The 72,089-nt window shown below is 38.7% G+C and overlaps 3 protein-coding genes across 3 annotated transcripts in view; 1 reads left to right on the top strand and 2 right to left on the bottom strand.

Annotated features, from left to right (window-relative positions):
* Positions 1 to 32,607: 32,607 nt before the first annotated feature.
* LOC143577927 (uncharacterized) lies at positions 32,608 to 35,585 on the bottom strand. Its single transcript, XM_077061639.1, has 3 exons — positions 35,519 to 35,585; positions 33,820 to 34,604; positions 32,608 to 33,591 (listed from the first exon to the last, which is right to left on the bottom strand). The coding sequence occupies exons 1-3, from the start codon at positions 35,583 to 35,585 to the stop codon at positions 33,250 to 33,252; spliced, it is 1,194 nt and encodes a 397-aa protein (XP_076917754.1). The 3' UTR covers positions 32,608 to 33,249.
* Positions 35,586 to 49,889: 14,304 nt separating this feature from the next.
* LOC143577928 (clathrin heavy chain 1-like) lies at positions 49,890 to 62,788 on the bottom strand. The gene is made up of 30 exons (XM_077061640.1): positions 62,590 to 62,788; positions 61,302 to 61,506; positions 60,306 to 60,394; positions 60,128 to 60,206; positions 59,903 to 60,030; positions 59,606 to 59,704; positions 59,379 to 59,487; positions 58,679 to 58,758; positions 58,371 to 58,598; positions 58,222 to 58,287; positions 58,000 to 58,116; positions 57,688 to 57,885; positions 57,468 to 57,584; positions 57,309 to 57,368; positions 57,110 to 57,196; positions 56,900 to 56,983; positions 56,679 to 56,813; positions 56,493 to 56,555; positions 56,312 to 56,416; positions 56,087 to 56,199; positions 55,751 to 56,003; positions 55,530 to 55,666; positions 55,166 to 55,444; positions 53,476 to 54,478; positions 52,014 to 52,499; positions 51,763 to 51,933; positions 50,781 to 50,966; positions 50,575 to 50,697; positions 50,373 to 50,483; positions 49,890 to 50,282 (listed from the first exon to the last, which is right to left on the bottom strand). Exons 1-30 carry the CDS (start codon positions 62,632 to 62,634, stop codon positions 50,130 to 50,132), a joined length of 5,109 nt encoding a protein of 1,702 aa, XP_076917755.1. The 5' UTR covers positions 62,635 to 62,788; the 3' UTR covers positions 49,890 to 50,129.
* Positions 62,789 to 71,096: 8,308 nt separating this feature from the next.
* LOC143577926 (protein FAR1-RELATED SEQUENCE 5-like) overlaps positions 71,097 to 72,089 on the top strand; it is a 1,499-nt gene continuing 506 nt past the window's right edge. The window contains exons 1-2 of the mRNA XM_077061638.1: positions 71,097 to 71,500; positions 71,587 to 71,845. Coding sequence (XP_076917753.1) covers positions 71,097 to 71,500; positions 71,587 to 71,845 — 663 coding nt within the window. The remainder of the gene's footprint in view (positions 71,501 to 71,586; positions 71,846 to 72,089) is intronic.

The raw sequence follows: 72,089 nt of genomic DNA, 5'->3' as shown, positions 1-72,089 counted from the left end.
GGTATGACGGTGTTCCAGGCGTGTTCGGTTGCCGGTGTGGACATACCGAGGTTTTGTTACCATGACCGCTTGTCGATTGCCGGGAACTGTGGGATGTGTTTTCACTAAACTTTAGTAACCCTAACCCCATTGGTTTTGATTTTGACTTTAATTTGCAGATTTGTGAAGGAGGAGAAGGGTTTTTTGTTATTAATATACACGCAGGCAGCCACGTCAAGGTTTTTTAACACGTATGATGGACACGTCATCTAAAACATAACGGAGTTAGTACTCGGTTAGTCGTGGACTGGTGGCAGACACATGTGTGAAAGTTGGGACCGTTGGCAGTTAAAGTGATAGTTGGGACCAACGCCGGCAAAAATGAAATACTTGGGACCAATAAAAACCAATAGTCCTTTAATTTATGTATTTTCTGAGGAAAAACTTGAGCTAGGAATCAAAATTGTAGGCTTTGTTTTACGTTTTAAATAGACCTGTTTTTGCCATGACTTACAAGGTTAAGCTCTTCGTAACACTAATAACTCTTCTATCAATCACAAATACTTTAAAGACGTAAAATAAAATTTTGAAAGTTTATAAGAGGTCTTACTCTATGGACACCGCTTTATATAATGTTGGGTTAATGTACTATTTAGGGTGTTTGATTACCAATGGATTTTTGATGTACTGGACCGTCAGTGAAAATCATTAGGTTTGTAATGAAACATGTAAAGTAAAGTGCTATCATATAAAGGATTAGTGTTGGATCTCCAAAATCAAAGTGAAACAAGAGTCTTGGAAAGTTAATACATTGAATCACTTTTAATATGAAACCCGATTTATTAGCTTCTATGGAGTGATAATTCATTCCTCCTAGGCTCCTACTATATCACATGGCATTTGTTTCATGGAGACGTCATTCTCTATATCTGCATAATTTACAGCATTTCTAAATAAACCTTTACGGCACCCAATTTGCCTCCACCCGAGCCAAATCATCAACAAATATGCCATTAAAACATTAGAGTTTAAATACCGTTATTTGAAAAAAATACATATTATACTCACCAATGTAAAACCATTAAGTTGGTCATCTCTCTAAGAACTATGCCAAACAACCTAAGAAACCTTTTCCGAGTGGCTAGGACAAAGGTTAAGCCCTAAGGAGAGATGATCAACTTCATGGTACTTGTAAACATTTTACATGGTGAGTACAGCACGCTTTATAGATGACAGTATTTACTCGAACCTTTTATATTTTTTAGTTTTAAGTGACCGTGCGTAAAGGTCTATTTAAAGGTAATTTAATACCCGTGGTATGTACGTGTGGTATGCACGTGAATGTCACTTGATGAAGGATGATGTGAGTGTTTCTCTTTTTTTTAATAATAAAAGTTGTTATATATTGGTTAAAATTGAAAATTATTTTGTTTATTTAAGGTTTTTGACATCACACAACAGATTCTTATAGTGAATTAAAAAAGAGAGCATTTATAACTATAGGCATTGTATGTACAAATAAATAATGAGCACAACATATGTTATCAATATTGCATATACCAAATTGTTCATTTTTTCCTTGTTCTAATGTTCTTGAACCTAGTTATAGACTTATAGGCAGACCAAGAAAATTGTTTCATGGGGCCGGAAAATTTTGAATGTCGATTCCCTATCGCTGCTACACCATCTACTAGTTCTTTTTCGGTTTGAATCAGATCGGGTCAAATAATAAAAAGATTAAACCATTTTTTTGTCCAACTTATATTTTAAGAAATAGTTCCATCACAATCATATTTCCTAAAAATAAAAATTTAAACTTAAATCAACTAATAAGATAAAAAAATAATGGGTTTAGAGGCTCGGCATAATCATCGTTGTTTTTGTTACAAACTTAAACTCATATGTTCAAACTATTTTTAAAAACCCAAAAAACTGAATTTTTCGGTTTTTTGTTTGTTTTGATCTCATAACCCATCTATACGATTATGCACATCCCTACAACCGATTGTAGTAGGCTTGGAAACTTGATTTGTGGATGGAAGTGGTTAACAATAAAATGTCACGCTCTCTCTTTTTTTTCTTTATTAAGTTAGATTTTTAATTGTTTAAAATAGAAGGACAAAATATTGTTTGCGTCTAATTGTTCAAAATGGTTAATGGGTAGTGGATTTAACTGTTAATGAATTAGTTATATGAGCTTCTTTGTTTAATAGTATAAAGTTAGTATTGTTGATTAGTGGATGGCCAGAGACGGATCCGGAGATATTTGCTACGGGGGTATAAAACGGATCGGATAAAAAATGTGTCTGGTTAAAGAGAAGAGCCTGACCAATCATAATGGGGGCCAAAGTGAAATGAAATTAAGGGCCCATTTCTATTTTTTTTTCTAATAAATTTTATATATATGTTAATATTGAGATAGAACTTTACTTTTTAAAAAATTGTTATGTGGTCGTAGATGAAAACCAAATATAAATCAATCTACACAAACAAAATAATTTAACCCAATTATATAATATGCTTAAAAATAAGCCCATGTTTTTGCTTTACTTGTGAAGACATCATTAATTCACTAATGAACTAAAAAGAACATATTAAAGTTATGTAAACAAGAAAGTTAGACATATTCGGTATAACCATACAAAAGTATTAAAAACTTATGAAACAATAGAAGTAAACTATCGTTAAATTTTAAAACATTCCCTTTTTCTTCTTTTGACCATATAAGTTCTAATAACAAGTTAAAATATCTTAGTGATCGATGTCCAATAAATACTGTTGGGTTTCAACAGTGGTTCGGAACGAAAACGGACAAATATATTAAACCCGTTTTAGTTAATAATTTCGTTTAATAAATATTAATCAATATTAATATACAAACATATAAACGAACTATAAAAAAACGCAGCGGATAAATAAACGATTTAAACGAACCAAAACCGGAACCCAAGACCCGGATCCGATTACAACGTTAAACGAGTACGATTAAACAAATAATATAAAAACCATAGATTAGTTTATCGATATACCTCGGTTATCGAAACCAGGAAGACACCAGAGACTAACGAAACAAGCTAGAGATGACACACACAATCAAATCTGGCAGCGGCGGTGGTCCGGCAGAACGACAACAGCGGTCCGGCGAAGCAACAGCGGCTGCGGGATGGTGGTCTGGCGGTGCAGTGGCTGCGGCGGTGGTCCTTTGGTGGAGCAACGGTGAGCAGACAGTAACAGAAGTCGTCAAGCAACAGCAACTACCAAACTAAACACAAATGGCTGGAACTTGAGTTCGCCGGAAAAACGTGTTCACCGGAATCACCTAAGGTCGCCGGAAAACGACCTGAACTTGCAGGTGACTCAAATAATAACACCAACGGCTTATCGGTGGTGGTTATGGTGACGAGTAGTCGGCTGTGGTGATGAGTGGACGAAATTCCGGTGGCCGGAATAGGTTGTCGGAAAACCGACTGCCGGAAAAGCGGCGCCGGAATATATAGATGGAGGCTAGGGTTTGTTTATTGTTGTTAATCTATCTTAATAATAATATCTTATATATATATATATAGTAATATTATTAGGGTTTAATCAAATTAAACCAATTGGGCTTGAGCCCAATTAGCAAAACAAAGCCTTTATCCATCATCCGATCCATCTAATTGATTGTGTCGGGCCCAATTAACATTTAAGTGGGTTTATTTTTCGCTACCCTCGGTGTAACCCATACCGGGTCATATTCGGGTCGGTCCGCGTTGACTTGACCCGAACCGACCATTAAATCCAACTGTCTCCCACTTGGACGGATTTGGGTCAAGTATCACAACGCTAACAGCTAGAGGCGTTCTAGCTACAAATAGTTGTCCCCAACCAAATATGACATTTTTAAATCCATAACCAAAGTATCTTGGAATACCTTATTGCAAGATAATGAATTTATAGTAATCGTTGTCATCTATCCTTTCTGTATAAGACATCAATTGAACAATGAGACATGGATCAAATCAATCTAATATAGTGTTCAATTATTGTAGTTCTCGATATAGAGTCAAAGTGGTCCAATCAAACACACAGTAAGTTTGGGTGAGGCCTCACACTTTACCAGTTTGTATCAACGAGGGCGAAAATATGTCTAATTGTTACATTTTAATGTAAGAGTACAGAATCCCATCTTGACTACATACAACTCCCACTGAACTCCAGAACATTCCCAATCAATGCCTTTATGGTTGGCAGTTACGCAACAACGGTTGACATGATCAAAGAATATCCCTCGGTAAACGAAAGTTCTAATATGTATCACAGGTCTTAGGATAATAAATGAGCATACTATTATCAAAACATCTTGTGATCAAGATCCATGAAGATGATTTGATGCGAGTTACATCCAACGTCATTCATAATGAGGTCTGTGAGTTTGGAAGTCAACTGCTTGAGTCCAAAGTCAGAATAGTCTTAATTCAGAATCGTTCCCACGAGTCTGACCGACTACGGATAATTTAGAATACAATATTCACGGATTAAACGTATTAAAATGAACACAGTTTTATTATTCAACGTTTGCATTTAACAAATAATCAAAAGTGAACAGAGAAGTACAACTGATTAAACGTTCATACATCCAAATACTAAATCAAAATAAGTCACTAGCAAGTCTAAGCCCGATAGCATCTCTATGCAGATCATGCTTGTCCTGAATCATCGGCTTAGTGAACGGGTCAGCTAGATTTTGATATGTGTCTACTTTGCTTATCACAATGTCACCTCGTTCCAATATTTCCCGAATAAGATGGAACTTCCTTAGAATATGCTTGGTTCTGTGATGAGACCTTGGCTCTTTGGCTTGAGCAATAGCACCTGTGTTATCACAGAATATCTCGATTGGTTTGTGAATACTCGGAACCACATCGAGATCGGTGATGAACTTCTTCATCCAAGCAACCTCTTTAGCAGCATCTGATGCATCTATGTATTCGGATTCGGTGGTAGAATCCGCCACTACACTCTGCTTGGAGATCTTCCAATAAATAGCTCCTTCATTGAGAGTGAAAACAAAACCTGACTGTGAGCAAGAATCATCTCGGTCAGTCTGGAAGCTAGCATCAGTGTAACACCTTACAGTGAGCTCCTCTTCCACTCCCCCAAACACCAAGAACATGTCTTTGGTCCTATTCAAGTACCTTAGAATGTTCTTTACAGCAGTCCAATGGGCAATGCCTGGACTCTGTTGAAAACGACTGGTCATGCTCAAGGCATACGAGACGTCAGGTCTAGTACACAACATAGCATACATGATAGAGCCAACCGCTAAAGCATATGGAATTGCTTGCATACGTTTAGATTCAATGTCCATTTCTGGAGATTGCGATTTGCTCAACACGGTTCCTTTAGTCATTGGAACAGCTCCTTTCTTGGAGTTTTCCATTGAGAAGCGTGCCATTGCTTTGTCTATGTAAGTACTTTGACTTAGCCCTAGAATCCGCTTAGATCTATCTCTATAGATCTTTATTCCCAGAATATATGCGGCTTCTCCAAGATCTTTCATTGCAAAACAAGATTCCAACCAGTGCTTAACTTCCTTAAGCATAGGAATGTTGTTCCCAATGATCAGTATATCATCCACATACAAGATGAGGGATGATATAGTGATCCCACTAGCCTTTCTATAAACACAAGGCTCATCTTCATTTTTGACAAAACCAAATTCTTTGATTTTCTCATCAAAATGAAGATTCCAGCTTCGAGATGCTTGCTTAAGTCCATAAATGGACTTGTTCAATTTGCAAACCCTATTAGGATATTTTGGATCGACAAAACCTTCAAGCTGAACCATATAGACATCTTCAGAAAGATGTCCATTAAGAAAAGCGGTTTTGACATCCATTTGCCATATCTCATAATCATAGTATGCAGCAATGGCAAGCAATATCCTAATTGACTTGGTCATAGCAACGAGCGAAAATGTTTCATCATAGTCAACACCTTGAGTTTGAGTAAAACCTTTCGCGACTAGCCGTGCCTTATAGGTTTGCACATTTCCATGCATGTCGGTTTTTCTCTTGAAAATCCATTTGCTCCCTACTGCTCGACTATCGGGGGGTAGCTCAACCAAGTTCCAAACTTGGTTATCATGCATGGATTGCATCTCGGCGTTCATGGCATCTTGCCATTTCTTGGATTCCGGATCCAAGATAGCATATTTGTAGTTAGTAGTCTCGTCGCCAAACTCGGCTACTAAAAAGACTTCGGGACCATCTAGATGCCATAAGTATCTAGAATTTAGTACGGGAGTCCTACTACTTCTGCGAACGCTTGTGTTCACGTCTGATGTGTCAGGAACAATAACTTGTTGATCAGACGCTCCAACTTCTTCAGCGGTTGTTTGTTGTTCTCGAATCTCTTCAAAATCGACAATGTTATCTCCAGTTCCTGATTAAGAAATTCTTCTTCAAGGAAGTGGCCTTTCCTCTTGATAGAAATCATATTTGTATCAGGATGAAAGAAGTAATAACCGCTTTTGTTATAGTATCCGACGAAAATAACTTTTACGCCGCGGGGATCAAGTTTGTCATCAGACTCACTTGTGATATAAGCATCACATCCCCATACTCTAAGATAAGACAATTTGGGCTTCTTTCCCTTATGCCATATCTCATATGGAGTTTTGTCTATCTTCTTAGTTGGAGCTAGATTGACAATGCGGGCGGCGGTCATAAGAGCGTAACCCCAAAAGGAGTGAGGCAAGTTAGTTCTACACATCATCGATCGAACCATGTTTAGCAAAGTTCGATTTCTCCTCTCGCTCACACCATTAAGTTGGGGTGTGCCAGGTGGAGTGAGCTGTGAAACAATTCCATGCTCTTTTAGATGAGTGATGAACTCTGAGCTGAGATACTCTCCACCTCGATCTGATCGAAGTATCTTAATGGTTTTATCAAGTTGTTTTTCCACTTCGCTTTGAAACTCTTTGAAATTTTCAAAAGTTTCGTGCTTGTGTTTCATAAGATACACATAAGTGTATCGACTATAATCGTCGATAAAAGAAACGAAGTATCTTTCATGGTTTCTAATCATGGTTCTGAAAGGTCCACATACATCAGTATGTATGAGTCCTAACAGATCACTTGCTCGTTCACTTTTATGAGTGAAGGAGTCCTTGGCGAGTTTGCCAGCTAAGCAAGACTCACAATTGTCAAAAGAGTCCGGTCCTGTGGATTCAAGAATCCCTTCGGATTGGAGTCTTTTAACTCTTACCTTGCTTATGTGGCCAAGTCGGCAATGCCATAGAAAAGTATCATTGATGCTAGTCTTGATACGTTTTGAAAGATGATATACGTTATTATCAGGTTGAACATCAATCTCATATATACCATTTCGAGGTTTAGCCTTAAAATAAAAGATATCATTTAAGTAAGCAGAAATAACCATGCCATTAAGAACATACTTAAATCCTTGTTCAAACAACAACGAAACTGAAATGATGTTTCTGGTCAAACCAGGAGCATACAAACAATTATTCAAAGGAAAAACTAGGCCAGATGGACAAGTAAAATGAAATACTCCAGTTGCCAGAACTGGTACTCTCTTCCCATCTCCAACGATGAGTTCCATGCTGCCTTTATTCTGTTTCCTCCACTTCTCAGGCTCCTGCAAGACATTAACGATGTGGTAACCACATCCGGTATCAAATACCCATGTGTTGCTAGAGACAGTGAAAAGTTCATAACGTATATGGAAATACCTCGAGAAGAGCCTTCACCATTGGCTATCTTCTTCTTGATCTCAGCAAGGTATTCGGGGCAGTTACGCATCCAGTGCCCCATTTGGTTGCATTTGTAGCACTGGCGCTCCTCAAAGGGCGGCGATGGTGGCTTTGCAACATTCTTGATAGTGTTGGTGGCAGCCTTGGCAGCAATAGTAACTTTCTTCTTGCCTTTTCCCTTAAACCCCGATTCTTTGGTTTTGGCTTCTTGACACCAGCAGATCGAATCATCAGAACTTGATTGGTCCTAGAAGGAATGTTCATCTCAGCCGTCTTGAGCATGTTATGAAGCTCCGGCACGGTCTTCGCCCAGCCATTCATGTTGAAATTCATTACGAACTGGTCGTATGATCTGGGGAGAGAGTTGAGGATGAAATCAGCTGCCATCTCATCGGGCAGGGGATAATCATGTTTCTTGAACTGATCGATGTGCCCCTTCATCTTAAGAACATGCGCACTGACGGGAGACCCCTCTGCCATCTTCCAACTAATGAGTTGTTTCATGGTGTCTAAACGTTCTTGACGAGCTTGTTTCTGGAACATGCCCTTGAGTTGCTCAAGCATCTCATAGGCACCAAAGTCTTCCAAGCCATTAGCATGCTCAGAAGTCATGGTGGCTAACAAAATGCAGGAGACATCAGCCGAGCCATCCTTATGCTTCTCAAGAACTTTTCGAGCAGCGGCTGTGTTGTTTTCAGGCTCGGTTGGAACAGGTCCGTCGAGAACATACAGGCGCTTTGCCATGGTGAGAACAAGTCTCAAGTTGCGGTGCCATTCGATGAAGTTGGTACCGTTCAGTTTACCTTTCTCAAGGATAGTCTTAAAGGCGTATGGTGAGTTTTCGTTTGCGACATCTGATTAATTAAGCAAAAGTAAATTTAATTAGTATTTTCGACGTTGTAGTCCCATTATTAATGACCCAATAACATTAATGAAATAGGAGCATGAGAATCCGGTTTCTAGTTATTAAAGGCAGTTGTAGCACACAACATTAATAATTGGTTAGGCAGACTGACAACGATTGCCAATTGTGAATAGAGCACAACTCTCGGTTTATGAGGCCTATAGAGACAACGATTGTCTGTATAGATACGTTTGCCTCATCTTTTCCCACTTTAAGTCTCCAGACAGCTTTAGCACGTAACAAGAGAGTAAAGTAATAATTGTCCTAGTATAGTGATGTGTGAAAGGGCCGGATGTGTCAACGAAACGCTTTCACCTTGATGGGATAAGCTAGAAAAAAAGTGCGGTGTTGTAGCTCCAAACACTCGAAATTTCGCAGTATGCCTCAAGTGTGACTTGTAGTAGGATTGACATAAACTATTGGTTTTAAATTGAGATTAATTTTAAAAATTACTAAATAGAGTAAAAGTCAAATTTTACTGCATTTATTATCGGGACGATTTGATGAACCCTTTCATCTCTCAGGACACTTAGTTTTAAATAACCTATTAAAAACTAAGTTTGTCGCGATATGACTAACCAATTTTAAGTTAATAGAAATCTATTAAGTTTTTAGTTTTGAAAATCAAAAAGTTTTTAATTTGCAAAACATAATTGGTTAATAAAATGTTTATTTTCAAATTTATTTGGTATTAGGTCGGTGATATTATAATCCTATTATAAACAATCCAAACAACCACAATAGCAAATAATAATATGTAAATCCTTATGACCAAAAGGTGATCGGTCTCGCTAGAGCCAATTAGGGGGACCGATCGGGTCAAGGGATTCACAACACAAAACAACCACAAGGATGGACTTCTTCGTGCATCCCGTCATCTTTCCCGAACTCCCACTAACACCAAGAAATCCTTGAGCTCGTCCTCGGTTATCTTCACGTATTCTTTATTACAAATTTATAAACTAACAACAATTTGCCCTATTACAAATTTGAACCATCTTTATGGCCAAAAGAAACCGAAAAATAAATAATAACCGTTTACAACTTTCGAACCATCCATATGGCCAAAAACAAGCTCAACAACCAAGCACAACCAGACAAACATATAGGTCGGGACCGGATTTACATATTCAATATAAATAAATTTCGGGTCGTTTTGACTTGGTCAAATAAAATAAACAAAAATTTGACCAAACCTAAAAACACCCGAATACTAATCTAGATCTACAAACTTTAAACGATTTTAAAGTTCGAGATGTAGATCCGGTTTAAATGAACCGGGATCGACTCGTACGTTGTAACCGCGGCTCTAATACCACTGTTGGGTTTCAACGGTGGTTCGGAACGAAAACGGTCAAATATATTAAACCCGTTTTAGTTAATAATTTCGTTTAATAGATATTAATCAATATTAATATACAAACATATAAACGAACTATAAAAAAACGCAGCGGATTAATAAACGATTTAAACGAACCAAAACCGAAACCCAAGACCCGGATCCGATTACAACGTTAAACGAGTACGATTAAACAATAATAAAACAACCATGGATTAGTTTATCGATATACCTCGGTTATCGAAACCGGGAAGACACCGAAGGCTAACGAAACAAGCTAGAGATGACACACACAATCAGATCTGGCAGCGGCGGTGGTCCGTGATGACCGTCGTTTGAGTCAATCAAAAACCTAATTATTCTAAATAGTTAGAGCAAGTAGGGTATCGTATCACAAGGAGTATATGGTCAATGCAATTCGTGTAACAGATTTAATATTATGAAGTAACAAGTTTTAGTGCTGATCACACAAGCAATAGTTTGAATTAAAAGAACTAAGCAGCGAACAAGTAAACGAGTATTAAGCAGTTAACAAAGCAAACCACACCCGGGAATTTAAGTAAGCAACCAAACAGTATCTCATGCATCCTAACAGATTTATTATTAACGATTAACTAAAAACTAATCAACCAGACAAAATCTTAGACGTCAACAATTACTTTACACACGGCACTGGTTATCAAACAGTCCTTGCCAGTGTGACTCAGTTAAGGGTAATTGTACGTTTTATCGTATTCAATCTAACCAAACAGTTATATGACTAATTATCTAGCGACTGGTAACAGATCGTTCAGACCAACGTAAACCTAAACCAACCGAACACACAGAAATACTAAACATCAATAATCATATATCAATCATCAATAACAATACACAAGTGTTCTAAATCACATGAGAAAAACTGTAAAAGGTTACAAACTATACATCCCGGGTGCGATTCTAGGAGTGTAGGTTCCCAGCCGGATCTACACAGGAGTATCTCGTAACACGAGGGTGCGGAATCCCCACGTAATACGATACGAGCGTAAGATAGATAATACGTTGAACCGATAAACAAACACACGTCACAATACTAATAAGCACGATTGTATTGCAACACTTCAACACGTGATATCGATAATCACCAACACGTTCGTAAAAAACTTATTAACAAGATAAGCCGAAGTGAGGTTTATATAAGCCTCGACAACTTCGCCTAACATACTAGGCGAAGTTGTGACAACTTTGCTTATCTCCAAGTTCGCCTACATCCAGGCGAACTTGTGTGACACAATATTCAAAACCAAAACAAACAATTTAACACGATTACAGACACATACAAAACACTAGATACTGAACTACTGACATTATGCACCAACAGACTCCCCATTGGCAGTAGCTTCATATCTCTATCTTCATTCTCGTGTCTAGTAATCCCAAAAATCTTTCCCCTTCTTCAAGCATGAACGCCCTGTCTTACACAAACAGAGACCACCCCCTGGTACTTCTTGGCTTCATCTTTCCACGCAGGAATGTAGAATATCTTCTTATCATTTAGTACCTGTAAATCAGCTTGAGACAAATTTACCAAGTGCATGGGATCATACACTCTCAGAATCTCCTGTTCGTCCTCATCTTCCATAACAGCTTCAGCTGTTTGACTATCAACGTACCACCACTTGAGACTCTTTAAAACATTCTTGGGCATTATCTTCATCGGCACTTCTTTCAAACACCGAATCGGCTTATATTTCATCACCATCCAAGGTTTGCCATCAGCTCGCATTCCCCTTTCCTTATCTTCAACTAACTTCCCTTTCTGAGGCTTTAACAACTCAAACTTCTTTTCTTTCACACTTTCTTTCCACACGATCTTCCCAATTATTCTAGCCATATTGTCATCACTCCTATTAATCAATCTCAATCTAGCCAAATCCTTCACCTCACAATCAGGTAAGGTATTGAGAGATCTCAACGTCCTCTTAAAATACTGAATCCCATCAAAGCTTTTAATCACAAATAACTTTAACTGCTCATCATACAGCCAACAAATAATACATTTCTTCGACTCAGCATACCCTTTGATATTGTAACTCTTTTTGAACATCGTTGGGACCGCTGGCTTCTTTGTCTTAACAAACCACTGAGCGTAGCCTTCTTTCCATCTCGGCTGTTCTTCCCACTCAGACTCATCAGACACATCCATATCTTGACTCACACTCACCTTGTCAACATCTGGAATATCATGTTCTACACTATCATCCACAATCTCACCTTCTTCTATCTCACTATCAATCACAATCTGTTCTCCTATCTTTTCAATCTCCTCAATAGTTAACACATCATCGGTTAAATCATCATCATCACCCAACATGTCCTCATCATCAACAACCAAGACATTTTCACCACCTGATCCACCTGCCGTACCAGTTGACTCCCCCTGAGATGTGGAAGTCCCAAGAGTTTGTTCAGTTCTTGGCAACTCACCACCTGCACCTTTCAATGCATTGGGATCATCGTCTGTATCATGTCTCTTCTTGGTTCTCAACTCGTCGCCCTTGCAGCTCGTCTCCCCCTGAGATGCTAAGAACTCTTTAAGAGCATCAAATAACTTACCGTGTTCAACAAGAAGGGACGATTGGATCTGATTTTCTGCTACAAGTCGCTGGATAGCTTGAGTCTGGATTAGATTGATTCTTGACTGTTCAGCAACTACCCGTTCAAGAGCCGCTATCCTTTCAGAATCATACAAGGTAGCATCAAAATCAAAACGCATGTGAGAAACGTCTAGAGCATAAGGTGGAGGTATTCCCAAACTGGCTGGAGTATCAGAAGCAGGCTGAACAGTAACCGCGGGTGGTATTGTGACCGATAACCCCGCAGTAGCTACCAACGTTGACTCAACAAATCTTGCAACAACCTCCGATGGAGTAATAGTAGGAGGTGGCAAGGAAACTATCTCCAGAGCAAAAAACTGAAACGTGGTTGGTGGAATACCAAATGATGATGATGTTGTCACCACGGGAACACATGAGGTGATCGGTACTGTCACAGACATCGAAGCAGGAACCATAGTCATACCAGATAACGAGGGTGGAGAGAAACGAACCACCCTTGAGCTTTCACCTACTCCTGAACCTTCACCAGCTCTGACCTTTTTCGATCTTCGTATCAACTTGTCTAACTCCTCCTCATAGTCAGATTCACTGTCATCCGAGTCTCTCTTTCTCTTGCCATGTATTCTTTCTTTCTGACCAGAATCTGTTGTGCTTCAGCAATATCATCAGTGGAGGAGTCAGAGTCGGTTCTCTCAGAATCCGCTACAGACGTAGCGACCATAGGAACATTCACACCAGAAGCCTCAGCTACTGGGGCTCGAACCTCAGCAGCTGGATCAATTTGTTCCATGTCAAAGAACCCTTGCCCACCAAAGGCGGCTTCAAGATCGACCTGTTCTTCTGGAGCTGCAATAGGATCAGCCGGCAGTGCTTGCTGTACCACAGGTGGTGGTTGAGGAACATCATCATGTTGCGGTGCCGGGTCACGAAATTCATCTCCTAGAGGAGCAATATAAGCAGGGTTCACCAAATAACCAAACAATGCAGTGTGCCGCGGACGAAGCTCTGGTTTGCTACGAGCACTTGACGACCTACATTGCGCAAAGATTCTCTTACTTACACTCTCAACATAACAGATAGGACGTCATTGAGGCAGCGTAGGTGCTACATGATTCAAAATCATCTGTAAAAATCTCGGGTACATTAAAAATCTTTCCCTGGCGACCGCGCGTCTCTGACGATCAATTTCATAAAACACCATCTGACTAAAGCTGTAGGGCTTGTTGTAAGTCAGGGCTGTCATTGCAGATTGCATCGTTGCCCCCATACCGTCAGTACCAGCTTTACGACCAGACATGCACACAATCATCACGTGCATCAGAAAACGCCACTGACTAATAAAAATCCCTTTCTCCTTCGAGTGTCACCCAACGGACCCGAATAGCCCATACGTAGAAATGCACCATCTCTGAATGGAGCCGGAAAATCTGTTGGATCATCTGTAGTTTCAGCCCCGAACTGCAAGACGACTCTGATTTGATCTGCCGAGAACTGTATCACCTGATTGTTTACTGTAGCACGCATAACTGGAGGATCAACTATACAGTCATATTCTACCGTTCGCCAAAAGTCCTCGATATTTGGTAGAGAAATGGGGAGAGTAGTCGTGAAGGCGTGAAAAATACGTGAGCGAACGAGGAAGGATATGATCTCGCGATAATCGTCGATACCACTAGCATCCGGATCCAAAGTGATATACATGTTATGACCCGGAAAGAACTGTCGGTTGTTGTCACCACCTTCGTCACCACCAGCACCACCAGCCCCTGCCACAGCAGCCATATCTGCACAACAAACGGTCTAAGTTAGAACATTTACATAGCAGATCATAACTTCGCCTGTTACCATGAGCGAAGTTATGATAACATCTAATGTGCAGGCGAAGTTAGCCATATGGCGAAGTTGAGTACAACTTCGCCCTAAACATTAACTTTGCCTGAGAACAAACCAGAACTTTTAAATAATATAAGCTTGAGCAGGCGAAGTTAAACCTAAGGCGAAGTTGAATATAACTTCGCCTAATCCTAACTTCGCCTGAGACCAAACCAGACTAATTGAATTAACACAAACTTGAGCAGGCGAAGTTAGACCTAGGGCGAAGTTGAGAACAACTTCGCCTAAACCCTAACTTCGCCTGAATCTGAAACGACGTATTATTATAATTCGATCAAGGTTTTGTTTGAAGTATTTGAGAATCAAAACATGAAAGGATAGTTCTATTGAGATCTAGAAGACTAAATGGGTTACACACACAGTAGAAACAGATAGTTTATCGGGTGTTTAAAGGATTGCACAAACTATGTCACAAATCGGACCACAAAGGCTTCTGATTAACACCATTAACATGAATTACAGGTTAAACCGATCCTACACACCTTTAACACGGACAAGAAACAGATAATAATGAGGTTCGATTCAAGGATTAAGTTCGCCAAGGGTGGAAGTATGGTTATAAGTTCGCCGAGAGTTTGAAGGTTTGGAAAGTGTTTGACCAAGTTGACCCTTTATAGGTTTGAAAATACATGGGCGAAGTTAAGATTAACTTCGCCCCTGTGACAACTTCGCTGTGATAATAACTTCGCCTGATCCAACTTCTTAATAAACAACATTGCCTTAAATTAGATTAAAGAGAAAGGAATCAAAACTAGTAACCAAGTGTTTATTAAAATGTACCAAGGTATAAAACATAAAATAAAGTAAAGATAATTAATTAAACGGGATCAAGTTTCAGTCTTGACGAGGACCTGCATGTTTTAGAAAAGATCCGAACAGGAATCATACTAATTAAGTGGCTGTTACATAGATCCATGTTCAGCGGTATTATGACATAAAGAAACAGGTTGTAAGCAGGTATAAAACTTAGTATGATTTTCATCGCTTCTGTGATACGGATTAGGTTTAATTAAGCTCAAACTTTAGATGGACATCACATGAGAGATTGTGATGCCTCCTATCTATTCTCAAAGCGTATTTGGCTTTCCCTAAGTCACCCCGAGTTGACTTCGACCCGTAGTGTCTGATAAAACAGTAAGCACACATCGATCTTTAGAGTCTTCTTCCTGTTCTCTTTGTTGCCTCTTTATTGATATTTGAAACAACCTAAGCTTCCAAAGGCTTAACAACACACACACACACACACACACACACACACACACACACACACACACACACATATATATATATATATATATATATATATTTCTTTTTTGTAAGTCCCCCCGGGGCGTCGCTGATCGATACGAGATCCGCACGAGGTCTAGGAGTGCGGAATCCTCCTAGACTCGTTTAATGGTGTAGAAGACGAAGAACACGATTACACACAAACAAATACACGAACAAACACACGAATGGAATAAACGAATCTGCAGATCCTTTATATAATAACCAAACCACGTTACAAACCGAACAAAAACAAAGACACGGCCGACCCGAGGTGAGCTCTACCTCGGGCCGTCCCACACTAATCTCCCTCTCTGTTTCTCTCTAGACAATTAAACTGAACACAAAATACTCTATGTTTCTGGATGCTAAACCCTAAACAAGACACACATATATATAGATAACCAACTTCGCGGGCTTGGGCTTGGGCCTGTAGGCGAAGTTGTTCTAACTTCGCCTATGGTGAAGTTGTTATAACTTCACCTATGGCGAAGTTGTTCTAACTTCGTCACTTCGTCTGCGCTTATCAGAATTGCATAGCGACGGTCACAAAATGCACCAACAGACTCCCCTTTGACCGTTGCTCTCAATTCTAACAAACACAAAAGATCATCTGTTACAAAACATGTACCAACAGACACCCCTTTAACTGATGATCTTCTGTTTGCTTCTTCTTGTAGGACTCGATTGCACTGTGATCTTCAAACTTGAACTTCACATATACATGCAACATCCATCCTGTCTTCAACCAGCCGTGTCTGAAACTGTCTTGTAGCTTCACAAATATACCAATCACCCGGCGTCTTCCATATCAGATTTCCCCTTCAGTGTAAGCTCCTCCGACTATATCGATCGAGATCTTTGACATGCATCCCCGTGGCTAATTGATCATCTCAACCAATCACGTGAAGTTCTTCTAACTTCACCAACACGTGAAGTTGTGCTCCCTTCACAACTTCACCAACACGTCGGAATTGTATAGTAAGATAAGGTTCAATCTTCAACTACTCAACATCAAGTGATCAATTTCATCACAAACCACCTTGACAGAACCTAACACACATGACCATTAATTAATCCGAAGCATCTTCAATCACCAGGGATAACGATCAAGAACATAAACACTTTAATTCCCGATTAAATCCAACTTGTTCCAAAATTTTCACTTTAATAAATAAGCATCACGTTTCAGGATCCAATTGTAGAACGCCTTGAAAATAACATAAATAATATGCTCTGACCGCAATCCAGTAATGACGAAAACCCGAACAAAATTTGACTTTCTTCAGTTGGTCAACCTCGAACAACAACAATTTCTTTGCCCAAAAACACCCAAATATGTGTTAATATCCAGTTTCAATCAATATCCCATTCACAACTTCAACTCCATATCCAGAGTTGACCCGTATTTGTTCACATGTAAGACCAAGAGATACCAAGTTTCACTCGTTTCCGGAACAACGTCTTCGGTCTCACAATAATCGTGTACACCTGGCCATTCGGACGAAAACTCCAAACAATTTTTTTTTTAACTTCGACAAAAGTCAACTTCGCCTGAAAGTCAACTTCGCCTGAAAGTCAACTTCGCCTAAAAGTCAACTTCGCCAAAACCCTAAAATTTTAGCGACAACTTCGCCTGAACCCAATAACTTCGCCTACGGCGGCTGTTCGGCCAAAAACACATCAGAAACGTGCCAGAAACACCAAAACGCAGATCTCGAACCATAGATTAAGAACCTAAGGCTCTGATACCAATTGTAGGTCCCCAGCCGGATCTACATAGGAGTATCTCATAACACGAGGGTGCGGAATCCCCACGTAATACGATACGAGCGTAAGATAGATAATACGTTGAACCGATAAACAAACACATGTCACAGTACTAATAAACATGATTGTATTGCAACACTTCAACACGTGATATCGATAATCACCAACACGTTCGTAAAAAACTTATTAACAAGATAAGCCGAAGTGAGGTTTATATAAGCCTCGACAACTTCGCCTAACATACTAGGCGAAGTTGTCACAACTTCGCTTATCTCCAAGTTCGCCTACATTTTTGGCGAACTTGTGTAAAACACCCATCACACCCATCGCGTACCGCGATGGGTTCTGCTACAGCCAACTTCAGTATATGTTATCGTTTCGCGTGCTAGACGTCCCGGGTCTTCATTCCGTGTCACAACAGGTCCAAATTGAGAACTTTAACGCATATGACCTGAAATCCAATAATACACGTATGAAGTATCGATAGTTCTAGAATAAACAGTTAAAACTAAATAATAAACAAACTAAAACATATACAAACTAACCGACCATCACATCCCCACACTTATCTTTTGCTTGCCCTCAAGCAAAACTCTAAAGCAAACATCAACCTCCATCATAGGTATGTAGATTATCGACATTAATACTAGTAAGGTTTAAGGTCATACCCAGTTTTCCAGATTGACACTGTTTTTAGATTGACATCTCACAAATACGGTTAAATGCTATATTAAAAACAATAGAGCCGCCCAGACAGGTGTACTTTGTTTCCGGTTAAGGCACACATGCTCATACCACTCGTAATATAACATCTCTCCTCTCAGTTTAATATCTGGACTAGCAAAAGATGTGCCAGTATCGCTCAGCTTTCGATATCACTCATAAGTACAAATTAATCCACCAAGCTGCTTTGGCACAAATGCAAATCAAGAGGTCTTTAAAAGGGTTGTAACGGGGCCAGGTGTAAGGGTATGGAAGGGAAATATTTAAGTAGCTAAAACGATCCGACCCAGCTTATTACAAAACATCTAAATAAATGAAACTACTGTAAAACTAGCTGACTGATTATATACATCTAAATAAGCAAACTATCAACATACTGAACATCTAAATAAGCAAACTACAGTACTGATTTCACAATTTTTTTTTACTAAACGAACTTCAACGAACTACAGAATACATAACTGAATATAAACAGACATCTTTTTGTCTTTTTTCTCAATTTTTTTTACTAAGCATAATAACGTGATGCTTAACAATAAGAAAAATACAAATGCAAAACAAAAGCAAATACAATTACAGATAAAAATAAACCTAGTAAGCCGGATCGTCTTGTAACATACTGTCGGGGTTAAACAAATGAAAAATAAATCCAAGAAATGTTTTCTAAGGGACCCAACCCCCCGCCCCTCACATTAATCTCACCTCATATGTGTAATAATGATTTTTGGGTTTAGGTTCAGTTATCCATTTAAAAAAAAACCAAAAAAATTGAACCGAACCGATTAATCGAACCTATGTTTTCTATGTGTTTTTTTAAGATGCTATGACCGAAACAAAACACCAAAAGAATCTACCATTGTCGGTGATGAAGATTATGAAGATGCTAAAGATTGACTACAAACTTTGAAGATGAATAAGATAATTAACGAATATTCGGGCCAAACTTTTAGTGTTTTTTTGATCAAAAACTTTGTTAAATTTTAGACTCTACTACTCAAACAACTTTGTATATGTTTGGTTCCATGTAACACGTGCCTATTTTTGTATTTTGAATTCAATATATATGACGTACTCTATTTTTTTGAATTCTTTTTTTTAATGTCTACTCACAATAAAAAAAACCTAAAATAATCGAAACCGAAACCAAAAATTACCAAATAACCGGATAACCAAAAACCGATCGGTTGTCATTCTAAAATAATCGATAGCTTCGGTTTCGGTTTGGGTTTCACCCAATAACCGACCCGAACCGAACCATGCTCACCCCTATCAAGGCCTAATTATACCTAAAACTATCTTTGATTTTAAAACTAAAATTTTATTTGGCCTGACCCGAAACCTATAAATCAAACCCAATAACCAACCTGAAATACTTCTGTTTGGGTTCAGGTTAGTTTTTTCTTAGGTTTAAGTTTTTCAGGTCTAGTTAGTTTAGGTTCGGATATGAGTTTTCTTAGGTTAGTTTTAGAGTAAAAGTGACAATCCTAGTTTAATGTTTGGCTTATTCAGTTTGAACCTAAAGGTTGAATAACCCCATCTTTCTTAGTTTCTTGCTTAACATATTTATATTGAAGCAAAATATAAGTTTGGCCCAAATAGGTTATTTTTACCGATCATGACACTTGTATGATTTTGACCAACAGTTAACATGTGGTTTGGACTAGGTTTAACCTTTTTGACATAATTCTGATACTTTAATAAACAATAAGACATTGACCAAGTTTATATTGGCATGCTTAATTTAAGTATGTTATGATTTTGTATGATTTTTAACATATTTATATTGGTATGCTTAATTTAAAAAAAAAAAACATTGACCAAGTTTGACCCGGTTATGTTATTTTAAAAACTTTGATGGGTGATAAACTAATTTTGACATGCATGCTTATTTTGACCAAATTTCTTAGATTAGTTTGATCCGGTTGATTGTTACCAACATTAAATTCTAGTTTCATTAACTTCAACAAAATAGAATGAGTTCATTAACCCAATTTGATATAATTACCGAAAACTTAATGTTTAAAAATAGTTTAGTCATCCTTTACGAGTTTCCGTATCTATTTTGTTTCACTTTTCATCTTTTATGACAGATTCAGTTAGTTTTTCAAGTTAATTCATGACATGTGCAATACACGTAAAGTTAATCTAGTCTTTTTACATATCCTCAATATAGCTTACAGATGTAGAAAAATTATCAGCCAGTAGAAACATATAACTAATACCATTCTATCACTTACCCCGTTAAATATTTTAACTCAAAAAAGTATCAACTCAAAACAGATGAATGAGACATTGAATGAAAACTTGCATGGAGAGCCTATAAAAGAACGACTCGTATCAAGGTGCTACATATCATTATTCATAAAAGACAATAGTTTTAAAAATTACAAAACAATTTTGAAAAGCCTATTTAGGACAAGGCTTTTTGGGTGTACTTATGCACACTTTTAGTACCTAGCATTATATTTATGCAAAAACATACGTGTATTGAGTTTATTTCAATTCAAATTTGGGCTAGACAAGATAAAACTTATTGGCATTGATTTTTGAACAAATTAAAATATTAACAAGCCTATAAATAAATGCATTATAAACATACTTTGTTTTTTTTTCCTTTTTCTTTAAACCAACTCCATGTGAAAAAATTGCATGACTGAAGGAAATCCTTTTATTCTAAATGGCCACATATCTTTTTCTTTCTTTTTATTTTTCATTTTATTATTTTGTAACCGGATATACCGTCCATAGAAAAAGATAATTATTATGGACTAACGTCATTGTTTAATTATTTATTAAAAATGGCTAAACTGTTTTTTTTATTTATTACGGAGGATGAGTGAGAAAATTAAATTGCTCTCAGATGTATTGCACGTGTTATGTGCTAATTTAAAAAACTAACTGAGTTAGTTAAGTGGGAACAAAACTAGAACATAAATAATGGATGGATTGATTTTTAAACAACCTGATCATTGAAAAAAACGTAAAAACTAAAGAATGTTTTATGTCATTTTGTCTTATTTGAAAACATTCTTTTTATTGAGTCTGAGATTCAAACACAGCCCAGTAAAACAGTGAATTAGGCACACTCATATATTGTTTTCTTATGTAGACATCAATTTCTAATAGTACTCACGAACGAAACTATTGTCTAATAATAGTAAAAGACTAAAACCACAAGATTACACATCAGACGACTTTTATCAACAAAAGTACGTACACATGGTGATGATATCACTGTTGATAATCCGTTGGTAAATGTCCGTGGGATACCATGTTATGGGTACAACCTTCATAGACGGATCAACGATGTGGGCACATGCCCACCGTCCAAACCATATTCTTAGTGTAATTAATAGCCCGATCTTTATGTTTAAGCTCAAATGCCCACCCTTCAAAATGATGAAGAAAGCATTGGGACCTTTTTTAGTGAACCAAAATTGGCTTTAATGATGGAATTGCATGTAAAAACGTTTTAGAAGAAGAAGAAGATACAAAATAGATTATATTATATTTTTATATTAGATAATGATAATAGGTACTATACCTATATCTCACTTTCCTGACAACATAAGAAAAGTGGTTGTTGAAGACTACACATGAATATATTCATATTAGTGTTACTTTATTTAGTTAGAGTATTATTTCTATTTAATTTCTTCTAGTGTCCATTTTATTCTTTGTAACGCAACTTTTAACGATCACATTTGCATTTGGATTTATTTATTAAATATATTAGAATTTTACTAATGCTTTTCTATCCTTTCAAGTAAGGAAATTTTTAAGAATACTATTATTAGTTAAGGATTATTACCGAAAAATACTTTGGCAAAATAAATTCAAACCAAGCTATTAATAGCATCATAAAATATGTCTAGGTTAAGATTATTAGCAACGATGGCATCACGGTTGAGAGTTGTATTTGTTGGATTTGATGGTCGGTTCGAGTCAAGTCAACGCGGACCGACCCGAATATGACCCGGTATGGGTTACATCGAGGGTAGCGAAAAATAAACCCACTTAAATGTTAATTGGGCCCGACACAATCAATTAGATGGACCAGATGATGGATAAAGACTTTATTTTGTTAATTTTAATTTGATTAAACCCTAATAATATTACTATATATATAAGATATTATTATTAAGATAGATTAACAACAATAAACAAACCCTAGCCTCCATCTGTATATTCCGGCGCCGCTTTTCCGGCAGTCGGTTTTCCGACGACCTATTCCAGCCACCGGAATTTCATCCACTCATCACCACAGCCGACCACTCGTCACCATAACCACCACCGATAAGCCGTTGGTGTTATTATTTGAGTCACCTACAAGTTCAGGTCGTTTTTCCGGCGACCTTAGGTGATTCCGGTGAACACGTTTTTCCGGCGATCTCAAGTTCCGGCCATTTGTGTTTAGTTTGGTAGCTACAGTTGCTTGACGACTTCTGTTACTGTCTGCTCACCGTTGCTCCAGCAAAGGACCACCGCCGCAACCACTGCACCGCCAGACCACCATCCCGAAGCCGCCGTTGCTTCGCCGGACCGCAGTTGTCGTTCCACCGGACTGATGGTCGGGTATTTTGTATATATATTAATGTATTAATTATCTAGTTTATTGAGTATATTGTTAGAACTTTGGTACTTCATACGTGCTTTTTATTTCAGGTAATTGATCGTTAAAGATGCTAAATGGGAGACATGTACTAGCATGGAATGATATCTCTGAAAGACCGAAGCATTATTTGATGTCCTGGGAAGTGTTTCAAGGATTTGGGAAGAGTATAGATGAGTGATTATAAGCTGATGCTAAAACTAAACAAGATGGGTTGACGAAATGCGACCTTGAAGTAAAACGAGCATATCCTGAGCTAGAAAATGAGTTACGAGAGCCATAATATATGAATTTTGGGTTTCTCGACGAAAGGAATCTGAAAATGAGGTTTTCTTAGGTCGCGGTACGCGACGGGATGGTCATATGGCCATCGCGTACCGCGACGGGTGTGCATACGGGATTTTTTAGTTTATATTATATTTTTCATGAAAGAAAACCCTAACTCCGTTTTGACTAACCATAGGCGATTCCAGCAGCTCCAAGAGGCGATTTCCACCATTATAGCCTGTGTCAAGACCTTCCACATGATCAATATCATCCGTATCGAAGATTTGATGATGTCTCGGCTCGGCTAATCTCCTAGAATCGCACCCGGGATGTATAGTTTGTAACCATTTACAGTTTTTCTCATGTGATTAAGAATACTTATGTTTTGTTATTGAAAGATTGATATATGATTATTGATGTTTAGTATTTCTGTGTGTTCGGTCGGTTTAGGTTTACGTTGGTCTGAACGATCTGTTACCAGTTGCTAGATAATTAGTCACATAACTGTTTGGTTAGATTGAATACGATAAAACGTACAATTACCCTTAACTGAGTCACACTGGCAAGGACTGTTTGATAACCAGTGCCGTGTGTAAAGTAATTGTTGACGTCTAAGGTTTTGTCTGGTTGATCAGTTTTCAGTTAATCGTTAATAATAAATCTGTTAGGTTGCATGAGATACTGTTTGGTTGCTTACTTGAATTCCCGGGTGTGATTTGTTTTGTTAACTGTTTACAAGTCGTTTATTTGTTCGTTGCTTAGTTCTCTTAATTCAAAACATTGCTTGTGTGATCAGCACTAAAAACCAGTTACTTCATAATAGTGAATCTGTACACGAATTACATTGACCACATACTCCTGGTGGATACAATACCTTACTTATCCTATCTAGGTAGTTTAATTAGGTTTTTGATTGACTCAAACGACGGTCATCAAAATGGCGCCGCTGCCGGGGAGTTAGTGCGCTTAGTGTTTTCGTGTTATTTGATTTTCGTGTTTAATTTAATTTTCAGTTTTTAGTTTAACTTTTATTTTACTTTATTTTATTTGTATTTTTCATTTTACGCGGGTTGTGTTAGTTGTGCAGATTACAGGTTTATGCGCACCCGCCATTCGGGCCGACAGTCTCCGTTAGTTTACGAGCCCGAAATCGAGAGGTTAGCTCGGCAGAACCGAGTTCAAAACAGAAATTCATAAATGGAAGATCAGAACCAGAATCAAAACCCGAACCAGAACAATAACCAAAACCAAGATCCACTTCCACAAACCAACATGTTTCACCCAGAAAACATACCCGATCCACCAAACCTCAATAAACTGAATAACCAAAACAACTCAGCTCATGCTTCCAGAACCCGAAATCAGAACCGAAACCGAAACCTTAACTGAAACCTAAACCTCAACTTTGACCAAGCCGGACCATCCGCTCCAAACAACAACTCAAACCGTCGAGTTCGGATAAATATTGATGATGTCCGATCGAGTGTTCCGACTGAAGATGAGGATGAGGGTGAAGAGAATAATGGAAACGAGGGTTTTCGGGCAGCTGATGATGAGGTTGATCGATGGGTTAGAAGAAATCGGGAGGTTGAACCCGAGAACGAGGTTGATGAACCGGAAATTGAGGGTGAAAATAATTATGAAGATGAGGTGGAGGAGCCGGTAAATCGAAGACGAGCTGAACCTGTTAACAGACACCGAAGGGATCGAGAAAGGGTAAATCAGGTGGAAAAGCCCGAGAGAATTCGTGGTATTCTGGTTAACCGGGGCGGTATGGGAAACCCCGGGGGGGCAGAGGAGAAATTACATAGCTCCGGTTCATGGTGTTAACAGTTGGTTCAGACCGACTATCTCAGACGGAGCATCCCCGTTGGTTCCACAGGAACGAGTGCAGGGACAGCAAACTTTTAAGTCCTGGCCATCCTACATCAACAGCGTTCCTCACTTTAACGGGATGGCTTCGGAAGAACCGTATTCACATTTAACCGATTTTTCGGCTGTTTGCGGGTCTATTGGTGATGGTACGTTTGATCAGGATGAAGTCCGGTTGCGGTTATTCCAGTTCTCATTAAAAGACAAAGCGAAACTGTGGTTTAACTCGTTACCAACACACAGTATCAGAAACTGGGCCGGGATGCAACAAGTCTTCCTAAACGAGTTTTATTCACAGTCGAAGACTACCGAGGCCCGTTCAGACATTCGTCACTTTTCACAGTTGCCAGGTGAGCTATTCCATGAAGCGTTTACCAGGTATAAGGATATGATCAGAAAATTCCCACATCACAATATCGAACTATGGGAACTGGTAAAGTGCTTTGTTGATGGGTTGACATATGAGGACCGAAAGCATCTTAAGGCCTCGTGTAATAGTCAGTTGTTGAATCAGCCTGAGGAAGATGATTGGGAATTTTTGGAGTTCATGTGTGAAGATTCCAAGGCAGAAGCAACAGCTGAAAGACGAAGACGTGGTAATTCACCCAGGCCAGTTAAGTCAGTCACGAGTGAGTCTGAAAGAATTGCTGAGTTAGAACGTGAATTGGCTGGGTACAGAAAGGGTAAGAAGAAAGAAGTCGGGAAAGTTGGAGTGAAATTCCCGGTTTGTGAAGATTGTGGTGAACTCGGGCATAAGGCAGAAAATTGCCCCGAGTATTATGATGATGATGAGGAGAATGACACCGAGGAAGTTAACTATGCTTACGGGGATTCCAAAGGCCAAGGGTTCAATTCGAACACATATCACCCGGGCCTGAGGAACCACCCGAATTTTCGTTACGGGAACACATCTTCTCAGTTGAAGCCGAACTTTCAGGGATCGAACCAGAACAGATCGCAAGGTAATTACCGCCAGAGCGGGTATCAGCAGGGGTCGAGTAACCAGAATCGGGGGTATAGCAGAGACAGTAACCGGGGTGAAAATATTTCGGGTAATCAGGATCAGCAGAAACGGTCCCCAGGTAATTCGGACGAGTCAATACACTCGAAATTGGATGCGTTATTGAAAGTCGTGACTGATCAAAAGACCGAGACGAAACAACAGTTCGATTTACGTGATAAATCGTCGGAGGCAATGATGAAGCAAATTGGTCAGCTCGCTTCAGATATGGTGAAATTACAAAAGAATGCGGGCCAACTTCCAAGCGACACCATAGTCAACCCGAATCATCACAGTTCCAGTTCGAAAAAGCACGTGAATTAGGTAAGTATTTTACGTAAAGGTAAAAATTATGATAATAAGGTTGGGGGTCCACCACCTTTGGTTGATGGGGTGGTGGAAGAGATTGATGAAAATCTCGTCAGTGATGACGATCCGGAACCGATTGAATTAAATAAACCTAACAAAATTGAAACTAAAAATAATAAATCGGTTCCGAAGGATGACACCAACAACTCTAAGGATAAGGAAAAGGTGAAAACTGTTCCATATCCCGATGCTTTGTTGGCGCCATCAAAGGCGAAGATGGCATCAAAACGAGGCCCGCAACAAGAAGAAATGTGGGAAACGTTTAAACAAGTCAAAATTAACATTCCTCTTTTAGATGCCATAAAACAAATTCCCGCCTATGCTAAGTATTTAAAAGAATTGTGCACACAGAAAAGGAGTCATAAGATTCCTAAACAGATTGATTTCACCGACAATGTGAGTGCAATTCTTTCGGGTTCTCTTCCACCCAAGCTACAAGATCCGGGAACGCCCATTATACCCATTCAAGTGGGTGATGATAAAATGACTCCGGCGCTTCTAGATCTTGGAGCTAGCATCAGTATTCTCCAGGGCTGTTTATACGACCAGTACAATTTTGGTCCACTTCGTGCGGCTGCCACCACGGTTGTCTTGGCTGACCAGACACCGAAACTGTCCCGAGGCATATTGACAGACGTTATTGTCAAGGTGGAAGACTTTTACTTTCCAGTTGACTTTTTAGTTCTCGATTATGTTTCAGGTGAGAGGACTAACCAGCCTACGGTTATCCTCCGTAGACCATTTTTGGCTACCGCAAATGCCAACATTAATTGTAGAAATGGTACTGTTGACATGGCATTCGGTAACCGTAAGCTGAGAATTAATGTTTTCACACGTGGAGATAACTCTCCGGTCGATGACGAGTGCTTTATGGCCGATGTCATTGACGAGTGCATTCCGCTATACGACTCGGTCGTCAGTTCGGATGGCACAGCGGAGACGTGTTTTGTGTTTGACAGGTTACAGGTGGAAACATACAAGTTGCTGGAAGATGAGGAAAGACAGATGGAGATCGCAGCTGTGCGAGGAGACCGTCCACCATGGTAAGTTCAGGTGGAACCGCTTCCCGAGAAGATTGATACCGGGTTGAAACCGTTAATGCTGGAAGCACCGAAAGTAGAGCTGAAAGAGCCCCCAAAGCATTTAAAATATGCTTTTCTTGGTAAGAATAATACATTACCTGTTATTATAGCTTCTAACTTATCTGTTGAACAGGAAAATGCTTTGATGGAGGTGCTGGTTGCGAATAAAGAAGCAATCGGGTGGACGATAGCGGATTTGAAGGGAATCAGTCCCTCAATTGTGATGCACAAAATTTTAACAGATCCGGCTGTCAAACCCGCGCATGATGCTCAGCGGAGGTTGAACCCGAACATGAGGGAAGTGGTGAAGAAGGAAGTGCTGAAGTGGTTAGATGCTGGCATTATCTTTTCCATGTCAGACAGCACGTGGGTGAGCCCGACACAGACAGTACCGAAAAATGCGGGCATCCAAGTCGTCAAGGACGACTCAGGTAACGAGGTCGCAACCCGGCCGGTAACCGGGTGGCGCATTTGTATTAATTATCGTAAACTGAACGCGGCAACATCAAAAGATCACTTTCCGCTTCCGTTTATTGATCAAATTGTCGAAAAGCTATCTGGTCAAAAATTTTATTGCTTTTTAGACGGGTATTCTGGGTATAACCAGATAGCTATTCATCCTGAAGATCAGGAAAAGACCACATTTACATGCCCGTATGGCATTTGGGTTTTGTAACGCCCCCGTCACCTTTCAGAGGTGCATGATGAGTATCTTTTCAGATATGGTGGGGGGAGTCTTTGGAAATTTTCAAGGATGATTTTTCGATTTTCGGCACATCTTTCGAGTCATGTTTAAACCAACTCGAAAGAGTTTTGAAAAGATGTGTCGAAATGAACTTGGTTCTTAGTTGGGAGAAGAGCCATTTTATGGTCCAAGAGGGAATTGTATTGGGCCATGTTGTTTCGAGTCGAGGGATCGAGGTGGACCGGGCTAAGGTCCAAGTTATTTCCACTTTACCTCATCCCACAAATGTCAAAGGCATTAGATCATTTCTGGGGCATGCCGGGTTTTATAGACGGTTTATTAAGGGTTTTAGTACATTACCAAACCCTTATGTAATTTATTGCTTAAGGATGGCCCGTTTGACTTTAATGATGAATGTGCTAAGGCCTTTAACATTTTGAAATTCAAATTAGTTGAAGCCCCGATCTTGCAATCACCCGATTGGAGTTTACCTTTTGAAATAATGTGTGATGCAAGTGATTATGCGACCGGGGCTGTTTTGGGTCAATGGGTCGACAAGAAACCCGTTGCTATATACTATGCAAGTAAAACTCTCTCGGATGCTATATACAAGAAACCCGTTTCGTCTTTATTTATTTTTATTTTAATATTTTATTATTATTTTATTATTATTTCGTATAGCATTTTGGTCGCTGTCGTCCCATATAATAAAATAATATAAAATATTAAAATAAAAATAAATAAAGACGAAAAATTCGGGGATACCCTGTGTGTATATCTACAAACCAGATTAACCCGGCCGAATGAAGATTGAGTACGGGCGGCTAATCAATTTAACAATTCAAACTGTCAAGGTATCCTTGAGACTCGATTAACAAAACACAAACAAACGTGAATCAACACAACTCGATTAACCACACACAACCAGACCAAACAAAACACAAGTTAACTGACTCGATCTAGCTAACACACAAACAGACGAACTGCCTCAAAAAAATGTGCAAAGCAAACAACTAATATGTCGATTCGGGTTTTGAAATAATAATAAAATATTTTAAAAATATGTTCACATAAATCATTTAATAACGAACAAACACTATCATTTATTTTATAACAAAATAATGATTTTAAAATGTGAATATCAAACCCGACCCGTCATATTTGAACAATCTCGATTAATCAACCCGAACAACCAACCCGCACTACCCGACAACCACAAAATCCAACAATTTTGATTACCCAACATGATAACCAAGCCTAACATAAAACTCAACCCCGTACCCTGATATTGTAAATCGAACCCTCCCGCAAGTTGTCAAAATACGTACTCAACAAACTCAATAAACCGACGAAAAATAATAATAATAAAAATGATTACCTCGATGTCTGATCGGAAAACCAAAAAGAATAAAAATAACAGCGGAGACGGAGACGGCGGTGGCAGGGTGGCTGCCGGTTGTCGGAACTGTGGCGGTGGTCAATAGGTACAGGGGTATCGGTGGTTGGTGGAGGGAGATGGCGGGGGTGATGGTGGTGGAGGGGTTGCGGTGGTGAGCTGTGGCGGGTGTGCGGCGGTGTGGGTGGACAGGGATGGTGGTGGCGGTTGGTGACGGCGTGGTGTGGTGGCGGGGGGAGATAGATGAGGACGATGATGGAGGGTTTCGCCGGAAAAAAGAAGAGAAAGAGAAGAGGGAAGAAGACGAAAGGAAGAAGGAAAGAAGAAGAAGATATAAGCAGCCGGGTCTAGCGGATATCCATGAACCATCGCGTACCGCGATGGGTTGAAATGGACATATCGCGTACCGCCGCCCAAAATGAACAAATTAGGGTTTAATCCCCATTGCGTACCGCGATGGGTTCAGAAATCAGAATTGAAATTTTTCGAAAACGCACCTGTTTTGGCATCCCGACATCACCCTGGACACGTTCAAAACTGAAAATACCTTCACATACCTGAAGTGACGTGTACTACACCAATGCTTACCGAACTTCTCAAATTTCCCAATCTTTAACGAACTTCCCCACACTTGGCGTTTACTGCACAAAACTCGAGACGACACTAAGTACAAGACTCAATAAAATAAAAACAAAACTGGACAGACACTTACGAACCCTGGGTTACCTCCCGTAAGCGCTGAATTTAAAGTCTACAGCTCGACAATGCTTCGAACTCAGTTATCTTCATAAACCGGTGAAGTTACAATAAATTTCACCGATTCCTTATCCAACTCGTGTATGTCCTTGATCTCAAAATATGGATTCAATCTATAGCCATTTACCACTTGCCTCAAATGATCATCGAAATCCTCAATCTCGTACTGACCATGATTTCCGACCCTTAGAATCAAATACGGGCCCGTCCACTTACTTTTCAACTTACCCGGGAAGAGTTTCATCCTCGTGTCGTACAACCACACTCGTTGACCAACTTCAAAATTCTTCAACCGGATATTAGCATCATGAACTTTCTTCATTTTAGCGGTGTAAGCGGACGCGCAATCGTATGCCTCGTCTCTCAACTCCTCAATCTCGCACAAAGCCAGTTTTCTCGCTTTACCTGCATCATCATAATCCATGTTAACTTGTTTAGTAGCCCAAAACGCTCTTTGTGCAATTTCAACCGGTAAATGGCAATCCTTTCCATACACAAGTCTATAAGGAGTGGTTCCAATTGGCGTCTTATAAGCGGTTCGGTAGGCCCATAAGGCATCGGTCAACTTAGTTGACCAATCCTTTCGGTCCGTCCGAACAGTTTTCTGTAAAAATCTGTTTAATTTGCCGATTGGAAACCTTAACTTGTCCACTCGTTTGTGGATGGTATGGAGTTGCAATCCTATGATCAACACCATATCGTTTAAGCAATTTCCCGAATTTAAAATTCTTCAAATGAGATCCCCCATCACTTATGATTGTTCGGGGGACTCTAAATCTCGAAAATATTACTTTGAACAAAATTGCAAACGACTATGTGATCATTCGTCCTAGTGGCTATCGCTTCAACCCATTTAGAAATGTAATCGACGGCCACTAGGATATACAAATTACCGTGTGAATTCGGAAACGGGCCCATGAAATCGATCCCCGAAACATCAAAAATGTCAACAACTAGGATCGGGTTCAAGGGCATCTCGTCCCGCTTAGAAATACTCCCGAGTTGTTGACACTTTAAACAGTGTGTCGCGAACTCGTGAGCATCCTTAAACAATGAAGGCCAAAAGAAACCACTCGTTAAAACTTTTCGAGCGGTTTTCTGGCCACTGAAATGACCACCACACGCAGACGAATGCGCGTGTTCCAAAACTGATCTGACATCCTCCTCGGGTATGCATCGTCTGATCATCTGATCTGCACCAATTTTAAACAAATCCGGATCGTCCCAGATATATTGTTTAGCTTGGGACATCAACTGTTTCTTTTTTCTCGTTGGCCAATGCTCTGGTAAATCACCTGCAACTTTATAACTAACAATGTGAGCAAACCAAGGATTTTGTGAAACTGCCAGGATATGTTCATCCGGGAAGGACTCGTAAATGGGCCCATCAGTGTTCCCATTTTCCACCATAATTCAGGACAAGTGATCTGCAACAACATTTTCACTCCCTTTCTTGTCCCGAATCTCTAGATCAAACTCCTGCAATAACAAAACCCATCTGATAAGCCTCGGTTTTGCATCTTTTTTGTCCATAAGGTACCTGACAGCAGAATGGTCAGAATATATAATAACTTTACTACCCCAAATGTAATACCGGAATTTATCTAGAGCATATACTACTGCTAGTAACTCCTTCTCGGTTGTGGTATAATTTAATTGAGCATCCGAGAGAGTTTTACTTGCATAGTATATAGCAACGTGTTTCTTGACGACCCGTTGACCCAAAACAGCCCCGGCCGCATAATCACTTGCATCACACATTATTTCAAAAGGTAAACTCCAATCGGGTGATTGCAAGATCGGGGCTTCAACTAATTTGAATTTCAAAATGTTAAAGGCCTTAGCACATTCATCATTAAAGTCAAACGGGACATCCTTAAGCAATAAATTACATAAGGGTTTGGTAATGTACTAAAACCCTTAATAAACCGTCTATAAAACCCGGCATGCCCCAGAAATGATCTAATGCCTTTGACATTGGTGGGATGAGGTAAAGTGGAAATAACTTGGACCTTAGCCCGGTCCACCTCGATCCCTCGACTCGAAACAACATGACCCAATACAATTCCCTCTTGGACCATAAAATGGCTCTTCTCCCAACTAAGAACCAAGTTCATATCGACACGTCTTTTCAAAACTCTTTCGAGTTGGTTTAAACATGACTCGAAAGATGTGCCGAAAATCGAAAAATCATCCATGAAAATTTCCAAAGACTCACCCCACCATATCTGAAAAGATACTCATCATGCACCTCTGAAAGGTGACGGGGGCGTTACAAAACCCAAATGCCATACGGGCATGTAAATGTGGTCTTTTCCTGATCTTCAGGATGAATAGCTATCTGGTTATACCCAGAATACCCGTCTAAAAAGCAATAAAATTTTTGACCAGATAGCTTTTCGACAATTTGATCAATAAACGGAAGCGGAAAGTGATCTTTTGATGTTGCCGCGTTCAGTTTACGATAATTAATACAAATGCGCCACCCGGTTACCGGCCGGGTTGCGACCTCGTTACCTGAGTCGTCCTTGACGACTTGGATGCCCGCATTTTTCGGTACTGTCTGTGTCGGGCTCACCCACGTGCTGTCTGACATGGAAAAGATAATGCCAGCATCAAACCACTTCAGCACTTCCTTCTTCACCACTTCCCTCATGTTCGGGTTCAACCTCCGCTGAGCATCATGCGCGGGTTTGACAGCCGGATCTGTTAAAATTTTGTGCATCACAATTGAGGGACTGATTCCCTTCAAATCCGCTATCGTCCACCCGATTGCTTCTTTATTCGCAACCAGCACCTCCATCAAAGCATTTTCCTGTTCAACAGATAAGTTAGAAGCTATAATAACAGGCAATGTATTATTCTTACCAAGAAAAGCATATTTTAAATGCTTTGGGAGCTCTTTCAGCTCTACTTTCGGTGCTTCCAGCATTGACGGTTTCAACCCGGTATCAATCTTCTCGGGAAGCGGTTCCACCTGAACTTACCATGGTGGACGGTCTCCTCGCACAGCTGCGATCTCCATCTGTCTTTCCTCATCTTCCAGCAACTTGTATGTTTCCACCTGTAACCTGTCAAACAGAAAACACGTCTCCGCTGTGCCATCCGAACTGACAACCGAGTCGTATAGCGGAATGCACTCGTCAATGACATCGGCCATAAAGCACTCGTCATCGACCGGAGAGTTATCTCCACATGTGAAAACATTAATTCTCAGCTTACGGTTACCGAATGCCATGTCAACAGTAACATTTCTACAATTAATGTTGGTATTTGCGGTAGCCAAAAATGGTCTACCGAGGATAACCGTAGGCTGGTTAGTCCTCTCACCCGAAACATAATCGAGAACTAAAAAGTCAACTGGAAAGTAAAAGTCTTCCACCTTGACAATAACGTCTGTCAATATGCCTCGGGACAGTTTCGGTGTCTGGTCAGCCAAGACAACCGTGGTGGCAGCCGCACGAAGTGGACCAAAATCGTACAGGTCGTATAAACAGCCCGGGAGAATACTGATGCTAGCTCCAAGATCTAGAAGCGCCCGAGTCATTTTAACATCACCCACTTGAATGGGTATAATGGGCGTTCCCGGATCTTGTAGCTTGGGTGGAAGAGAACCCGAAAGAATTGCACTCACATTGTCGGTGAAATCAATCTGTTTAGGAATCTTATGACTCCTTTTCTGTGTGCACAATTCTTTTAAATACTTAGCATAGGCGGGAATTTGTTTTATGGCATCTAAAAGAGGAATGTTAATTTTGACTTGTTTAAACGTTTCCCCCATTTCTTCTTGTTGCGGGCCTCGTTTTGATGCCATCTTCGCCTTTGATGGCGCCAACAAAGCATCGGGATATGGAACAGTTTTCACCTTTTCCTTATCCTTAGAGTTGTTGGTGTCATCCTTCGGAACCGATTTATTATTTTTAGTTTCACTTTTGTTAGGTTTATTTAATTCAATCGGTTCCGGCTCGTCATCACTGACGAGATTTTCATCAATCTCTTCCACCACCCCATCAACCAAAGGTGGTGGACCCCCAACCTTATTATCATAATTTTTACCTTTACGTAAAATACTTACCTGATTCACGTGCTTTTTCGAACTGGAACTGTGATGATTCGGGTTGACTATGGTGTCGCTTGGAAGTTGGCCCGCATTCTTTTGTAATTTCACCATATCTGAAGCGAGCTGACCAATTTGCTTCATCATTGCCTCCGACGATTTATCACGTAAATCGAACTGTTGTTTCGTCTCGGTCTTTTGATCAGTCACGACTTTCAATAACGCATCCAACTTTGAGTGTATTGACTCATCCGAATTACCCGGGACCGTTTCTGCTGATCCTGATTACCCGAAATATTTTCACCCCGGTTACTGTCTCTGCTATACCCCCGATTCTGGTTACTCGACCCCTGCTGATACCCGCTCTGGCGGTAATTACCTTGCGATTTGTTCTGGTTCGATCCCTGAAAGTTCGGCTTCAACTGAGAAGATGTGTTCCCGTAACGAAAATTCGGGTGGTTCCTCAGGCCCGGGTGATATGTGTTCGAATTGAACCCTTGGCCTTTGGAATCCCCGTAAGCATAGTTAACTTCCTCGGTGTCATCCTCCTCATCATCATCATCATAATACTCGGGGCAATTTTCTGCCTTATGCCCGAGTTCACCACAATCTTCACAAACCGGGAATTTCACTCCAACTTTCCCGACTTCTTTCTTCTTACCCTTTCTGTACCCAGCCAATTCACGTTCTAACTCAGCAATTCTTTCAGACTCACTCGTGACTGACTTAACTGGCCTGGGTGAATTACCACGTCTTCGTCTTTCAGCTGTTGCTTCTGCCTTGGAATCTTCACACATGAACTCCAAAAATTCCCAATCATCTTCCTCAGGCTGATTCAACAACTGACTATTACACGAGGCCTTAAGATGCTTTCGGTCCTCATATGTCAACCCATCAACAAAGCACTTTACCAGTTCCCATAGTTCGATATTGTGATGTGGGAATTTTCTGATCATATCCTTATACCTGGTAAACGCTTCATGGAATAGCTCACCTGGCAACTGTGAAAAGTGACGAATGTCTGAACGGGCCTCGGTAGTCTTCGACTGTGAATAAAACTCGTTTAGGAAGACTTGTTGCATCCCGGCCCAGTTTCTGATACTGTGTGTTGGTAACGAGTTAAACCACAGTTTCGCTTTGTCTTTTAATGAGAACTGGAATAACCGCAACCGGACTTCATCCTGATCAAACGTACCATCACCAATAGACCCGCAAACAGCCGAAAAATCGGTTAAATGTGAATACGGTTCTTCCGAAGCCATCCCGTTAAAGTGAGGAACGCTGTTGATGTAGGATGGCCAGGACTTAAAAGTTTGCTGTCCCTGCACTCGTTCCTGTGGAACCAACGGGGATGCTCCGTCTGAGATAGTCGGTCTGAACCAACTGTTAACACCATGAACCGGAGCTATGTAATTTCTCCTCTGCCCCCCCGGGGTTTCCCATACCGCCCCGGTTAACCAGAATACCACGAATTCTCTCGGGCTTTTCCACCTGATTTACCCTTTCTCGATCCCTTCGGTGTCTGTTAACAGGTTCAGCTCGTCTTCGATTTACCGGCTCCTCCACCTCATCTTCATAATTATTTTCACCCTCAATTTCCGGTTCATCAACCTCGTTCTCGGGTTCAACCTCCCGATTTCTCCTAACCCATCGATCAACCTCAACATCAGCTGCCCGAAAACCCTCGTTTCCATTATTCTCTTCACCCTCATCCTCATCTTCAGTCGGAACACTCGATCGGACATCATCAATATTTATCCGAACTCGACGGTTTGAGTTGTTGTTTGGAGCGGATGGTCCGGCTTGGTCAAAGTTGAGGTTTAGGTTTCAGTTAAGGTTTCGGTTTCGGTTCTGATTTCGGGTTCTGGAAGCATGAGCTGAGTTGTTTTGGTTATTCAGTTTATTGAGGTTTGGTGGATCGGGTATGTTTTCTGGGTGAAACATGTTGGTTTGTGGAAGTGGATCTTGGTTTTGGTTATTGTTCTGGTTCGGGTTTTGATTCTGGTTCTGATCTTCCATTTATGAATTTCTGTTTTGAACTCGGTTCTGCCGAGCTAACCTCTCGATTTCGGGCTCGTAAACTAACGGAGACTGTCGGCCCGAATGGCGGGTGCGCATAAACCTGTAATCTGCACAACTAACACAACCCGCGTAAAATGAAAAATACAAATAAAATAAAGTAAAATAAAAGTTAAACTAAAAACTGAAAATTAAATTAAACACAAAAATCAAATAACACGAAAACACTAAGCGCACTAACTCCCCGGCAGCGGCGCCATTTTGATGACCGTCGTTTGAGTCAATCAAAAACCTAATTAAACTACCTAGATAGGATAAGTAAGGTATCGTATCCACCAGGAGTATGTGGTCAATGTAATTCGTGTACAGATTCACTATTATGAAGTAACTGGTTTTTAGTGCTGATCACACAAGCAATGTTTTGAATTAAGAGAACTAAGCAACGAACAAATAAACGACTTGTAAACAGTTAACAAAACAAATCACACCCGGGAATTCAAGTAAGCAACCAAACAGTATCTCATGCAACCTAACAGATTTATTATTAACGATTAACTGAAAACTGATCAACCAGACAAAACCTTAGACGTCAACAATTACTTTACACACGGCACTGGTTATCAAACAGTCCTTGCCAGTGTGACTCAGTTAAGGGTAATTGTACGTTTTATCGTATTCAATCTAACCAAACAGTTATGTGACTAATTATCTAGCAACTGGTAACAGATCGTTCAGACCAACGTAAACCTAAACCGACCGAACACACAGAAATACTAAACATCAATAATCATATATCAATCTTTCAATAACAAAACATAAGTATTCTTAATCACATGAGAAAAACTGTAAATGGTTACAAACTATACATCCCGGGTGCGATTCTAGGAGATTAGCCGAGCCGAGACATCATCAAATCTTCGATACGGATGATATTGATCATGTGGAAGGTCTTGACACAGGCTATAATGGTGGAAATCGCCTCTTGGAGCTGCTGGAATCGCCTATGGTTAGTCAAAACGGAGTTAGGGTTTTCTTTCATGAAAAAGATAATATAAACTAAAAAATCCCGTATGCACACCCGTCGCGGTACGCGATGGCCATATGACCATCCCGTCGCGTACCGCGACCTAAGAAAACCTCATTTTCAGATTCCTTTCGTCGAGAAACCCAAAATTCATATATTATGGCTCTCGTAACTCATTTTCTAGCTCAGGATATGCTCGTTTTACTTCAAGGTCGCATTTCGTCAACCCATCTTGTTTAGTTTTAGCATCAGCTTATAATCACTCATCTATACTCTTCCCAAATCCTTGAAACACTTCCCAGGACATCAAATAATGCTTCGGTCTTTCAGAGATATCATTCCATGCTAGTACATGTCTCCCATTTAGCATCTTTAACGATCAATTACCTTAAATAAAAAGCACGTATGAAGTACCAAAGTTCTAACAATATACTCAATAAACTAGATAATTAATACATTAATATATATACAAAATACCCGACCATCAGTCCGGTGGAACGACAACTGCGGTCCGGCGAAGCAACGGCGGCTTCGGGATGGTGGTCTGGCGGTGCAGTGGTTGCGGCGGTGGTCCTTTGCTGGAGCAACGGTGAGCAGACAGTAACAGAAGTCGTCAAGCAACTGTAGCTACCAAACTAAACACAAATGGCCGGAACTTGAGATCGCCGGAAAAACGTGTTCACCGGAATCACCTAAGGTCGCCGGAAAAACGACCTGAACTTGTAGGTGACTCAAATAATAACACCAACGGCTTATCGGTGGTGGTTATGGTGACGAGTGGTCGGCTGTGGTGATGAGTGGATGAAATTCCGGTGGCTGGAATAGGTCGTCGGAAAACCGACTGCCGGAAAAGCGGCGCCGGAATATACAGATGGAGGCTAGGGTTTGTTTATTGTTGTTAATCTATCTTAATAATAATATCTTATATATATAGTAATATTATTAGGGTTTAATCAAATTAAAATTAACAAAATAAAGTCTTTATCCATCATCTGGTCCATCTAATTGATTGTGTCGGGCCCAATTAACATTTAAGTGGGTTTATTTTTCGCTACCCTCGATGTAACCCATACCGGGTCATATTCGGGTCGGTCCGCGTTGACTTGACTCGAACCGACCATCAAATCCAACAAATACAACTCTCAACCGTGATGCCATCGTTGCTAATAATCTTAACCTAGACATATTTTATGATGCTATTAATAGCTTGGTTTGAATTTATTTTGCCAAAGTATTTTTCGGTAATAATCCTTAACTAATAATAGTATTCTTAAAAATTTCCTTACTTGAAAGGATAGAAAAGCATTAGTAAAATTCTAATATATTTAATAAATAAATCCAAATGCAAATGTGATCGTTAAAAGTTGCGTTACAAAGAATAAAATGGACACTAGAAGAAATTAAATAGAAATAATACTCTAACTAAATAAAGTAACACTAATATGAATATATTCATGTGTAGTCTTCAACAACCACTTTTCTTATGTTGTCAGGAAAGTGAGATATAGGTATAGTACCTATTATCATTATCTAATATAAAAATATAATATAATCTATTTTGTATCTTCTTCTTCTTCTAAAACGTTTTTACATGCAATTCCATCATTAAAGCCAATTTTGGTTCACTAAAAAAGGTCCCAATGCTTTCTTCATCATTTTGAAGGGTGGGCATTTGAGCTTAAACATAAAGATCGGGCTATTAATTACACTAAGAATATGGTTTGGACGGTGGGCATGTGCCCACATCGTTGATCCGTCTATGAAGGTTGTACCCATAACATGGTATCCCACGGACATTTACCAACGGATTATCAACAGTGATATCATCACCATGTGTACGTACTTTTGTTGATAAAAGTCGTCTGATGTGTAATCTTGTGGTTTTAGTCTTTTACTATTATTAGACAATAGTTTCGTTCGTGAGTACTATTAGAAATTGATGTCTACATAAGAAAACAATATATGAGTGTGCCTAATTCACTGTTTTACTGGGCTGTGTTTGAATCTCAGACTCAATAAAAAGAATGTTTTCAAATAAGACAAAATGACATAAAACATTCTTTAGTTTTTACGTTTTTTTCAATGATCAGGTTGTTTAAAAATCAATCCATCCATTATTTATGTTCTAGTTTTGTTCCCACTTAACTAACTCAGTTAGTTTTTTAAATTAGCACATAACACGTGCAATACATCTGAGAGCAATTTAATTTTCTCACTCATCCTCCGTAATAAATAAAAAAACAGTTTAGCCATTTTTAATAAATAATTAAACAATGACGTTAGTCCATAATAATTATCTTTTTCTATGGACGGTATATCCGGTTACAAAATAATAAAATGAAAAATAAAAAGAAAGAAAAAGATATGTGGCCATTTAGAATAAAAGGATTTCCTTCAGTCATGCAATTTTTTCACATGGAGTTGGTTTAAAGAAAAAGGAAAAAAAAACAAAGTATGTTTATAATGCATTTATTTATAGGCTTGTTAATATTTTAATTTGTTCAAAAATCAATGCCAATAAGTTTTATCTTGTCTAGCCCAAATTTGAATTGAAATAAACTCAATACACGTATGTTTTTGCATAAATATAATGCTAGGTACTAAAAGTGTGCATAAGTACACCCAAAAAGCCTTGTCCTAAATAGGCTTTTCAAAATTGTTTTGTAATTTTTAAAACTATTGTCTTTTATGAATAATGATATGTAGCACCTTGATACGAGTCGTTCTTTTATAGGCTCTCCATGCAAGTTTTCATTCAATGTCTCATTCATCTGTTTTGAGTTGATACTTTTTTGAGTTAAAATATTTAACGGGGTAAGTGATAGAATGGTATTAGTTATATGTTTCTACTGGCTGATAATTTTTCTACATCTGTAAGCTATATTGAGGATATGTAAAAAGACTAGATTAACTTTACGTGTATTGCACATGTCATGAATTAACTTGAAAAACTAACTGAATCTGTCATAAAAGATGAAAAGTGAAACAAAATAGATACGGAAACTCGTAAAGGATGACTAAACTATTTTTAAACATTAAGTTTTCGGTAATTATATCAAATTGGGTTAATGAACTCATTCTATTTTGTTGAAGTTAATGAAACTAGAATTTAATGTTGGTAACTGAAGAAACACTAACCAGACCACGGGCAGATTACGGATAACCTGGGGGTTAGATAGATGTTTCCCACGAGGGGTTAGACCCAGAGAAGATGGTTCTTCTGATAACCTGCAAAACAGACACCGTGAGCTTGTCACTGAGAAGGGGGGGTTCCTCCTTGTGACCACCCTCCGGCGTGAGAATCAGACTAGATTGCTCTTTAAATATAAAGTATATTAAGAGATTGCTAGAGCAGATATCAGGTATAATATGGTAAGATATGATAAGATGAGATGGTCATACCATTTGTGGTATTTATAGCCGAAGGTAGGTTTCCAAGGAGGTGTGGCCGGCTGAATAGTATTCCTGTTCAACCAACAGTGGCTTACGCACGTGTCCTGCTGGTAGTTGGTGGGTAGGCAGCGGCTGATAGTGACCAGGCCTGCTGTGTACCATTCCTTTTCCACCAACTGCCGGCTATGCACGTGGTATGGCAGTAGTTGGTGAGTAGGCAGCGGCTAATAGTGACATACAGTAAAGGAGCATGCTGCTCGCTATACTGTTGTCAATAAGCTGTCGTATCTTTAGTCAGATCTTTTGCCCATACCTCGTCAGGTACAGTACAGAAGATCTTCCTGTATCGTACGGACTGGCTTATTTGGGCGGGAGTATTCCCCCTCCCGCCACTGTGTGGGATTGTTCCCGGCTTTGCTCATTCCTTCAGGTGACACTGAGTGATTGAGAGCTAAGTGCCTTGTGCGTGTAGCCTTGCTGCGCGGGTGGCCTTCCCTGATGGCTTGTATCCGAGGCTGCGGGGACAGGCGGAGTCCTTCACCATTGGGAGGCATTTCCTGCGGGAACAGCTTGCGTACTGCGCGTAAGGACGTCACGTCTCTGAGCATGGTTGGTCCTGCGGATCCAGTTGGTTTCTGCGCAGACGTCCCTCTTCAAGGTGAGTCTTGCGGGTCCAACTGGGCTACGCTGGGACCTACCTCTTCAAGTCCCCCAGTCCAATGTTCTTCTCATGAGTGTTTAATAAAGTGAGGTGAACTTTTGGACTTAAGCAAAGGGTTTTGAAAAGGGTTTAGTTTTAAGGTTTTCCATGGGGATTCCTCCCGCGGAAGTCCTTGTCACTTGCAGAAATTCCCGAGTTTCCTGCTTGGTCTTTGGGTATGATGCGGGTAGGTCTGTAACCTCCTCGCAAGTCAGGAGCGTTGAGTCCCACTTGTGTGGATTCTCCATGAGGTTTTGGTAGTTTTGAACATAGTGATCAATTATGTTAAAACCACCAATTCCATCCTGGAGCTTCAAACAACGTAGTTCTCGACGTTCCCGCTATGCGGGGATGTTATTTCCATTTCCGCAAGCATTGCCCAGAAGATCCTTCTTGGTTTCAATTCCCAGCGGAGTGCTAGGTATGTGAAGGGTTTTGCCTTAACACTGTACCCGCGCTCGTCTTACGGTTACTTTACTTCCAAGGTATTCCTGGCGACAATTCCCTGCGGGTGCTAGGTATGTGAAGGGTTTTGCCTTTACACTGTACCCGCACCCGTCTTATAGTTGGTTGCCGAGGTATACTTGGCTTCAATTCCCTGCGGGTGCTAGGTATGTGAAGGGTTTTGCCTTAACACTGTACCCGCATCCGTCTTACGGATACTTGTTTGCCAAGGTTTACTTGGCTTCAATTCCCTGCAGATGCTAGGTATGTGAAGGGTTTTGCCTTAACACTGTACGCGCCCGTAACGAAGCTCAAGCTGCCCTCCAAGAAGCTCTGGTTGCCAAGGAATGGCTTCTTCGAGAAGCGTTGTCTCAGGTATGTTTTCATGTCTTTACGCTTTTCTTTGTAAATAGAAAAGGTTTTGACACTTATATTTTCTTTTGTAGGTTGTGCATCGAGTCTTCTTAGAGACATCTTACGACGATGCTATGAGCGCAGCCCTCAACGCTTCTCACGAGGATGGGGAAAAGGCCGGCTTCCTGCTTGGTCTAGGGTTCGTTGAGAAAGGCATCCCGCCTTCCAACTTCCCTTTATTCGATGTAGATACTGAAGCTGTATATGACCAAACAGTAAATCAATACGCCGCCTTCCCGCATCCGGTGGTGGAGAAGGTAAACGAAGTTGCTGCTGCTGATGATGGGCTAGCTATCCTTAAAGCTTTCCTTGAACTGCCACGCTCTACTGATGGTGCTGGTCCAAGTGGAAGTGGCCCTGAAGCCTGATCCTGAAGATCCCTTCCCACTGCTAGGATAGATTTAGCTTGTATAGATTTATTTTCTTGTAGGCGGGTAGTTACCCGGCCATTCTTGTAATGATTCATTGTGAAATATAAATCTTTTTGCGGGTAAGACCGCTATTTTCTTTGGATTCCTTGCTTTATAAACGTTATATGACTTGCATACTTTAGTTTAAATTAGCAATTTTCCAAGTGTAGAATAAGTTAACCTTTGAACGTGGTAGATAATAGGTTGAAGTTTAGCTTCCTCTTTCGTGATTGTGCGGGTAGGACCGTCACTTGCACTTAGTAGGATGGCTAAACTTTACCTATATCTGACCTGCGTGTAGGTTTTCCTCATCTTTTTTGAAATTTCTAAGTGTTTAGGATAAGTTAACCTTTGAACGTGGTAGATAATAGGTGTGAAATTTTGCTTCCTCTTTCGTGATTGTGCGGGTAGGACCGTCACTTGCACTTAGTAGGATGGCTAAACTTTACCTATATCTGACCTGCGTGTAGGTTTTCCTCATCTTTTTTGAAATTTCTAAGTGTTTAGGATAAGTTAACCTTTGAACGTGGTAGATAATAGGTGTGAAGTTTTGCTTCCTCTTTCGTGATTGTGCGGGTAGGACCGTCACTTGCACTTAGTAGGATGGCTAAACTTTATCTATATCTGACCTGCGTGTAGGTTTTCCTCATCCTTTAGTTAGAAATTTTCTTGAATAAGTTTCCGTTCGACGCGCGGTTGTCAATAGGTTAGTGTTCAGTTTCCTCTCATGATTCATGCGGATAGACCGGCACTTTCATTTAATGGGATGACTGAACTTTTCCCCTTCGACTGACCTGCGTGAAGGTTTGTCGTGTTTTGGGTTTATGCGGGTTTTGCCGCCTTCCCCATGCAACGACTTTCACATATTTGTATGCGGTGAAAACCGGCATATTTGTTTTGAATAAATTGACCTTTCGACGCGCGGTTGTTAATGGGTTAGTGTTCAGTTTCCTCTCATGATTCATGCGGATAGACCGGCATTTTCATATAGTGGGATGACTGAACTTTTCCCCGTCAACTGACCTGCGTGAAGGTTTGCCGTTTTTTGGGTTTATGCGGGTTTTGCCGCCTTTCCCATGCAACGACTTTTTACGTAATTATGCGGTGAAAACCGGCATATCCGTGTTGATAGTTCATAAAGTATAAATGTAAAATCATCAGCATCGATGTTTTAAGGAGAATCATTTCCATTAGAAGTGGCTCTTGGCCTTTTCTTTACAAATTTGGAATTGATTTACATGCAAACTGTGTAAATGAGCTCCCTTCCATGTTGTTGGGATGGGAGTGCCATCGAGCCAATACGCACCTGGTTCGGGATCTCGTTCTTTACGCAGCATGTAGTCTCCATATCGAAGCTGGAATTTTATTCGTGTTTTCCCCAGCTGGGGTTCTACACGCATCAGCCTGCTCAGCGTTCATTGCGCCACGAGGTGCGCGAGCGTCCCATCTCTGACAAATGCTTCGACCATGTCCTTTACGTCTATGCATTCTTCGGTGTTGTGGCCTTTTGTCCTGTGAAAGTCACAGTATTTGCTCCGATCAGCATTGTGACGATGTCGGATTATTTGAGGCTTTGGCCATGGGAGCTCCTCGGTAGCGAATATCTCGGTGACGCTTTTGGTGAGCGGCGTCCATCTGGAGTTCTTGTTTGACTGTACGTTATCCCTTCCGCCCAACCGATGTTGTAAGCCGGATGAGGTGTCAAAATTTACCCTTGACTGCCAAATGCCTAGCTTTCGCTTTTTGTTTAATCGGGCGGTAAGGACGTTGTCTTCCCTTGTTTTCTGGGTGTAGAGGTTTGTGCTCTGTGGGAGATCTCTACCCAGTTGCTTCTCCGTTTCCGCAAAGCGTTTTGCTGCTGTCATGATGGCATCCCATGTGGATGGCATGCCATCTTTACCCGTTAAGGTGCGGATGAGCTCTGGGTCGTTCGCGCCCTGGATGAAAGCAGCGCGAACAAGATCTTCGCTAATGTTACCCAGACTTAGCTTTTTCGAGTTGAAGCGAGTGATGAAGTCCAGCAAAGATTCATCTTTCTCTCGAATGCATTTGAGGATTGTCCATTGCTCCTCGGTATACTTTCTTTGCTGGCTGAAGTGCTGGCTAAACTTCTGTTGGAAGTCTGCCCAGTCGTAGATGTGGTTGACCGGTAGACGATCGAAGCACGCTCTAGCAGCCCCAACCAGTGTCATTTGGAACATGTAACACCACGTAGGTTCCGTCCAACTACTGACGGTTGCCCCCCGCTATGAATCTGTTCAAATGATCATCTGGGTCAGATATACCATCATATGTGCCTATGCTTGACATTTGTTTGGCACTTTTTGGGGCGATTGCTTCCGCAATGTCCCTTGCAAATTTGGACGTTCCCGCATTTGCAACGTTTGGTCTGAACGTTTTGGAGAAGTCTCGTGGACTTCCACCTGTGCTTTTTGGTTTGAAGGCTTGTCCAAAATGCCTTCTCGGTTGAGAGTCCGTTTCCTTACGCTTCCCTTTTGCCCTATGGCGAGGGTTCCCGTCCAAGTATTCTTCGAATTCGTCGGCCTGTTGAACGGAACGCAAGCGTTCGTCCAACTCAGCTTGGAATTCCTTTTGGCGTGCCTCCGCCCATGCCTTAACTTCATCGAGAGTTTGGCGGGGGAGTCTTGTTCGTTTTTCAAACTGGGTATCGGTGAATCCCAGTGGGCGATTATTTACTGCACTTGCCCCAGCTTGAGTAACTGGGGTAGTGTTCGTAAAATTTACTTCACTTGCCCCGGCTTGGGTAACCGGGGTAGTGTTTGTAAAAACTGTGTAGCCGGTATTCCCCCCAGTAGCTGGGGTTGTGGTTACCGGAGTTTCTTTAACCATCTTAGAAGTTTGAAAAAACTGGAGAAATGTTCTAGCTTTATGCACGGATGGCGCCAATGAAGAAACACTAACCAGACCCCGGGCAGATTACGGATAACCTGGGGGTTAGATAGATGTTTCCCACGATGGGTTAGACCCAGAGAAGATGGTTCTTCTGATAACCTGCAAAACAGACACCGTGAGCTTGTCACTGAGAAGGGGGGGTTCCTCCTTGTGACCACCCTCCGGCGTGAGAATCAGACTAGATTGCTCTTTAAATATAAAGTATATTAAGAGATTGCTAGAGCAGATATCAGGTATAATATGGTAAGATATGATAAGATGAGATGGTCATACCATTTGTGGTATTTATAGCCGAAGGTAGGTTTCCAAGGAGGTGTGGCCGGCTGAATAGTATTCCTGTTCAACCAACAGTGGCTTACGCACGTGTCCTGCTGGTAGTTGGTGGGTAGGCAGCGGCTGATAGTGACCAGGCCTGCTGTGTACCATTCCTTTTCCACCAACTGCCGGCTATGCACGTGGTATGGCAGTAGTTGGTGAGTAGGCAGCGGCTAATAGTGACATACAGTAAAGGAGCATGCTGCTCGCCATACTGTTGTCAATAAGCTGTCGTATCTTTAGTCAGATCTTTTGCCCATACCTCGTCAGGTACAGTACAGAAGATCTTCCTGTATCGTACGGACTGGCTTATTTGGGCGGGAGTATTCCCCCTCCCGCCACTGTGCGGGATTGTTCCCGGCTTTGCTCATTCCTTCAGGTGACACTGAGTGATTGAGAGCTTAGTGCCTTGTGCGTGTAGCCTTGCTGCGCGGGTGGCCTTCCCTGATGGCTTGTATTCGAGGCTGCGGGGACAGGCGGAGTCCTTCACCATTGGGAGGCATTTCCTGCGGGAACAGCTTGCGTACTGCGCGTAAGGACGTCACGTCTCTGAGCATGGTTGGTCCTGCGGATCCAGTTGGTTTCTGCGCAGACGTCCCTCTTCAAGGTGAGTCTTCAGGGTCCAACTGGGCTACGCTGGAACCTACCTCTTCAGTAACAATCAACCGGATCAAACTAATCTAAGAAATTTGGTCAAAATAAGCATGCATGTCAAAATTAGTTTATCACCCATCAAAGTTTTTAAAATAACTTAACCGGGTCAAACTTGGTCAATGTTTTTTTTTTTAAATTAAGCATACCAATATAAATATGTTAAAAATCATACAAAATCATAACATATTTAAATTAAGCATGCCAATATAAACTTGGTCAATGTCTTATTGTTTATTAAAGTATCAGAATTATGTCAAAAAGGTTAAACCTAGTCCAAACCACATGTTAACTGTTGGTCAAAATCATACAAGTGTCATGATCGGTAAAAATAACCTATTTGGGCCAAACTTATATTTTGCTTCAATATAAATATGTTAAGCAAGAAACTAAGAAAGATGGGGTTATTCAACCTTTAGGTTCAAACTGAATAAGCCAAACATTAAACTAGGATTGTCACTTTTACTCTAAAACTGACCTAAGAAAACTCATATCCGAACCTAAACTGACCAGACCTGAAAAACTTAAACCCAAGAAAAAACTAACCTGAACCCAAACAGAAGTATTCCAGGTTGGTTATTGGGTTTGATTTATAGGTTTCGGGTCAGGCCAAATAAAATTTTAGTTTTAAAATCAAAGATAGTTTTAGGTATAATTAGGCCTTGATAGGGGTGAGCATGGTTCGGTTCGGGTCGGTTATTGGGTGAAACCCAAACCGAAACCGAAGCTATCGATTATTTTAGAATGACAACCGATCGGTTTTTGGTTATCCGGTTATTTGGTAATTTTTGGTTTCGGTTTCGATTATTTTAGGTTTTTTTTGTTGTGGTAGACATTAAAAAAAAAGAATTCAAAAAAATAGAGTACGTCATATATATTGAATTCAAAATACAAAAATAGGCACGTGTTACATGGAACCAAACATATACAAAGTTGTTTGAGTAGTAGAGTCTAAAATTTAACAAAGTTTTTGATCAAAAAAACACTAAAAGTTTGGCCCGAATATTCGTTCATTATCTTATTCATCTTCAAAGTTTGTAGTCAATCTTTAGCATTTTCATAATCTTCATCACCGACAATGGTAGATTCTTTTGCTGTTTTGTTTCGGTCATAGCATCTTAAAAAAAACACATAGAAAAACATAGGTTCGACTAATCGGTTCGGTTCAATTTTTTTGGTTTTTTATTAAAATGGATAACTGAACCTAAACCCAAAAATCGGTTTTTCGAAAAACTAAAAAATTAACTGTCGGTTAATGCTTCAGTTCGGTGTTTTAGGTTATTCGGTTTTGGTTTGGTTAATTCGGTTATCTGCTCACCCCTAGACACTAACTTTATCAAAACTTAACGCTAATCAACTGATGTAGTTCCACCTATCACCTATTATGGATCGACTGCTTATTGTTAATTTATATTTTTGTTTATGACTAATAACAATCATAATCGAACAACCAAATCACACCTAAATAAGCACACAATTATGGTTGGAATTAGAGGTGCACAATATCGGGTTTTTTTAAAACCCGAAACCGGGTAGGAACCGGTTTTTTTGTCATTGGTACAGAATGGAACCGGTTCCAGTCAGGAACGGGTATAAACCGACCCGACTCGCTAGAGAAATATGGGAACCCAGTGGAACCGGGTAGGGTAGGAACCAGGCCCGGGTTTTACGTAAAATCCGGGTACACCGTTTTTTTTTTAAATTTTAACCATATGACCGTTAGGAACCGGTTCTAACGGCTCTATAGTCGTTTTTGACCGTTGGAACCGGAATTTTTAACTATAAACACCTTACACACATACTATAAATAGCTATATAGTGTGTAAAACTTGTTAAAACGCTTTCAAAACTCTAAACCACACTTTAAATCATAATTTAGCTTAAACGGTTTAATGGCAAGTCATGACGACGTTGTTATGGTGATCGAAACAACACAATGCGCCGAGGTTTGGGTTCATTATGATTTGTGTGTCATGACCGACTCACAAGAGATGCCCCGGTGCAAGTACCGTTTCAAGTTTCTGAAAGCGGGGTCGAACACCACCTTACGCAAGCATACCAATAAGTATTGTCGTGATAAAAAAAAAGTTTGAATGCCAAGAAAGCGGAAGCGGGAGAGTCGCCCGGCTCTACAACTCAAGCACCAACCGCCGTCGGTAACAACGCTTAATCGTTGTAGAACGCTGGATTAAAACGACGGACCTTGTTTTTTATGTTAGTATCGTCATGAATAAATAATGTTTGTAATATATGTTGTTTATATAATAAAATGTTCGTCGTTATTATAATCAATTGAAAAAGTAACAAAAAAATAAAACATGACTAATAAGAAATAAAAAATTACTAGTAATAAACAAAGCAAAACTAGTTAATAAACAAAGCAAAATTAAATATTACTTGAAATTTGGTCGTGTTACAAATTATTTTACTAAAACAAATAAAAATTACAAGTCTTCTTAGTCTTCATCATCGTCTTCTTCACCACCCGAATTCCCGGAAGAAAGCACTTCCTCCACCTCCTCATCATGAATAGGACGCTCTATTAGTATTTCGTCTTCAAAGTTTGCGTTGTGTTGTATACGATCCACCGCATCCAAATAATCCTTTAGGCAAATGCAAACCTCTAGAGACTCGGGAGTTAGTTTTGTTCTTCGCATTGATAATACCCTCCCACTAAGAGAAAAAACCGATTCGGAAGCAATTGTTGAGGTTTGTACGCCAAGCAAGTCACGAGCCATGACGGATAGAATAGGAAATCCGTTTTGTTTTCCTTTCCACCAAGCCAAGATATCGATGTTGCGAATTTCATCGACCGATACGCCCTCAACATAGTTTGCTACTATATTGACCAAGTTCACTAGTTGGTGTATTTCCTCTTTGCCTCTTAGCGTATGATTCATGAACCGCATTCATCAAATTTATAAGTTTGTCCGTGCACGGCTTACTAGTCGTTATTTGCCGCATTTATCAAATTTATAACTTGGAATTTGTTCTCTCTTTTGAATTATTTTATCAGGCTATGTTGGTTTATCATTTAATTATCTGCGTTTCGAGCAAAGACTGCTATTGTATTAATTTACATTGTAGTTTTCTAAATTGTTTAGTTTTCTAGGATACTCGAAACCCGGTTAAACCAACTTAAAATACCCGAACCTGAAAACCCCTATTTGGGTTGGGTTTATGGTCAAGATTTAAAACTTTAAAACCAAAAAAACAAACCCAAAGAACACCCCTAAAACAAACTAAACCAAACCTAAATCAAATAAAAAAAAACAAACCCAAGTGAAGAAAGCATGGAAAAGTATCATATACACCCACCGTTCCAGTACACAATACATAATAATACCCGTCTCGCTGCGCTACCAGGCAGCAAAATAAAATGCCTCAGCTACGGCTACCAAAAGTATATAACAATAAAACCTTATCCACACCCTACAAAAACACAAACCAATTCTCATTATTATTCTATTATTAACCTCAAATTGTTCGAACGAAATGCAACCCATGTGACTTCTCTTCAACATCAGTAAGAGCCCATTGGAGGCATGCCGTATGGTGGCGGCATTGGCGGCATCCCCATTCCACCCATTGGTGGCGGTGGTCCTGGTTGACCATATCCCCCACCCATACCTGGCGGTGCAGGTAGAGCTAGTGGTAGTAATTGAGCATACATATTCTGCAACCAACAAACGAAAAGGCATTAATAACTTCTATTTATTATACAAAGAAACTAGAAGCATATATATATATTTAAAAATGCATAAACCTGTCGCTTGATAACATCCTGCTCTTCATTCTCCTTGGCTTTACTTTCCTTAGCCGCTTCAAGTTTATCCTTGACAAGCTCATCAACCTTTCCAGTGTATTCGCGGATAAACTGCAAGAAAACAAAACGTAAAAAATATATCAATATATCAGACGGTCTTGTTTTGACCCGACTCAACCCGTTTTCTTAGGCTTAGATATACCTGAAGAAGATATGGGAAGGCAAAGTCGATCATGTTATTCAACCAGGCCAATTCAAGGGCGACATCTGGACGAATTAAATCATAGCACACAAACAGGCAAGAAGCAAAGCATTCTTTCTTTCCCTGAAAGTAAGACAAACACATTATTAATATCTGGTAGAATTTTGCTAAAAATAGATAGACGTTAAGTAAAATAATAGCTGTACCTGCTCAATGAAATAAACTAGCAACTCTTCAGCAAGCTCACGGTCCCCAGATTGTGAAGCGGTTTCCATAGCATCTTTGTATACCTTGTCCTTTTTGGACAATGCAATCGATTGCTTCCATCTTCCGGCTTTCTTGTAGATGTATGCTGCAACACGCCTCATCTCAAGTAGCTCGTGCTTCTCAATCTGCCAAAACAATAAATAAACATTTCACAAAATGACATCATTTCTGGATGACGCCTACTGGTGTCCTTGATCTGGTTCGGCTGGTAACTGGTTTCGACAAAAATTGTGGGCCGAACTAATAATTACGGTTCTACATGCCTGTTTTATTGCTTTGGTGTGTTGACAGTTCAGTTTTGGCAGTTTGACAAGATCTTTTGTTTTCTTTAAATCATTAGATTTTAATGAAAGTTTCAAACGACAAAAGATGGTTTATGAATATAACACGTATCCAAAATTGTGCGGAAAAGTGCATGAAACCAAAAATAAAACATAACCAAATAAACCGAACCTAAACAAAAACTGACAGTTTGATTTCATATTTCATAAAAACTGAACACCGGACCAAACCAAAATTTATAAATTTTCTTTTTTAGTTTTGAATTTTAAGTAATTTATTAATAAATAGCGTCCCAAATTATTTATTCAAATGTATATTAATCAACTAATTTATAATTAACAGAGAATGAGGCCCAAATTCATTATTTTGGGCCAATTTTTATACCCAAAAAATTTCAAGCCCAAATGGTAAAACTAAAACCAAAACGAAACCAAACAGTTTTCAAAAACTCAAAAATCGAATTTTCCATTTTTGGTTTGGTTACCAATTCTGTTATACGGCCGGTTCCAAGAGCCAAGCCGTCGGCTGGACCGCTAAACCAGCCAAATTGCTTTGGTTGGACGGTTCGGTCAGTTTTAACGCTTTATGAACATACTTGATGGAAACACAAACAAAAAATGAACACGAAGTATGACCAACCTTTTGTGCGAGGCCGATCTGGTCAAAGTTATCATGTAAATCAATAGATTCACGCAACCTATCATAGTCTTCCTCTTCAACATATATTTCATTTAACGCCTCGTTGACAGCCGACACATTATTACTCTGAACTGCAACCATGTATGGTTTCACAAGAGGAAGTTGTCCCGCCTGCATACAAGCCACAAGTTAAAAACCACCATACAAGTTCACAAAATAGATACAAAAGTAACGTTCCGCAAATGACAAACCTTGCGCATAATGTCAACAACACGTGTATGGTCAACACGTAGAGCAAGAACATTAAGAACATCATTAATAAGATCAGGATGTTCTTCGAGGTAAAAGTGGACTGTCTTGTAATAAAGCTCAACGTTAGCTACTTTGACGATAATATCTTTGAACTGCATATGATCCCAAGCTTCTGGAGAGTGATTCATGACGGTAGTTGCAGCATTATCAAATTCATCATATTGGATGTACAAATAAGTGAGTTCTTTCCAATGGTGTTGTTCATCACAAGCACGGATTAGTTTTGGGATATTGAGACGAGTTGAGAAGAGTGTAATATGCTCCATAAGCTTCTCGTGACGGTATCTGGCGTAAAGAACACCTAACTCCGTGAAGATGCCCATGTGAGCACGTTCCAAACCTAGGCCGCTCTCCATTAGAGATATTAGCTCATTGAAGCATCCTCTGTTTTGGTAGTAGTCGCTCACTTCTTCCAGATCATCCACCTACATGTTCCAGAAATTAACTTGCATTTACTTTAAAATAAAAATATAATATTATATACTACACAAAAAACATTCTAAGAAACTGCCTCTAAACTTGGTAAAACTGCAGAACTTATTGGGTTATGTTATCATCTCTAACAGGTCATGTGTGATAAAATTAGCTAATAAAGTGTATTTCTAACTTCTCAAATCACTTAACTAAAAAATTTATAATTACAAGAACATAAATTTTGTAACCATACTTGACGAGTCAGTTATTTACATAAATTTTATTGGTCAGAAGTGTAGAGTCAGCCTGGCCCGGCTCTATTGTACCAAAAACTGTTCTTATTTAAGATAGAACCAGTGGATTAAATAATTACCTTCTAAAATCAGTTGTTTCAAAAAGCTAATTTATCACCATAAATTCATAATAGACTACTTTTTACGATCATGAATAACAAAGAAAATAGTAGTATGCATAAAACCGAAAAAAGTGAATCGAAATAATTGAACCTAAACGAATCCACGGTTTAGGTTCTACATGTAATTAAAACCGAAAAAACCAAAACTGAATTTATGAATTTTCCTTTTCTATTTTGAGATTTATGTAGTTTATAAAAGGTTAACAAATAGTATAACCCAAATACTTTAGCTCAAACTTATGACAATCAATTAGTTTAACAAAAAGATTTAGGCCCAAGTTCTCATTAATTTCGGCCAACTTCTCTTTTTGGCCTAAAAATTTCAAGCCCAAATGGCAAAACCAATAAAGAAAACAAAATCAAATAGTTTTCAAAAACGAAATTTCAGTTTGTAGTTCAAGTTAAGCCCAAAACCCACGCACACCCTTTACAAATACTATACTTAAAACCTAAAAAAACTTCGATAAAAGGAGTTTGGGTCAACCCACCCAACCCATTTTGACCCAAAACCAATTTAAGGTATTGCCCAACTCGTCCATTTTGCTACCTCAAGTTTAGGATAGAAATTTCACCTGCACGATAATATTCAGACCACAAATCTGAGCCAAACGGAACTCTTCAGCATCAACACAAGCAAAGCAAACTTCTTTCCATGTCTTTGCACTATTAGCTTTACGAGCAGCATCAACAGCACCTTGAAACTGTTGCAGCCTCACAAGTGTGACAGCAAGCTTAGCCCAGTTGGAGATAAAAGCATATATTATCTTAGCGGCTTCATACAAAGCTTCATCAAACAAGCGGTCACCAACATTATGAAGGTTAGCAACATTAGGCATGAGAATGAACTCCTCAATGTCACTCAATCTATCAATTTTGGCATATGCATATATGAGTTCACTATCCACCCTAGGCTCTTTGATCTTTTGTCTAACCATTAGTAAATATTTCACTAAATCATGGTAGCATTCAGTGTCTTCAGAAGCCTTGATAACATCCAAGAATTGAGTTGTGTCATCGGCCCGAATGAATGACTCTATTGCCTCACTAACTAACCCTTCTCTTAACTGAGCTTTCGCCACCTGGCTCCATACAGCATCTTCTTCAACACGGAAGGCAAACTCTTCAGCACGTGGAATACTTTGGATGTTATCTAACAGAACGTTAACTGCTTGCACGTTTAAGTTGAACTTTTTGAATATTGCAAATGCTTCTTCATACAGTTGTGCTTCTACAGCCACCTCACCAACTGCGGGCCCATCAAAGTTGTCTAGTCTGTTGATGTAGTCCATGACTCGTGATGGGTCAGCTTTGATGGCAGTTAAGATAAGCAGGTTTTGAAGGTTGGAGTTGCCACTGAAAGCAGAGTTTTGAAGAACGATTTTCTCAAGAAGTTCGATTAGCTCGTGGGGAAGATCAGCAGTCATGAAAGCCTTAACAGCAGCAGAAACCTGCTCGGGGCTTTTGGTCTCGGGCAATGCGGTCGAAACAACTTGATCAATAAGTTGCCTTCTGTATTCATTCTCGGGGTTGAGAACCTTATCCCAGAGATCAGAATCCATTCTCTCAACAACATATCTAAATTCAAAAACATTATTAGTTGAAAGGTCATAAAAAAAGCTAACAAATTAATTTGTAATAGAAACTAGTAGAGGTGGCAAGATAATGGACCAAAACAGGTCAATTTTAGTATGTGTTAAAATGGGTTGCATTGGGTTGGCCCACAAATCCATTTTTGCCTGCTTTGATTCTATGGACTTCCAAATTGTGTGTGATTTATTTCCCTAACTTTATTCATCTGTGACTAAATTCCTTAACTTAAAAAACTAAACGAAAATCTTCTTTTTACCAAGTTAAAAGAGATTTAATCATGCAATACAATCATTTTCTTAAATGTTAACAAGTTACAGGATTTAACCATGCAAAAAAGACTTGAAAAAACTTGCCTCTTAGAAGTTGCGGGACTACTAAATCATAAAAAACAAAGTTCTAAGACCTAATCTCGCAAAATATAAAGTCCATAAGGTTTTTCCAAAATGTGCCCTTGAAGCTTCTAAAAAATAGTTAATTTGTTAAGATTACAAAAACAACATTACTAGATTAACATAAATATTTGATTTAACTAAACTTTAGGCAACTTTTGACATGATCTACTTCTAGTTAAACTTTTGGATTTGACCCTTTTGAGATAAAGTGCAACCAAAATTGGCCCTTTTATATCTGATGAGTTGAAATAATCATCTCTAAACCCAAGAAGTTTTGTACCTGGCTTGCAACTTAAAGAGAGAATTCTTGTTTGTGACACTGACAAGTTCTTCATCACATTGACCTCTACGGTAGGCAACAACAGCAAGTGTTGGATCCCGCTTCTCGCAGTATTTACCCACAACACGTGAATCATAATAAGGATTGGTGGTAAGGAAATGCTCGGGATTGTTATTGCTATCTATGATAATTTTACCCAACGCATTGTGAACATGAACATCTTGGCTTCCTTCACTCACAAGATGTTCCAAAAACTGAGTAAGTAACCGCAGACGGTTCCTGGAAAACAATGACCAAATAACATAAGAATGCCTTCTAAACATAATAAACAAAAAAATAAACATTAAGCTTTCTGAAAGCATACCTCTTCTCACACTCATCTACAAGAGGCTCAACTGGAAGCAGAGAACGAACAGATAGAATCAAGCCTTTGATGAAATCCTCAGGGCACTCATCATCTAGAAGCTGCCCTACAACTAATGGTGCGTTCCCAGGGTTAACCTATCAAATATCCCATAAGTTATATCAAATACATAAGCTTTTGCGAACACTTACGGATAAGTATAAAGTATGCGAATTTTGTACCTTTTGAACATAACCTTCAATATAACGGAGCATGTTGTTGGTATAGAGATAGTGAGTGAGATCAGGGACAAAACCAAAACGGTCACACACATTAATCAATGGTCTTGCATCAGGAAGCTTGGCTTCCATTAGAAAGTTTTTGGTCTTCTCAGCGTCATAAAAGTTTGATTCTCTTGTTACTCGCTCAACTTCCTTGATTTGCCCGGTCTTTGCGGCAGCCTCAATGTACTTAAAGTGGATTTCAGGATCCTCACTGTGACATTGAACATTAGTTAATACACCTTCACAATTAATAGAAGAGTCTTGCAAAAATAAGTATAGTTCCAACTTGCTTACCTTGAACTCAAATACGACCCCAAAAAGAAGTATAACCCTTCATATGACTTAAACTGCTCGAAGAGTTTGATACATGCTTCCACGCCCAGCTGCTCGCAGTATTCTTTGGCAACCTAATATTCAAAGAATAGAAGCACAGAGATTTAACTACTTACACAGCTTTACTTTCCATGGTTTTGACTTCAAAGATTGACCGTCTACATGGAAACAAAAGCTGTCATTTACCTGCACAATTATCTGAAGGTTTCCCCTTAGATTGACAAGCAAAAGATCTTTCATGCACTCCAGAGCCCACTCTTTTGATAAAGTCCCGAAAAATTCTACAAGTGACTGAAAAAGAAAAATAGTTAGGCGCTAGTCTTCAGAATGTAAATTGTAAAGCAAACAGGTCCAGCAATAAACAAACCTGTGGCTCAATTGCATGAGTGTTTACTATGACACGCTTAATATCAGGTAATTCACTGTAATGCTGCAAAAAAATTCAGATTTTTAATCAAGACAAGTCTCCACCTCTGGTTTCTATAGTTTTGGATCCTATTAATTTAAAATTTTACGTCTTAAAGAAAAACAATTATTATTATAATTAGCCAACCTGAAGGGCTCGAACAAAAAGACCTGCTTTCTCACAAAGTTGAGCAATGCGAGGACGGTCATAGTGACTAAACATCCCATTTGCTAATATGGCATCAGCAACATTAGGGAATGTCACAAGATTGATTTCAAGAACCTGTTACAGAGTACGATTTATTAAAACTATAACTCAGTTACATATATACAAGTGTGTGTAAATTTATTAGCATCAGTGACACATACCTTGGTTTGCAGGTGAGCATGTTCAGGCAGATTGGGCTTAAGAACATCCAAGAGGAAAGCTGTTGCCTCACGTATTAAGTTTCTCTGAAAAGATGGAATGAGAAAAATGGAATTTTAAAATCGGTTTAAATTAAATGATCAGTATAACTGCACGTGCTCAAAAGTCAAAGAAACATAATAAGCAAATTCAGTGTAGTTATGGTTAAAAACCTGGAGAAAAAGATCTGTTATTGTGTTATAATCAACTGGACAACCTCCCTCCATTTGGGACATCATCAAAGCAAAATTAACAGCACCCTGCAAAAAGTAACACAAAATCTCGGTTGCAATTTTATAACATTTGGAAAGACTTTATACAGAAAGTGAAATAACATGTAAAACTGTTTTTCTACAGAAAACACTCTAGTACCTGAGGATCTGATCGTAGAATCGTTTGCAGAAGGAACAAATAATCAGGTGTGTACCCAACCTGCACCCAAATTGCAAGCAATTACAAGATAGCCTATGGCACATACAAGTAAAATTCTACTGAAACACCTACAGTTACTAATACAAAAGTTGCACTTACCTGTTTGGAGTAAATTAGGATTTTGTCAAACTCCCTACGCTCTGCAAAAGCTGCCACAACTTTCGGTGTCGCTCTTGCTTTGATGTAAATTTTCAATGCAAGATCATTGTCCACAGTCTACAGTTATGAAAAGAATAGGCCACAAAATATAATAAATAAAATGACTAAACGTGAACAATATATTGATTCAAATAACTATGAAACTTTAATATTTGAATACCTTCACAAGATCTCCAAGCTCCTCACTGCATTCCAGCTTGTCCTCAGCCAACCAATTTTCCAAAAGATTCTTCTTGTTCTGATTGACAACAAGCCGAGATAGCTCCAATGATTCAAAAGCGTTCAGCTTCCCTTTAGTTAAAAGAGTTCCAAAGTACTGCAACAATGGTGGTGTTTGTCCAGCTTGCACAGGTACACTCTGCAATGAGACATATAAAGAGTTAATGGTCATAAATGGAAAGAACATTCTAATAAGAGAATAAACCCTTCAAAGGTAACATTCAATGATGTTGTAAAAGTTTAGAGTAGACACCTGGAACTTTGCCACTGTGTCTGGTGTACGGAGAATTCCTTGAGGAGATTCTGCAGCAAGTTCAGCAGCTTCTTTGTATTTGGTTTGAGCAAACAATTCTTGAAATCGTTGAACAACCTAAGAAGTAGAAATAAATCAGTATATCTTTTGAAACCAAGTACATCATCATACTTTTGAAGGTAGTTTGGAAAACAGAAAAGAGAGAAAAAAAAATAGATTTACCAAATTCTCAGCACCAGGAAGGTTTCCTCTTTTAGCAAGATTGACAGCAAGTTCCAGGTTGTTCAACTGCAGTATATACATATTAGTTCACATTCCAAAATGAAGAAAAAAGTGCATTCATCATGGATTGAATATAGTGATATGCTTACTTGTCCACTGACAAAAGGCACAATTGTTGACTCGTTCACAGTTGCAAGTAACACCTGACCACGTCTATTTATAGCATAGAAGCCCCCAACTGATGAGGCTTCAGAGGTAAGGAAGATTGGATCTGGGCTTATCCTATTCCTATAAACAGCAGTGGCGGTTTCTAGGTCATACACAAACAGAAGCCCCAGTTTGGTAATTACATATATCAAACCGTATTTGTGGGATATCTGCAAAATTATAAATTAAAAATATAATATGTTAGTTCCCAGTGTCACTTCCTGTTTCAAATGAAAAATACACTTAGTACCTGCATTGAAACTGGAAAATCATCTGCAAAGTCGGGAGGGAAAAACAGATCTGCCTGTTTCTTAGTAAATGAAGCTTTGCCTGAATACGTAAAAAATTAAGGCATTAGTTCCCGACTAAAACAAACCAAAAATGGGAAACAAACTGCTATATAGACTGCAGTACACAAACTGATAGGTAAACAAAGGGGTTTTGAATAACTGGAAATCCTGATTGGTCATCTTTTCAAAAACATGTTAATCTAAACCAGACATTAAGCACATAATTTTCATAAAGAGAGCTGTGACACGTCACGCAGGTCACATGCTTATTGTTCGTCTACAGCATAAGTGTGTCTAAAATGAGTGTGATAGAACGTGTTTGGTTTAATGGTATGCGATGATTGTGATCATATAACTAAGAATGATATCACAAATTTATGACATAGAGTGGGTTTAAAAAATAAACCTCATACCCATTCCAGCCTACTTTCAAATCCATACCCATAGAATTCTAACCGCCACCTAAAAGTAATTTTGAACCAAGTATGAACCCTTTTCAATAAACAAAGGACTCCAGCCTGATTAATGCATCTAGTTTAATGGTGAACAAGAAAAATAAGTTTATAGACATATTTTTTCTTCAACCTTCATTTTCTTTTTGCAAGATTAAAATATGAAACACCAGCTAATAAGTATATCAGACAAATGACAGTCACAAACCTGGTTGGGCGCCAAGCTCAATGACATGAAGCTTTGACGTGACCTGTCCAGCATTTGAGCTTTTTGTTGCAAAAGATATAAGAATTGATTCATGCTCATTGCCAGGAACCTGTGAAAGGCATACAAAAATGTGATCATTGCTGATGCATCTAAATTTAAATGGAAATAAATATAATTTCTAAAAATACTTTTTGTAAAACACTTAACAAAAGGGAAAATGCTTTCACCTTGAATGATGCAAATGCTGCTGCATGTGCTTCAAGAGCCTGACTGCGCTGCTGATCAACAGAAAAAAGCTGCATGTTCCCTTTTACTAGCTGAGGTTTCTGTTAACATCAAAATGGTAGGGAGGTCAGTAAAGCTGAAAATTAGGGTCAACACCATAATGAATTTTGCTAAATTACAGTCTTGTCTAATTTCAAACCTAAGTAATAGACGTATATTCTACAAGATTTTGCTAAAAAGTACAGCATAGAGGATTTGTTTTTATAAAAGTGGGAAGCAAACAAAGAATAAAAACAAACCTCTGGAGAGCCAGGAGCAATTCCGATCAACACCAACCATTTCTCAGATGGATCACATCTGTAGTTAATGATCTGATTATTTGCTAAATTGGCTGTCCTATCAAACATCTTTACGGGTTCAGAATCACCTGTAACAAAGCACCAAGTAAACAAATATACAACCTTTAGCTTACATATCAAAAGGAGATAATGAATGTCATTCCATAGAAAATATAAAAAATGTACCCTCAATTGACCAATGATATGCCGAGGTTTGAGTTACCATGCCCAACAACTTAGGGGTAATCCACTTCCAAAAGACAATCTGAAGACAGGCGTATGAAAAGATCACAATACATTAAAAAATACAAAAAATCATTACAAGAGGGCTGTAACCATTGATTTTTAAACTTATTACTGTTACCTGCTCAGGCATCTGATGAGATTTCAGTTTGGCTTTCATCTCAATATTAAATATTTGTAAGTGGTCTTGAGTAGTTCCCGGCAGTTGAGCTTGGAATTATGATCATTGATTAGTTACAAAAAAATATATAATACTGAAATCTCAATATTAAACATCTGTAAGTTGTCTTATTTATACCTACGTATGAGTTTTAACCGTCGTTGCTACATTTATGTTGTGGACTTATAGTGGATCTTTAACTTGACATAGTGAATTGTGAATAGAAGTATCAAAAGGTTGTTTGCAAAGATCTTAGTGCTCATTTAAATTGATCATTTATACTTGGTTTATACATAGTTACCAAATGCGATAAGCGCTTGAAAGCGTTGAGGCTGGGCCTAGCGCCCAGGCGATAAGCACAAAAAAGCGCCCGGTTTAAAAAAAAAGCGCACATTAAAAAAACAAATTTTTTAATTCAATAAGCATTCAAACTGTCAAGAACAACAATTTGATCCATTAACACATTTATCATAATTTCCAGATTTCCAAAAATTAAAAAACTAAAGCCTAATCAGAAATTCTGAATATTTTAATCATTTAGTAACTTAAGTCAAATGATATTTAAATGATATTTAATACACATGGGAAGTTTGGGAAAATATTATGGTGCTTTAATAGTGGATTTTTAGTTACTCCTAGAGAATAGGAACATGTTGTTTAAATGAAATTTAACATGCACGGGAAGTTGGGAACATATTAATGGCGCTTTAAATATCTGAGGCATGCAAGTCGCAATTAATGCGCCTGGCGCTTTAAATGCGCTTAAGCGCAAAAAGCTCTCGATTTTAACAACTATGGGTTTATATTCATACCCAAGAAGTTAGTTTACACATTATACATTCCCTTTGTTTTGTCATCATGGGCGGCTAACTTTATGTTTGACTAACAGTCATATATATCACTGTATATGAAAAGTCAATTGTGCCATTTTCTAGATAAAATACCAAAATACAATACCTTTCAAAGCGAGTATCTTAGAATTTGGATGCATGATAGCTGAGTCAGCAGTAATCGGCCTCCTCAGCGGCTGCATAGGCATGCTCATATCAATAATCACCACACTGTTCTGAGGCGATGTTTCACGCACACATATGAACTTATCTGACTCCATTGTGACATTGGTGAATGTGATAAACTGTTGATTGATCCCTACGCTAGGCAACTGCAACATAACACAATTAACACCAACATTTAATCAATGAACATATAACTAACACTAAAGACCAAATCAATCAATTTTTCCCACTGATCTGAATATATCATATAAAACAAATTTGATTATCTAACAAATCCAACCAATCCGAAAGTAGATATATATAACAAGCATGGTCACTTCAATCAAAACACCTAACATAAACTGAAGTTGAGCTACGATATCTATTATTAAAGTGGAAACCTACTTTTACACAATTAAATTAGACTTCTGGAAAATTATAGTAAAAATATATTCTCTAATCCAACAAATCTGCAAAATATGACAGCAGAAAAGCTAAAGTTGACCCTAAATAGTTCAAAAATGATGCAAAAACAACAAAATGTGCAAATCGAGCTAAGTTATTGACAATACAAACGTGATATATACATCTATGTTCATCAAATTAAGTCTCAAGAGATATTCACACATAAAATAAATCTAATTATCTAATAAATCCAAGCTATCCAGAAGTACATATAACAAACATGATCGCCTCAATTCAAAACGCCTAACATAAACCGAATTTGAGCTACGAAATGTATTACTTAAGTGAAGACCTACTGTTACACAGTAAAATTAGTCTTCCAGAAAATTATAGTAAACATATATTCTCTAAATCTAACAAATCTGCACAGTACAAAAGCATATAGGCTCCAATTTCATTTCTAGGATTCAAAACGATGCAAAGACAACAAAATGTGCAAATCGAGCTAAGTTATTGATACCAGAAGTGGATCTATACGTCTATGTGCATCAAATAAATTGTCTCGAGACATTCACATATAAAACAAATCTAACTATCTAATAAATCCAAGCTACGACATCAATTATCAAAGTGAAGACCTAATTTAGTAAACATATGTCATCTAATTTAACAAGAGTACGAAAGCATATAAGCTCCAATTTCATTTCTAGGGTTCAGCAAACCCTAACTAGCTCAAAAATGAAACGAAAACGACAAAATGTGCAAATCGAGCTAGGTAATTCACCATACAAGTGTGATCTATAAATCTATATGACTATACGCATGAAATAAGGTCATTATTATACCGTGAGCGCCTCTTTCATAGTAATCGGAGCGTTGGCGGCCGCCATGGTGGATGCAAATGATATCAAATCGACTGCGGATCGGATGCGGATACCAGAGACTTGGTTCGGTTAAATCGCCGGCGAAGAACTCCGGCGATCTCTCGGAGATCAGAGATCTAGAGAGTGTGTGTGTGTTGAGGCGAAGACTTTAATTCACAGCAAGAAGAAGAATTCGAAATAAAATAAAATTAGAGGAGAGAGAGAGAGAGAGAGAGAGAGAGAGAGAGAGCTAAATTCCAGTTTCTCTTCCTCTTTTTCATAAAGTTCAAAACCACACCCTTGAATTTTCTTCTAACTTAGGATGGAGGGTTGTGAAGTTGGTTAACTAGCGGAGATCCAAGTTCGATCATGATTTGTGTTATTTTGGGTGGTTATTAGAAATGATTATTTTGGCGAGGTTGTCAGTTCGGATTTCGAGCTCACCTGGGTTTTCGTCTCATCTTATGTTACGCTAGAGAGTTATGCTCTTGCGACGGCTCAACGACTGTCAAATGGCAGCCGGTGGTATGGTTTCCCTAGGGAATGCGTCAAATTCTGAAGCCAGCATGGGCCTGGTTAAGACAACATAGTCTGGCCACATTGGGGCAACGTGTAAGGCCCCGTTACCGGTGCCTCACATTGGACGTTGGATTTACTCATAAATACAGTTCTGAATATCAGAGTTAATTAAAAACTTTCGCGGAATAATATAAACTGTCAACCATCCATTACAAACATCCATAACTCGTCTTTTAAAACATAACATAAAACATAGTATCAAAACATCACGACAAATCTTCAGATGTCAGCCTCTTCAGTATTGTCATGTGTCTCCCTCAAGCCAGCTGTCTCAGTCGATTAGCCTGCGTGCATACTAAAAGTCAGACAACATACAATACATTCACATATTTATCTATGCACCCGAAGGTACATACCTTCCTATTATCTTGCATACTTACGTACTTTCATTCTTTCTTTCATATTAACATACGTACTTTCATTCATACACATACTTTTTAAAGAGCCTTCCGCCCTATAACTTTCGCCGATATTATTAGGGTCGGTTCCCTACGTTCGCCGACATTATTAGGGTTGGTTCCCTACATTCGCCGACATTATTAGGGTCGGTTCCCTTTCTAGCCATACTTACCCTTCATATTATATATTCATCACGTACTTTCATACATACAAATTTCATACTTGGCATACTACATATTACCTTTCCTGTCGATACGTGCAATATCCGAAGATCGTTCACGTACCGACAAGCTTTCATTCACATCCAAAATATACATACATAAATAACATATAAACCATACATGGCATACACTTACCATTTAAGGTAAGTGTATTAACTATCACACCGAGTATGCACACAGCCCCGAAAACATAACAAGGAAATGGGGTTAGAAACTCACCTGAATGCGGTTATGTTCACCGTTAATGGTAATCCCTTTCTTGAGTTGTGCACGACTAACTGTATAACAATTACACGTATCAATTAACTATTACTACTCGTGTCGTATTTCTATCTTAATTTAACCCACAACGAACGGGGTTCCGGGGGCTGCGCCCCTGGCAGCGGGGTTCTAGGGGCGGCAACCCCTAGCAGGGTCCAAGGGGCAGCCCCTAGCTGGGGTCGAGCTGCCAGGTCAACTTGGAAAAATTTTATTTTCGTTAACTGTCTTAACACATTTTCCATTAGGATTTTAATGTATTTCCTAATTCGTTAACTCATTCCTCATAACGAATTAAGTCTAATTCGCTATCCGATTCGTTATTGAACTTAACTTACGCGAACTTAATTGTAAGCGAACTTGTATACAAGCGAAGTTATATACAAGCGAACTTAGCATTAAGCGAAGTTAACTACAAGAGAACATATTCATAGGCGAACTTTATACGTGAGCGAACTTAGAGTGGCGAAGTTGTTCAGCAACGAACTTATACCTCAGCGAACTTGGTTTGGCGAACTTGGCCTGGCGAACTTGGCTTGGCGAACTTAGCTGCGAGCGAGGTTAGCTGCAGGCGAAGTTGCCCAGCCGCCGCCTCTGTTCAATCTTAATCCCCCATAATCATCTCTGTTTTAACGTGAAATTCTTGAGTACGATATTAACCAAACCCGTAAACGTTCTTATGTTCATTTTCGGATAAATCTTGACCCGAAAGCGCATAAAGTTTGGACCTTTAAGATTTAAACGTTCAAAACTATATCTTAGGGTTCCCTTTTAACGAGCCGTTATGCTCACGGGTTCATTAGGTTCGTTTTATCATCAAGTTTGCTACTTTAATACTTGTTCATACTCAACCTACTCTAGGTTCAAGTTTCAAGACTAGACATTTATAAAAACGTAAACTTTAAAGGTAAAACGGCTTACCTTTATGCGTTCTTCGGTCTCGGTTAGCTTGCTTATGGACTCTAGATCTTGTGTATATCTCGTGTAGTAACGATCTATCAAGAATCACGTTGCTTGGCCTTGGATCTCACTCTCTCTCTCGGCCTTGTATATGTGTAGGTATATGTGTGTGTTTTTTAGTGTGTAGGCAATATGAATAGATGGAATGAGGATTAGGGTTTTAGGGTGGTTTAGGGGATATTTATATCCCTTAAAGCCCATGGACCTAAGGCCCATTACCCTTTTAATCCATCTTAATTAATCCAAGTCCATGACTTTTTCTTTATCTAATACTAATTAGCAATTTAACGCCCGACAATTTAACACAACTCTCTTTATTTAATATTAGAATATTTAGGATGTTACACAACTGGCTCTCCAAATTTGGAGAAAGTTGACATTCTAATTGTAACATCCCAAAATTTCGAGTAATAATAATAATGAATATTGACTCGTTATGACGGAAAGTTTACTTGGGTTAATAAATAAGTAGTAAATGGAAAAAGGGAAAGATAAGTAGGCTAATTAAATGGAGCTAATCATGGACCAAAAAGGAAAGATGGGCCTTAGGTCCATGGGCTTAAGGGAGTATAAATACCCCTTAAACCCTAATCCTTTCCATTAAAATCCATATTTTCCATCTTATTCTCCCTACACCTCCATAACACACACAACCCTTTCCTTTTTCGGCCGCAACCTAGATCAAGGAACCAAGATCAAAACCAAACCTTTTATTGATAGATCTTTGGGATACAAGCTAGATACAAGATCAATACTTCATAACAAGCTAGTCGCAACCTAGAAACACCAAAAAGGTATGTTCTTTACGTTAAAGGTTACGTTTTTGTGAACGGTTTGCTATGAAACTTGACCTTAGGGTAAATCGGACCTAGAGGTTTCATAAAATGTAAACTTGATGATTGAAATGAACTCAATAGACACATGGTTATGTACGACTCGTATATGAGCCCTAAATCTAGCTTAAAACGTTTTAAATGTGTTAAGGTTCAAACTTTATACCTAAAACGGGATAGATCTTGAAGTCGTGATAGTAATGGGTGTAAAACGGGTATGTATGATGATGAAAAAGGTTAAAAGTTCATAACTTGATCCTTAGAACAAGATACTGGGCAAGGTGGAAACATAAGATAGGAAAGATTAGCTGAACTGGGGGTTTTCGGCCGAACTTGAGAATCCTTGGTCAAACCATAGGGTTCTCGGTCAAACATGCAGTCAACATTGTGTTCTCGGTCAGAGTTCTCGGTGGCCATTTCTCGGTCAAGGTTCTCGGCCGAAAACACGAGTTCTCGGCCAAGTATGAGATCTCGGTCAACACGAGATCTCGGTCAGACCTGAGAGTTCTCGGTCAAACTTGGGTTCTCGATCAACTTGAGTTCTCGGTCAACATAATGGTTCTGCCAAGAGTTCTCGGCTGACCCAATGCTGTTTGGGCCTAAACCTAGTCGGGCCTAGGTACCATGTTGGACAGTTGGACCAAGCCCATACCCCATATAAAGCAAACTAGCCCATTATCATAGACTTAACAAATAAGCCCAATTTAGAAAATAATTAAAAAGTCTAATGGAAAATGTGTTAAGACAACTAATGAAAATAAAATTTTTCCAAGCTGACCCTAGCCAGGGGCTCTGCCCCTTGGACCCCCGCTAAGGGCTGCCGACCCTAGAACCCCGCTTCCAGGGGCGCTGCCCCCGGACCCCCGTTCGCTGTGGGTAATGATTAGACTAGAAACATGAGATGAGTAGTGATAGTTAATTGATGCATGTAATTATTATACAGTTAGCCGTGCCCAACTGAAGAAAGGAATAACTATCAACGGTGAACGTAACCGACTTCAGGTGAGTTTCTAACCCCATTTCCTTGTTATGTTTTCGGGGCTGTGTGCATACTCGATGTGATTAGTTAATACACTTACCTTAAGTAGTAAGTGTATGCCTTATATGATTTATGTATGAATGAATGCTTGACGATGCATGAACGATCTTCGGATATTGCATGTGCCGTCAAGGGATAGTATATAGATATGATTGACATGTACATGATGTATAGATGATGTATGAAATTTATAATTATGAATGGATAGAAGGATACGAAAGGTATAGATAGAACAAGGGAACCGACCCTAATAATGTCGGCGAATGTAGGAAACCGACCCTAATATGTCGGCGAATGTAGGGAACCGACCCTAATAATATCGGCGAATGTAGGGAACCGACCATAATAATATCGGCGAAGGTTATAGGGCGGAAGGCTCTTTAAATGTATGCGTATGAATGAAAGTATGTATGTTATTGTGAAAGAAAGAATGGAAGTATGTAAGTATGTAAGTATGTAAGATAGTAGGAAGGCATGTACCTTCGGGTGCATATGTGAATGTATTGTATTTTACCTGATTAACTAGAACTCACTCAGCGTAGCTGACTTTTAGTATGCACGCAGGCAAATAGGTTGAGGCAGCTCGTATGATTGAAGACACATGGCATGGAATCAAAGATACTGGCATCTTGAAGGAAATGTTATGATGTTTTCAAAGACTATGTTTTATGTTTAAATAAATCTGAAGGTTCGTTAAGACAAGATTTGACAGTTTTGTAATATATAATGGTTGAAGTTATATTCCGCGTAAAGTTTTAAGTAACTATGATATTTAGAACTGCGTTTATGAGTAAATCCAACACCAAAGTAGGGCTACCGGTGACGGGGCCTTACACTAATAAAAGGAAAAAATAAAAGTTAGCCAACGTTATGGCTGATGTGGTGCCCCATTTACACCGGTAACACCACGCCAAGGCGTAAATGGGAGGAATTATGTGTAACAACTCGAATTTTCCATTTAATGTTTTGTATCCATTACCCGATCCGTTTCATTCTTTTTTCTTATTGATAAGGTGAGTAATCACTCTCCTCCTTTTTACTTATTTTCCAAACTTTTTGACATATGTGTACTTACAATATTTACATACTATTAGTATTCACATTAGCAATTGTTAACCTTGTGTGCTATCAATTATGTGTCTAACATACTACTTGTTAGTTTGTTTACTTGAACTCATTCGGAGAGATCCAACATATTCACATATAGTATGATCATACGACTGTCGTAGTAGCCAAAGCCTACTTTCGCACGGCGATGATTTTACCGACACCCATTTATTTGCTCATTGGCTTAATTGTATACCACATTAAGGACAGTTTGCTTATTTTTCTCATATTATATTGTATTGAATTAACTGGTGTTTTACTCACTCAACCTGGTGTTGACAAAATATATCTATTTTATACGCACATGCAGGTTTTAGACTGAAATTAATGCAAACTTTTGGAAGAGATTTAGATGTTTTAAGTTAAAAGAATATTATCAAGACACAACTTATCAAGACTTAGATTTGAATTTACTTGTTTTTGTATTTAACTAGGTTCAAAACGCGCCGCAGCATGTGAATTTGGTCGATATCGGTTAAGTTCGTCACGCCACCTACATTGAAACAAAAGAAAATACATGAACTTCTGAAGAAATACTGGCACACACACAATTGATTATCAAAGCGGTGTAAATACGGTCAATATATAGGTTCATACCAGTACCGACATTAAATTAGAAAAATTAATTCTTATAGTTTTATGATACAAAAAAAATAACATATATAAAATGACGTTCGGTCGGCAAAATATCAAGTTATTAATATTATATTTAAAACCCAAAAATGAAAATTAAAAAAAAAATGTTCAAGACCCAACGTTCAGTCGGCAAAATATCAAGTTATTATATTATTATACATAAAACCCCCAAAAAAAATAAATTTAAACAAAACTCATGTTCATGTTCAGTACCCTTCAAAAAAAGGTTTCATCTCTTCAAACATGGACAACTTAAACACAATGAAGTTAGCAAAACCATCATTAGTCAACTCACTATCTCCAAGTTATTTGTCATGTAATGAAACTTATTTGATATATAATAAAACAGTAGGTTTTAAAAAAGAGTTGTACCAAACCATAAAGAAAGCCAAACAAAGTGATTACAGCACACATAACATAAGGTACAACATAGTAATGCAAACCTTAGATGAAATTATATATATATATATATATATATATAAATGATTTGTACTTTGTTTTACATTATTTGGATTTAACTGAATACGTAATTTAATTTAATAGATATTACCACATTTTAAATTACTGCATGATAGTACTTTGAGAGCTGTGAACAATCACTTTGCGCCCAACATTTCCGCCTAAATTGAGATGTGACATTATAGAGGGTTTGTTAATGTGATAATCATCACTTTAATGGACACGCATCATGTGCTTTTTTTTTGCTAAAGATAATATGCACACATTATGGCATTGGTGATACAAATCGAAATGTTAATCAAATAGTCCAAAGAATTTAAAGAGAAACTAGAAGATTATAGAGATATTCAAGAGTAATTCATTTTCATTCATACTAAAAACACAAATGTTATTAGGCTACAAACTACCCACTACTAATACAAACAAACAACTAACCAACTAACTATTTTAATTATTTAAATTGCATAGAGATTTAACCACTAGAACTCACAACATGGAAATTGATTGAGAGTCACAATTCACATTGGGGTTGTCATATTGTAAATGAAATTAGTCAAAGGAATTAAGTTTTACTTTTATAAAAAGCATAATGGTGGTAAGACATTACTTATGAACTATTAGGAGAAGGGAAAAAAACCATGTATTTGTAGTTTTTTATGTATCATAAGTTCATAACATTTATATATATATATATACATAGATAAAAGATCCAATACAAAAATTGGTTATCATACATTACGTACGAGAGATTTCCTATCGTTGATTTGCAATTTAATTAATTTGATTACTTAAGTACCCATAAGGGTGTTTTTGTCTTTTTACGTTACTTTTCAAAAGCGATTGCGCCTGTATTAGAAACCGTTTTTTTATATACCCTGTTTTATTCTATTTTGATCATGTATCCAAAAACTGATTAAGAATTGGCGTTTTTTGTTATTCGATTAACTGGACGGTATTCGTTGATTGTTTAACGTCATGTATTAAGATCATCAAAGTAAGTAATTTTAGTTTTAGTTTTAATCAATTTTTTATGTATTTAGCTGTATACTGTAGGTTTAATCAATTGATATCTTAATTTTTTCGTTTTTTATGGTAATTTTTTGATGAATTTATGATCGATATTTGTGTTTTTATAGGTGTCTAGTAATTGTGATTCGAATAAACTTCAAATTTATGTGTCATAATAGCAAATCGCGAGTAGGTTTGCTTGTTGTTTGGTTTAGAACGTATTAGAACGTATAGGATTGGCAAGTAATTGTGATTCGGATAAATTTTTGATGTTTTTTAGTTGTATACTGTAGGTTTTATGGACTGATAACTTAATTTTATAATTTTTTAGGTTATTTTTTTCTGATGTATATTATATGATTGATGTTGTGTTTTTTTATAGGTGCCAAGTAATTGTGAATCCGTTAGACTTCAAATTATTTGTCTTAATATCAAATCGCGAATAGGAATGTTTATTTTTTGATTAGAACGTATAGTTTGGGGGAAGTAATTGTGCTTTGTTTTGGACTTCAAATTATTTGTGTTTTTTCATAGAAAATTGTGAATAGGAGTTTGTTTTGTGTTTTTGATTTTGAACATATAAGAACGTATTTAGAATGTATTAGATTGATTTTTCTTTTATCAGATCCTTCATCAGATCTTGTTATACCGCAAGTTAATGCATCTTGCAAACCTGAAAAAGGAATGGTTTTTGAATCTGTTGATCATACATATGATATCTATTGTGAATATGCAAAGAAAGCTGGTTTTTGTGTTCGTAAAGGAGGTTCGTACATGAATGAGGGTTTATTAAAGTCTAAATATTTTACCTGTTCGAAAGAAGGTCACAATCCTGCAAATAGTTATGATTCTATGGCTGAAAAAGATCGTTCCAGCAGACCCTATTATAAAATAAGGAAGAGACCAACAATTAGGTGTGGTTGTCGAGCTCAAATTTTTCTAAAATCTGTTGATGGTTTGAAATAAATGATTTTGTCGAAGGACATAATCATGAAATGGCATGCAAATGATACACATTTTGTTCAATCAAATAGAAAGTTGACTCATGTACAACAAGATATTATATATGAGATGTCAACATTGAATTTGGGCCCTGTTAAGGCGTTTAATATTATGAGGACAAAGTATGGAGGATTTGAGGAAGTAGGGGTTACAAAAGACGATTGTAAGAATTTCAAACAGAGTTTAACATGTTATATTAGAGAGTATGACGCTGAAATGGATGTACAAAGATTAAGTGGGAAGAAAAACTGTTGTGATGGTTATTCGTTTGAGTATACAATTAATACTAACGGTGAGTTAGATCGTTTGTTTTGGGCTAATGATATCTCAAAGAAAAATTATTTGGCTTTTGGAGATATTATATCATTTGATGCCACATTTAAGACAAACAAGTATGTCAATTTGATACATTTGTTTTTTACTTTTTTATATTTTTACATATTTTTTTAATTAGTTTTATATAAATTTGTTTTTTCAGGTACAATATGGTTTTTGTACCATTTACTGCCGTTGATAATCACTGTCGGAATGTTACTGTTGGTGCTGCGTTATTATCGTCCGAATCTATTAAATCTTATTCATGGCTTTTGAAAGCCTTTCTTGATTCTTTCGGTATTACCCCAAAGGTGGTTGTTACTGATCAAGATCCTGCAATGAAGCAAGCAATCTCCCTTGTTTTACCAAATTCGAGACATCGGTTATGTATGTGGCACATTATGAAAAAACTTGCTGACAATGTAACTTTATTTTTATCGTATTAAAGTATTATGCATATGTGTTAGAACGTGTTATAATGTATAAACATAGTTGCATATATTTACAAAATGTGTTAGAACGTGTAAACATATTTAGCATGCATCACTTTTGTATAAATGTGTATCTCTAGGCACCAGTTATGAATCTATTAGAACGTATAAGAGCGTATATACCCATTTTTTCTGATATTAACCGATTTAACAAATTTTTAATTTTGCAACATAA

The sequence above is a fragment of the Bidens hawaiensis genome, unplaced genomic scaffold (assembly GCF_021521415.1).
Source record: "Bidens hawaiensis isolate Kalapana, Puna unplaced genomic scaffold, B.hawaiensis_p1.1 tig00028948_1, whole genome shotgun sequence".
In the NCBI taxonomy this organism is placed as follows: domain Eukaryota; kingdom Viridiplantae; phylum Streptophyta; class Magnoliopsida; order Asterales; family Asteraceae; genus Bidens; species Bidens hawaiensis.
This window is presented reverse-complemented; position numbering and strand designations above follow the sequence as displayed.

Excerpts from the sequence above, each read along its gene's own strand:
- LOC143577928 (XM_077061640.1), bottom strand. The coding sequence starts at position 62,634 with ATGGCGGCCGCCAACGCTCCGATTACTATGAAAGAGGCGCTCACG. Across the intron at positions 58,599-58,678 it reads ATTTTCCAGTTTCAATGCAG|ATATCCCACAAATACGGTTT; the intron begins GTACTAAGTGTA and ends ATAATTTTGCAG. Across the intron at positions 56,556-56,678 it reads TTTTTGTTCGAGCCCTTCAG|CATTACAGTGAATTACCTGA; the intron begins GTTGGCTAATTA and ends ATTTTTTTGCAG.
- LOC143577927 (XM_077061639.1), bottom strand. The coding sequence starts at position 35,585 with ATGGCTTCGGAAGAACCGTATTCACATTTAACCGATTTTTCGGCTGTT. Across the intron at positions 34,605-35,518 it reads TTGCGGGTCTATTGGTGATG|GATCAGCAGAAACGGTCCCG; the intron begins GTACGTTTGATC and ends TCGGGTAATCAG. Across the intron at positions 33,592-33,819 it reads TACCCATTCAAGTGGGTGAT|AGGACTAACCAGCCTACGGT; the intron begins GTTAAAATGACT and ends GTTTCGGGTGAG.